The following is a 72,089-nucleotide window of genomic DNA, read 5'->3' on the forward strand; positions in this document are numbered from 1 at the left end:
GAGACAGACACTGCTCGAAACGTGATGAACAATGCCGGAGAGACCGACAATTAAGCCGACACGAAAGAGAGAACATCATTGCGAGTGGTGTAAGGAGTAACAGAGATAGCTGAAGTGCGAGAGAGTAATGCTATGGTCTATGCTCATGTTTTCAGAAATATCGGGCGCTTGGTCTAATGTGTTTTAACAGATATACGACTGTATAAAGGATATGAAATGAAATGAACACTGTACAATTATTTCCATATGTTTTCTAACAAATATCGCAGACGCTATTTAGACTACGGATTAAGCGGCATGAATTTTTGAATCATTTGAAGGTAAGCCGAATGAACAGCGAACAGCGAGAGACCACGGTCTAACATCAGAAAGAGACCCTATTCCGGCGTCAGAGCAAGAAAGCACGAGTTTCATTTTCGAGGAGCCGTCAGATACGGACTTTTTTTCATTTCAATTTAAATCTTGCTAGCGTTCAGTTGTGCTTTCGTACGTTAGACCACTAGTCCGTTGGATCTTCGCATTCGAATCTCCGTGTGTTGTTAGTGCGTGCGTGAACGTTCGTTTGTCAGGTTTTTCTACTTACCCGTAAGCGAAAGCACTCTGTCGGCTGTCTTTCCGGTGGTGTGGAAAAGTGTTGGATTGAAAAATTGCGATCTCACGGTCCAAGCTGCTGTTGCTGCGCGGAGTGTGTGCAGGAATTCCGGTGGTCCGATCGTGAACGTTGTGCGAGGTTTTCTATTGGCTTGTTCTACCCGTAACCGGAAACGGTGAACGTAGTAGATTCGCTAGAACAAAGCCGGTCGGTTCTTATCCTTTGTGTGTCCATCGGTAGCGCGTGTGGCCAAATCTGTTTGCGTGTGTGAGTGTGTCTGAAATACATAGCCGCGCCACCACCCTAGACATCAGCAAACGGTGAAGTGCACGCTTTAAACGCGGTCCAGTCCAGTGTCCATCTTATTTTTAATTGGCCATCTTGCAGCCAGCGGTAGAGCCTCGGCTAGGATAAAGGCATAGCAGACAGTGAAAGGTAGGTTTTTTGCTGTAAGGAGTAGAACGTTGTATGTCCCTTGGAAAGAAAAACGAAATGCAACAAAAGGATAACGGCGTGAGTGTACGGGTGTTTTATTTAGCATTTTCGAATAAAGCCTTGGTACAGATTGCATAGCTGATTGATCTTCTGCAAAACTCGAGCAAATTTGTGGAGTGCAGTTCTTTTCTTCATAAAGCATATTGTTCGAACGTAGCCACCAGAGCTTGACGCTTGCAACAACGACGTTCTCCTGCTAGGTTTTTTTGCTGATCCCAGTGAGCCGGGATGTGGTGAGAAGCAGAAAATATTCACCAACCATCCCATCTTGTCATTGTCTCACACACGTAGTGAGATGAGCTTTAGTTTCACAGCGAGCTAATTATTCTCGCCTACTCACCCTCTGCAAATATCTGGCGTGTGTGTTTGGCGTTTAGAAAGGATAACGAATGCAGGAATCTTTGGAAAGGTGTTTTGCATCATTCCTTAATCAGTTTGCATCATTTTTTCAACAATCAGTTCAGTAATATCCGTGATCCGTTCTCACGTTGATCACGCTTCTCACGCATGTTAGCTCTACTCTCCAGTATAAATAAAATCTATTGGCATTGCCGGCTTACCAAAAGCGCGTGCTGGAAACATTAGGACATCTCAGGGACGCGCTTTCTCGTGTATGTCACACACATACGGTCATCAATTCACCACCATCACGCACTCTTCTTGTTCGGTTCGCCTTCCGATCTCAAAACGCGCGTTTCTCTTTCATCCGATGTCCCGCGTTCCCGGTCTCTATGTTTCCGTCCATCCGTCATTTGTGCCCTCAACGAACGGACCTGCAACGGCTGGTTGGGCAAAGGGTGGAACAGCACGTTCCTCTTTTCGCTCTCATCCGCAGGACATTAGGTCGCCTTCGCCCACTGTTTCATCGTGCGTGCGTTCTTGAAGAGTCGAGTCCGTTTGGGGCCTTTCGTTCACTCTCTCGTCTTTTTTGTGCCATTTCGATCTCTCTTTTGCCGGCTGGCGTATGAGCTCCCGTTTCCTTCTTCTGCTGTTCTCATACCTTTCCAGGTTCCGTAAGGAATTGAAACGGTTTTTTCAATCCTCGTGTGTGTTGTATGCATGAGCGAGAAAGAAACGCTAGGCAAAGCGAGAGAACTCATGAGAGAGAAAGAGTCAGATACGGTGCCAGAAAGGGATACCAGCTCGTCCCGCATCTTCATGGTCATCCACATGCGTTGCTTCGCTCTTAGATGAAGGAACGAGTGAGAAAGCAAAAGCCGGAATGCAAGAGAACGAGAAGGAAAATTTAAAAAGGGATCAAAACGGTTTTTCTCCTGCCGTCGTGTTGTGAAGGGCCGTTGATGAGCGAGAGGGTAAATCCGAAACAATCATACAGAATGAACAAAGGCCCTTGGGAAAAAGAGACAGCAAGTCCTTTTTAAATTGATAGAATTCGTTTGTTTTACAGCGTGCTGTTGGTGGCTTTTAATTATTGGACAATTTTCGAATCGAACGCTGTCCAGTTTTCCGGTGCCTTCTCACACGTATCATGTCTCTTTTTTGGCCCTCTCTCTTTGTTTCTCTCCATCTCTCGGTGTTTGTTTGCTGGACTGCACGCGTGGTTGGATTGCGTGCGTTGACGGATTGATTCCTGAATTGAAACTCCACGGAATGAAGCCGGTTCGCCCTTTTGGTCCTTTGCTTTAACCCTTTTTATCATTCAGATGGACGCACACACAGCCACCGTTTATCTGCGCTAACGTAGGCGCTGAATTTGTGCCTGTGTTTGTGATCCTGCAGGAGTCGTTTGGTCGAGTTTGCTTGCTTTCACGCACCCAGCACGTGTGGAAAACCACGATAAACAAATGCGCTACGGCTCTCCCTCGATGACGCTTTGTTTCCCTTCAACGAAGAAGGAAACAAAAGAAGAAGAAACTCTGCCCCACCTCACCCTCAGAAACCTAACACTGCCACACTTGCGTTGTTGCATTGCCGCGCCCGATTTGATGCGTCTCTCCGTTGCAATGTGTGCGAGGGTTCCCTTCAGCGGTTCATCGGCTTTGTCGTTCGCGCTTTGGTGAGTCATAATTATTTCATTTCGAATCAACCCTTTCCCCAACGCCTCAACACACCCTTAGCCGTGTTGCTGTGGCGTCAGCCACCGACGTTCGAGAGCCATTTGCATTTTCGCTTGAACAGCCGTTCGGGCGGAACTAAGGTTCAATTCCACGGTTTCCTGCGATGATTCGGTTCGCGGAAAAGAGGAAAGTCTTTTAAAGGGTGGTGGAAAATGTTCACCCACGAAGCGGTTCTTTCTTGGATGTTTTCCATATTCGTCATCTCTTTGTCATTGAAAAATTTAATTGAAACGTCATATCTTTATCATTGGATGTAGAATGTCTTATCTAATATTATTGACTGCCGTGCCATGACATCATGGTTTCCGAAAGAAAAATATTAAAAAAAACCACAAAACTGTTTGATTGCAACTAAAACCTTCAACTATCTTATGAAATAGCAAACATCAATATTTATCTCCCCCTGTGTCATGCTGCAGTTCGCGCACACAAGCTGTAGAACAAATTTCGCTGGAAAAATGGAATTTGGGGAAGGGCAAATTTGTTGTGTGTTTGCTTCGCTATCAGTAGACGTAGTGTGACGGCTCCTTTCGTATTGCAGCAGAGGACCAATATTTGATTTTCTGCTTGTCAGTTTTTCGTTCTGTTGTGTGGGGAGAAAGAAAGTAAATTTTGTACACCGCTCAACAGAACAGTCAAACTGAAAATCCGCAGAATAACCTCTGGATCACGGTGGAATTTTTTCGTCCTGTCGCGGTGAACCTTCTTTGAGCGGTGCATACAACAAGCCATGATTTGTTGCATTTTTTTGCCTTGCACTTGTTGGTGCAGAGTGCATCTCTCGGTGAAGAATGCTTATCATGAGCCTCCCGATGACGAGGCCGTCTTGGGATGGTGCTTTGTGTTTTTGTTTGTCCGAAAAAGAACCCAACCGCGTCGCAACACGACGAGTACAGTCGCGCCTCCTGACCTTCCGTCTTGTAAGTAAGAAAGCGCAGGTTCTTTTCCTTTTGTTGCATTATTTATCTGCCCACAAATGGAACATAATGTACCGCTGGGGAAGAGAAGGGGAAGGGGATAGAACGATGTAAGAATAATTTGCGCCCGGCGTTTGTTTCTTATCGTGTGTGCTGCAACTGCAAACTGTGCTATTTTCTGTTTGTGCCGTTCGGGGTCTATTTTTTGTTTCAAACAACCTGGTTGATAGGGAAGAGAAGAGTGGAAAATAGGACGTATGTGTTTGTTGGTGTGTAAATATTTGTTCTGAGGCAATGTCTAGCCGGGTAATGGTGCAGATTGGCTACGGAATGATAAGGCGAATAGGGGTCTCTTCAGTGTAGTTGCTGAACTCAGGGTAATCCCAGGGGGAAGATCATCTTTTTGTTGGGTGTAAGTTTTACTTAAATGTTACTATGTAAAGAAAATGCAGTTTTTTTTGTTAAATAACGATTTAAGTAGCTTATCAGCTACTTTATTTTAATGATTTATTATGTGTTGTTGATCCGCGACATAACTCTGACTCTCGTTAGAGTGTTTCACAAACAAAGGAGAAAATCAGCTCGAGGCATTATCGAGCGATTTACACAATTGTAAACGATTCCCGAAAGAGGTGGAGAAATGGTTTCTTCCTTCGGCTTTCCAACCGGAAACCGTCAATCGAATGATGGATTCGCATGTTCGACAAACTGCAAACGACCAATGCGCAGTGACTGATGAGATCGTGTGCGCGTGTGTGTGAACGTTTCCCTGTCGGTCTGTGCCTCACTCAGTTCCTTACTGATGAAATAGGGGGGTTTGATTGGGAGTTGGCGATCCTAAAATGTCTTCCGGTGTTTGTACAAGTTGCGCATTTACACACAAATTGTTTTCCGGAAGCATCAGTGAGGAGATGGCAGTCGAAGATAGTGTATTGGTGTGATGAATAGTAAAAGGACGGAACTGGGTGGATTTGAGCAAGGCGAAGCTCAATGAAATGTTGCATCATTCCAGAATGAATCATTAATCTTGAATCGTGGAAAGTCATAGCAAAAGCCTTCAGACAACTACAGGCAGAGTCTTGTTGGTTTGGATCGTTACGAGCGATGGATGACGTTAAAGAGCGGCACTGTATTATTCACTTGCAGGTTAAATTACTTGACTGGAACTTAGTAGAATATGCAATAAATACTTTAGTTTCGCAATTTGCTTTAAATATATGAAATATCAAGCGTATATTCAGTTGAAATGTCGTCATTATTGGTAAGAAAACAATTCATGTTATTCGATTCGATGCTTCCTCAATCATCGTTTCCCCACGCAAAGGGAAAAACTATCTTGCTGCCCCTCTTCTCTTCCAAAGGGTTATCATAAGGGAGGATTGAATATTTCCGTGTAGGAAGGCGTCCAATGCACTCTTTCTCTCCAAACCGGGGCACACTCGCGCCCAAACGTCGCCTGCATCGTCCCAGTAATAATACAGCAGGCAGAAGAAGTCTTCTATGCATTCCCCAAAGCATGCTTCTCGTCTCTCGACTCTCGCACCCAACAACAGATAACTTCCGGGCATTAATTTTAATGTCTATACCGTTTTGTCGTCCCGCAACACTTCGTTTCTTGGTTCTACGCGTTCCACGAGCTCAGCGAACTCTGTCCAGCCCCCTTAGGCGTTGGGTCTTGCCGGTTCTAGGTCTAAGGGTGATGGCGTGTGTGCGGTTGCCTCTCACCTCTCGATGTCCCCGGGACCCTCTGGATCTGTAGCGTTTGTTGCGACTTCTCCTTTCGTTTCGCGCTTGGGTCTAGCAAACTTGCTAGTTATATTTTCTGTTCGCTATCTTTTATTTTATTTTTCGCAATTCGTCTTACCTGGGGGTCGCGATCCTTTCTGTTCGGTCGCGTGTTTTTTCTTCTTTCTATGCTTCTATTTTATAGTTGAACATTTAATGTGTGGCCTTTAGCCTGCTCCTCTCACCATTCTGTTCTTCGTACCATGGGGCCTATTCGAATTTCGAATTTGAAGAGCGACTTTGGAGCATTGAAACCCCTTACAACTCGAGACTAATCACACGCGATCAGCAGTGCTTTTTCGTTGCCATTTATATCACGTTTTGCACCGGATGTGAGAATGTGTTTCATGTGGCACTGTTCCTAATGGCTAAGACAATGGCTTATTTTAATAGACAGTTAACTGAGCAATGTGATAATGAACATGTTCTGGCTTATTTCTAATCGCCATTTGATCGAGTCTCTAGAATAACCAAACTATTTTGAAATATGTTACAGATTTGTGTTATACTTCAAACAAATAAAATCTTGTCTGAAAAATAATGTCCTGTTGAGGTGTAACAGTTCAATGCTCACAATTATCTTTATTTTCTAGCATAATATATGTCACGAGACACAGATCAAGAATTAAGGAGACTAATTGGGTGTAAAATCTCACCCTTTTCGTGGAACGTATTTTCGCATGACGATCATTTACAAGCTCCCGTGCGGTTGGGGCATTGTTTTTTATGTACTCGCTCTTGCATACTTCTTCTTTCCGAACACGAAAACGTGGGATCGTGTCAAATTTCTAATTACAGCTTCCGGTTCCAGTCGGTAGCGCCCAAATACGTGCAACTTGTGGTTTCCGCCAATTCCGAATCCGGTTGCGAAACCAACATGCAAATGCTTCCAATATGCTGGTTATTTTGAGTTCCCGCACGTGACAATCGCTACCATATGGCTTGATGTGTGATTTAAAAAAAATGGTAAGCGATATTTGTCACAATATGGAGCACAAAACTGCACGAATATCGTTCAAAGGGTGTTTTTCGGTGGGAGGAGCATTTTATTTTTCCTCAGAACGATTCCAATCCCGTCGGTGATGGGGCGGATGCGTGAAAAGTTAGCAAACCCATCGACGGGAAACCTTACAGAGCGCAATATTTACATAGTAACATTTTCATTCCTCCCCTGAGAGAAAGAGAGAGAACGGCAGTTCCCACTCCTTTCCCTCGGGACGATTTTCACTTCCTTCCCCTCTTCTGCTCCTCATGCTCCTTCTCCTCTTCGTCTTCCCAATACTTCTCCTCCCATAAGACCAAGCTGCACCGAGCGCGTGTGCAGTGAACAGGACTGGATTGCATCTGCATTTTGTTTGCCCATCATAAATCATACCAACCCACCGTCTCCTCCGTTCGTTGTTCGAACGACCGGAGGCTATTAGTGTGAGTGTCGCGCTATGATGTGTTGGTGACGGGCTCGGTTGCTTGCTGTGAATTCATCATTCGGACAGCCAGTAGGATCACATTGGGAGGATACGAGCAATTGTCGAGAAGGACGTGAAGGATTTGCCAGCTGAAAATGGCGTGAAAGTGCAGTAGGGTGCGGGTGAAAAGGAGCGAGAGATAGACAGTCCCAGAAAGAAAATCTTCAGTTCAAGCAAACTGCTACAGAAAGTAGATTTATAGCGACAAGTGAAGATTCCCGCTCATGTTTGAAATTCCACTCACGCTCTTTTTTGTTCAGTATGATGGTTGTCTGCGTTGTCCGGCGGTGTGTACTGACAGAGGAACCTGCTGCCATATTGTGGGTCGAATGTCCTGATTCCGATGGGCGAGAAATTTGTGCAAATTTAAAAAGATAATCCTTTTTGTTGCTTTTAAGGCACTCAAGTAGAGACGAAGCGCGAGATTTTCGAACAAATCTACTAATTGAATAAACGAGTATATCCTTGCTCTTCTGAGGTATCACCAGCTCCTGTATCAATTTCAATCTTTCACTCGCTCCCCTTATTTCACTTCCAAAGGCGCTAATACCGGGAAGTAATCGAATGCATTGGTGCTTTGCTCCCTTCCAAGCCGCACGTTTCTATGACCTGCTACCATATGGACGGGATCTTTGCTCTCCTGGCGTCGTACCTCTCCCCATCCGGTGTTGCTGCGAAATTACAGTGCGAATCATTGCGACTGCGCTTGGTGAGAAGGGTATTTTATCGCCCACGCACGTCGACGCACGCAGGTCCTCCCCGAGCTTGGAAAACATCCCACGCGTATATGTTCCCACCGATCGGGAAGATGGACGTTGGGTGAGTGCTGGCAGCGCTTGGTCACGCCGGACAGAGTGATAAGGACTCCTGAAATGGACGGGTGGGATGGAGCTTGGATTTGAAAATTATTCATTTTGAGAAAAATTTTCTATCTATGCAGAGAGTACAAGTCATTTCATGTTTCAAAAAAAAATCCCAACACAAAAGTAAAGGAATGTACGTACGAGACAGGAAAGCGATAAATTGGTCCATTCTAAGTAATGGCCACCATTCTGGGTTCAAAGCACTGGAATGTGTCGATGAGTTATTTTGCCCACAAAGAATTCCAAGCGGCATGATGGAAGGGCGCATTTGCAAATGCGTTTACTTTCTTTCATCACAATCGATCCCCATTGATGTGGAAAAAGGGTCTCTCCTTTTCGCTCGTCGTCCAGCAGTACCATCTCCCCGTGCGTGTTGCTGTGATCGCTTTGTGTCTGTCTCTCCTCTTGATGGGAATGGCCAAGATTTATTCGCACTCGTTTTTCTTCTTGTGCTTCTGTCGCTGGCGAAATATTTGGGTCATTTGTGGTATAAAAAAGCTATATGGTAGAATTCAACCGTTGTGTTTCATGAGAGCCTCACTGCGAAAGGGCGTTCTTGCAGAGGTACGAATTTATGTCACCCCTTCGCCTTAAGGGAAAACGTATGCGACGTCTTCTGCGCTCTTCGGATGATTGAAATTAATATATCGTCCAGACACACCAGATCGTTTTCAGGGAGGGCGTTTTTTGTGTTTGATCACCAGAATGGTAACCCGAAACAAGCGAAGAACTGTCTCCTGGCTGGCTCATGGTCAGCAGATTGCGGTCATGGATGGTGCTGGTGCTACTCCAGGGATACACGCCTCGCCAAAACACTACCCCTTTCGTGCTTTGGCAGCACTCCCCGCCTTAATGACTGCAATAAATTGTATTATATTGCTTTCTATCATAAGTCGGCTGGCCGCAATCCTGTGTATAGCCTCGTCTCGAGTGAAAGTAAGCGTTTCAGACACCCAGGGCTGGCTGAAGACGGCGTAATGATGCTGTTGTGCGAGTGTGTATGTAGTTGACGCCTCTCCGAGTTCTCCAACCGAAGAACGCATTCGCCAGCATGCTCCAGTGGGCGAGTTTGGAGTGGTTTATTGCGGCGGTAACAGGATTGCAGTGACATATTTCGTTCGGTTGGGTCTTTTTGTTTCTTTTTTCTGGGTTTCCTTTCGTCCGGCGGCGTAACAATTGCTTGTCTCAAGTAGTTTCCACTGGTCCGCTAGGCGACGGGGCCATTTTGGTGCGAGTTAAAATTTGCGCAATAAATATTCTTTTGTCAGTTCCGTGTGACTGCGCGGTCAGTCCGTTGGTTGAAGAATATTAACGCGCACGCCAAAGATCACCGTCAAATAAACCCCATGGAGGTGATAGAAAATCAGGTTGTTGCAGCTTTTGGCATGTTGAAATGTTGATTGGATTCGTACGAATTGGAAACACTTTGCTGTACAGCTTTCACTGTAAAAAATCTACATTATGCAAACTTATTCTAAACCTTGTATGAGTGCTAAAACTGAATGCAGCTTATCTTTTGAAACACAGAAAGTTTTCATTTTCAGCAGTTTTCTTGAATTGATTATTATAAAGTATTGGATTTGATTTTACTGGTGTTGTAGTTTTACGTTAATATCTGTTGCAAATGTGCGAATTTTCGGTTCATAACCTTTGCTTCGACGTCTGGCTGCCAAGAGACGAATAAAAGCAGCAGCATCAGCAACATGATTTATGGCAAGCATATATTCGTAGGAAACGAGCGCATGCTTACCATACATGCTTCTCGTCTTAGGCTTTAGAAACATTGGGCAACGTGAAGAGAGTTTATCGCCCAAAGAAAGTCGAACAATTTTCAGCACGTGAAATATACGTTTTTCTGCTTCTGATTATTTGTAACTTTTGCGTTGTTTCATTAAATTACGTCGGGCGAAGTTTTTGCTTGGTTTATTGTTCACAAATAAATTCTATCAATGAATGAAGCAATGGTGCAAAACTGTTAAAAAGCCAAGAAACGGGCAGCCACCCATTCGGTACAACCGTTTACGATCATCCCAGCATTTGTCTTCATTTCCATTATATGGCAAGCTTGTAAATAGTTTCCATCAATTTTCATAATAAAAGCATAACGATTCGCGTCTATATGGTCTCTCACCATTGCTTAAGGAATACAAAAAAAAATCAAACCAAAATGAAACGTCCGATTCGATCGAAAGGGAAATTCGCGGTAGAGAAGATCGCGTGGACTACGATTTTTTTCTGTCCGCGTGGTTGAGCATTCTCGTTCAGACGATCCAAGATCGGTTGTTTTAAGAGATGCGAGGAGTCGTAGGAGGTTCATGCGGGGTAGTAAAGAGGCACCGAGCGGCGGATGAGTAATTGATGGTAAACTCTCCACTTACGCCACCGTTCCGTTGTCGCTGTCGGAAAAGCCACCCCTTCTCGGGGCAACCACTTTTGCGCACACCCGCGCACTGAGCCCAAGGGGAGACGGCGATTACAGCGCGTCGGCTCGCGAAGCAATAATGAAGAAATTTTTACAATAAAAGTCAGCAATTATCGTCGTGCTGCGGCGAAGGGGGGCCTCGTCCGCTGTAAAACACATTTCTCTGTGCAACTGAGGGTCCATCCGGCGAGTGCGCGCGCGAATATCGCGATCGCGAGCCACGGGGTCTGGAATTTTGCTGCTGTTGAGTTGGTTGCGTTGCCATGAACGTGCGCGCGTTGCTTTCGCGTGTTGTGAGGATGGAGTGAATGGGTTTGGTGGTGGAAAATGGTTTCCGCTCTTCGTCACAGTCTCTTCTACTGTCTTCTTCCCTTGAACAACCAGATGGCCAAACCCGTACGGATGCACCGTGAAGCAGTTGAAAAAGGAAACGATTTGAAGAGATCCACGGCTTTGGAAGTGCTTTTCTTTCGCTTGAGGTTACTGTTTTTTTTTGCTCACACCAAGAAGCGCAATCTTGCTTTAGACCATTGCTGCAGTCGCAAGAATTGAATGAAATATGTGCTCAATATAGGATACAAATCGCAAGGCTATCCGACGGAAGAAGCCGGTAGAATATTCACCAAGTGCAACTGGAGCATTATTGATCGAAGGGTTTAAATCTTGCATGTTCTTTCTCTTTACAGGGTTGGTTGTTTTCTTTATCCTTTCTTCATTTTGCTTGAGTGTCATGGTTAAAGTATATTAAATACCGTATGGAGCACTGTTTTATAACAGCATGCATCAATACAGATACTAATATAAAACTAATGCAGGCTTTTCCTGCAGGTTAAATTACAAAAATGTATAAATTTTTTCTCAATTATACTGTCAAACATTCAATGTGAAAAAGCCGCAGTCACACCACATTTCGCAATATCACACTTGGGAAAGGATCGAGTCCTTTTGAAAATGCATTCACATCAGCCATCATCGTGTCGTATTACTCGAATAAACTTGTTGGTGGTTCTTTTGCGGTTGAGCTGCGCCTGGTTGGAGTGTGTTTTATTGGAGTTGAAATATGGACAATCTACCGTTCGTTGGTACATAGTGGGTAAAACCAAGCCAAAGTGAAAAGGAAGCAAACGGGACGAATAAATTTTACGCCTGTCACCGCGAGAGGCTCCACCGCTTGTGGTGCTCGAGTTGCAAGGAGCAACAATTAATTGGTTCTTAATGAATCATTCGTTGGCGCTTAATGGCGCATAATGGATCGCTTATTTAGGATGATTTAAGAAGGACGCAGGAGAGGGCTGTAGGGGCATTGGTGGTTCTTTCCATTTGCATTTTGCCGGTTTTTGAGTGATGCGACAATTCACGAATGGTTCGTATGACCGTTGCGATTATTTGCTGTGGGGTGGTTTCCGGTCTGATTGAAGTTTGATTATTGGACAAAAAGACACTATATAAAATTGTTGTCTGCGCAAAATCATTTAGCATTAATTTACACAGCAATTCGCTAAAGATCATCAATCTTACTTTCATTATACAGATTTTAGAATTCACATTCCGGCAAATGGTGTGACATACCATTTGATATTCGTCAACTCTACTCAACATCCTCTAGGGATTACGAAAAACCCATCAAACTATAAACGAAAATCACAAATGGCTGTCCAACCGGGAAAGTGTGTATATTATTTTGCTCTATCGAACAACGATCAGTTCTTTTTTCGATCGATCGATCAGATCGTAAGTTGGGTGAGCTCAATTTTAAAAACCATTGCAGTTTTTATCTTAGTGGTTCCCATCGAGTCGGCGATGACGTTGACGTCCGAGACTCGACTTTTGCCAAAATGCGTGCCCACGGCCTAACTTGCCTCGTTTTCACATATTCGATATGCATCTTTCGATTGGCGCTAGTTTGTTGCCGGTTTACCATCGATCACGTTAAAAAGAGGCCGAAATGCTAGCATAGTACGTAGTGTTTTGTGTGCTGCTACAAACACGCTGGCCTTATTCTGCTTTCGCTAGTCAGGAGGGTAATTTATAAAATTTAAATTGCCTTCCCCGCGTGTTCCATTGGTCGTTAGGTGGAAATAATTTCGTATGTAGGTCCACCACCATCATCATCAGCATCAGCATGGCTTCTACTTGATCGTGGTTTCTTTGCCCAAATCATTCAACTACCAGCAGCTACGCCTATCCAAGCTTACGTACGAATTTATATAAATTTTTCTCTTGTGCGCAAATTTTTCGACCGTTAGAAACCCGCCACGAGAGCGTGTGTGTGTCTGCGCCAAGTTCTGAAGCCTTGCGTCACTACGCTAAACTTTTCCCATGCCAAACAGGTTGCACTGTTTAATTTGAGCAAAAAAAAAGAAGTTTTTGTCTTGGTCCGGTTGATGAATTCTTTGTTGGGTTTGATTTTTGTTTCATGCTCTCGTGGTTTTTCCCACCTCATCATCCCTTTAACTGTTTCGTTAGCTAAGGGATGGATAGTGGTTTTGGGTGTGTTTTGCGCAATTTTTTGATCGTGTGCTTGTGTTTCATGTTGACCTCAACATCACCATCACCTCACTGTCGTCGATTCCCTTTACTCCACGGCGCGTTACGATAATAATAATAATGAACTCAACGAGCTTCTGGTGCTGGAAGTAGATGGTAATTTTTTGCTGCCCCGTACAATCCTGTTGTTATGCCCTCATGCCTGTGAATTCCCTCTGCAATGTTTTCCCTGTGATTCCCCTGGTTTGCCACTGACACCGTGGACAGGATGGATGTTGCGGTTACTCTTTTTTTCTGCGTCATTTTCCCATTCCCATACTCCTCATCAAGTATGACGATGGAAAGCAACAAGGTCTGACATCTAATTAATAAGAACATTCTCTCTAACGCTATGATGGGTGTAAAATCCATTACAGCAGGGTACTCCTGGAAGTGCATTGGCGGCAGTTTCCACGACCGAACGTGCTTCAAATGGGAAAGATAGGGACGCAAAACTTAATATTCCTGGGAAAGTGGCCAAATTTGCTTTCATGCGAAACCGTCCCAATCGTACAGGAGTTTCTCTCCCTCCGTTTGGTAATCGATTGATGAATTTATTGAATCATTGAATTTTCTTCTTCTTGTTTTCAGTTTCGTTTCGATAAATATCAATTTCTTTATACCTTTAAGGGAACCGGCTATAGCTAACAAATCCGAATAGGTACATAACGTGCAGAAGAGCAAACAATTCCTCTCAGGAACATCCAACATTATTAGCTTAATTGTTACGGTCATATTTGTGATTGCAATCTTCTCAGCTGTTGTTTCATCGTCTTTCCTGAAACTAACTAAATAACAAATAACTGAGACTAAAGGTTTTTTATTTACAAGTTATATGAATAATAAACTATTTAAGTTTTGTTTATCTATATTTTGCATTAGAATTACAAAGTAGGAGTTTTTTGCATGTAACAGATTGTTCAGTTGAATTAAGTTTTCAATGATATGAACTTTTCACAAATTCATAAACGGTAGGTTTTTAGCAAGAGGCACAGGCCGCAAATATTTCCGCAACAGCTGGGACATTTTGGGTTATTTTTTTGTCATCACACATTGGAATTTCAATCACGTTCTTGTAATTTCAATTCAAATATTCATAAAGGGGAGGTTAATGGTGCTATCTAATCCAGCGTTTTTCCTGCGATGTAAAGCCGCTACCAGGAAAGGTCTGCCGCTGTATATTCTAGAGCTTGAGAAGCAGAAAGGAAAGAAGGAAGGAATTTTTTTCTCGAGAATGAAAAGCAACCAAAAAAATTAAATGAAAGAGAAAATGTTAAGAAGGAATGCTTTACATTTATTATGCTGCAAATTTCATTTGTGACTCAAAGGCCAACGTCAAATACGGTTTGCTATGATCCGTTGCACGTGAGTGTATTGTCGGGCATTTTATTCTCTTGATTCTCAAGTTTATTAACGTCGTTAGATCTAAGATACCAAAGCTCTAGATTTCTTCGACACCTAATAGTGATTAACGGTCACAAAGGGGCTTAGGTATTATGTTGATGTAAAATTTTATCAAAAATATTTGCAATGTGCGATTTTTAAACCTCTTAATGCGATTTAAAAGGCATGTTAATTTGTCTGTTCGGTAGCGAAAATCGTTGCACGATTTTCACCTCTACCACATCATTGCTTTTCCCGGTTGCCCTGATAAGATTTTCGCCTTTGTACCGTTTTTCATCTGCTGATGACTCTCTCGTTCCCTATCACACTCACGAACCACCTGCCGTGGTTGGAGGCCGGTTTGTAGAAAAATTGGAAATCATTCAAACGCACAAACTAACAAAAATGGCGGCTCCAAACTTTCTTCTCCATAGCATTTAAAACGCAAATGCGTCAGTGTGCGCGTAGGTGTGTGTGTTGGGATTCGGTATGAGCATGTCCAGTTCACAGAAAAAGGAGAAAAAAGAACACTCCACGTACCATTTTCACCACGTGCGATTAACAACATTCCGACCATTTTTCCTCTCGTGTGCCTTTTGCCGGTTTAGTGCGGCTTTTCATAGCCACAGTGGCGCTCGCGAGACTGGCGAGTGGCGGTAATTGCTACAACAAAGCGAGTTAACTTCTTATTTTCCCCACTGATATTGTTTTCCACTGACCCAGTGGCTGCCTCTTGCAAAAAGAAGAGAAGATGAGCCGAATGAAGATCCAAGAGTGCAAGCTCGCGCCGGATTGCTTTTTTACTGAGATTTCTTTTCGATACCAGTGTGTTAGAGAACGAGGTATAGAAAGAGAGTAGTGCAGATGTTGGCGTGGAGTGGAGATGGAAAGCTTGCGATATCGTGTTGAACATGAAAACCTCCTAAGCAGAGCATTCGATCGGTTTGGTGCTTGCTTTTTTGCAATTTCGCTCGAAATAACCTTGACTTGGTGAGGCTGCGTACTTGCATACGGTTGGCTCGTTGTGGTACGCAGCCAGTCAACTTTAGCGGCTCAGAACGTCCCGCTAAAGTTTGTGGCGCGTGTAGTTTTGTTTTTTGGACAATTCTACCTTCTTCATTTGTTCGTCTTCTTCTCCTATCCAACGTTGTCGTTACGTTCATGCAAGCGGGGTGGAAATGGTTTTGTTTTCCACCTGAGCTTTCCCTCCGTCTACCACACGCTACAATCGCAGAGCTAGCTTCCCCTGTGACTGCAATACACCGGACGGTGAGTTACACTTCACGAACTGACGAGCTCAACCGTGACCAAGGCGAGGGGTGTGCGTGTGTGTACTTTTGTTTGAATGTTGGGTGAAACGACCAGCGAATTGAAAATGGGATCGGTGGGGACGAGGAAAACAAAAACAAAAGCTTGATATACACGAATCGCGCGCACGCTCGTGGAGCTTATCGACATTGACTTTCAAAATGAAAACGACCAAAACTGTGCATGGCATTGCAGGAGAAGGTGGGGCTCCCATGCTCTACCAACCGAATGGTATGAAGGGCAGCATAAAACACATGGATTCCATCTGATTCCGTCAATGATAGCTCTGCAGAGTATAAATAGTACGCAGCCGATGATGTTGCCATGGTTCAGCATGCATATGTATGCTTTCTGTATTTTCACTCGAAAATATTGCTCACCCAAGAATGTTCTTTATTTTTCGGTATTTTTTCTCGGGATGACGATGTTGGTTATGACTTTTTCAAGTGGTATCTGATGTATGTCACGATAAAATTCTGTCACTTGACAGTCGAATACAACTTCATTATTATGGAGCAGAAATCTGTATTTTTTGTTTCCGAATGTCTGATTATTGTCCTATAAAGACTGTGACAGTGTTTGCTTATAGGATAATCTTCGTTCCCAATGGAGTGTAGCTGCTACCCTTCTTAATTTTGAAGGTCAATAAGCCATCATAAAACGCGATTTGTGTAACTGGAAAAACGTTCATTTTGAATAATTAAGATTGTGTTTCGGCTGGCACAAGAGGTAGTGGAGTTGGGTGTATTTTATGAACCAGATGAAGGTTTCACTGACATAACTGAATACCAGACTTGAGTTGAATAGCTGTGAATGACCGCAGAGAGAGCTTGGTGAGCACCTAACGAAGTAAAATAAGTAAAGCCAATTTGCATAATTTGGGCGGTGGCAAAATATAGTGCGTTAATAATGCCAAACTGCTGGCCCCGGTCTTTACTTGTCGTCAAGTAGGTTGCAGTGCATATCCGCCTTCTCCAAGTAGACCTTATCAACCATCGGAGGATCGTTGCTCCGGTAGGAACTCCGCCCTGCCCAATTATACCCACAAATTACATTACAATCTTGCCGCGAAACGGCACAATGTGCTGTCGCTTTGCACACGGCAGAGACTCACTGCCTTCGAACGTTGTCATTTTGGTCCGCTGAAAACGTCACGCTCAGGACCCTTTCCCTCTGTGATGGTCAATTTTGGCGCGGAAAACAAGCTTCCATTTTTGGGGTTGGTTAAAAGCTGCTTCAAAGAAATTTGTCACAATCCTCTTGCGACTTGGGACCTTACTCCGCTGATCCTGTAGGATATGACAGACGCGCGTGTCATTATTCCGCGGATCAGATACGTCAAGTGGTTTGCAGTACTACTTCATTTGCTCGACAACGACAGGGGCGATGCTGGGTAACTGTCAGTTCCACTGGCGCTGGCAATTCTCAATAGATACTGATACGAACCTAATTACATTACTAAAGATCCATTTTGTAAACATTCATATAAGTTTTTCCATCGGGATCAATTTAAACAAGATAAGCAGCCCTAAAGAGCATACAGATAGATTAAATTTTGTCACTTAGCTAGCACATGTCTAATACAAACACCAACATTAACGGTATTCCGTACTTCCGTGTAAATGTTTTACGAGAAAGTAATGTATCAAAATTCACCACCAAGCATACGTAAAAGCACATGATGCCTGTGATGGAGACATCGATGATATTTTTCGTCTGTTGGTTCTTAAACATCGATGGCGGAGAAATATGTTGGTAGCTTCTCGTCATCTCCATTAAAGGAAGGCAGTGTCGCATGAAGATACCGATCAAGACAGCGAGGACTACTGACACTTTTTGGGCTTCCCGTTCACGAATTTTGCGGCGGTTTTTTTTGTTTCTGCACGTTCTGTAAAACGGCATGAAATCGGGCGTCGTTCTCGTTCCACGTACAAAGTTCGTTGGTTTTGTTACTTTTACTTGTCTTTTCTCTTGCTTTCTTTTCCTCTGCATCTGCGTCTTCCTATGTTAGTGGCTCTCCAGTGATGGAACCTCACCAGAGAGGACACAAACGGTGGGCGAACACGAAGACTTCCCGCGAGCGAAGGAAGATCATTTTTAATGAGCTGCCATTTTGCTTTTCCATGCGCTGCTTCTTTCTCCTACCCCTAAACGGGTGCAGCCGTGCATTTGAAGTTCCGTGAAAACTTGCACCGTAGTTTTCCCTACTGTTTCTGTCGTTGCGTTGTGTCGTGGGTTGCTCCGGGAGCTGAATGGCGAGCGAGATGCGCCACACACATCACCCCGAACATGGGATATAATACATCTTAAAATTTTCATGTGCGCCATCGAAAGATACCAACGGCAGCGGAGCTGCCAGGGATGCCTCAGGATGCAGGTGCCTACGAAGTGGGAGACGAGTTGTTGCTGAATATGCAGCGGCGTGGTGGCAGGCTCGGTGATGGCGCAACAACGATGGAATCTCTGCTTTGTCTTGTCGTCGTTTATAAATATTTACATCGACCAGGGGAAACGTATTCGAGGCGAAAGCAGTACCATCGGGCGTTGTAGTGCTGCAGTAATAGCAGCATCTCCATTCGGCATCTTTGGATATGGTTTCCCCTGTTTCGGTCGTTCATTTTGTGCCGCTGGAATATCCCAACCACGGAACTAAGTTGTGCTGGGGTATTTTCTAGCTGTGTTTTTTTCTTCGTTTATATGCTGCTGCTTCCTTGTTGGCTTTTCTCGGAAGAATTACATAGGATAGGAGTCTTATGTGAGTCAAACTAGTGCAAAAAAAATCATATGAGCTTAATATAAAAAGTGTTTCTAACATAATTCAATTCGCTGAGTCCTAACGAATAAAGCTAAATGCTTTCGCCTTTTTGTATCTTCCAGAAAAAACTCCGACAGCATCTGGAGCAAACCGAGCACACAAGCGCACAACTAGCAAAGATGACTGAAACCACAGAAGCACCAACCGTTGCACAGACCGCCGAAACCAAGACGCCATCGCCCACGAGCGAACCGGCCGTGGTCACGCCGGCCGAGAACGGCCATGGTGATGCGAAGGCGGCAACTGATGGCGAGGAGCAGACGACCAGCAATGGAGGTGCGACCCCGGACGAGAAGGCCAAGGTCGAGGAGAAGAAGGAGGATCCACCGAAGGAGATGCGCGCCGTCGTGCTGACCGGTTTCGGAGGTTTCAAGAACGTGAAGATCCTGAAAAAACCCGAACCGTCGCCTCAGGTCGGCGAGGTGCTGATCCGCGTCAAGGCATGGTAAGTAATTCACCAATCGCGGGAACCGAGCTTTTGGGTTTGTGTAGGAAGTCCGCAAACAGCGGGACCATTAATTAAGGACTCGGCTCGGTTATCTTCAGAATCTACCATTTTTTTTCCTGGGAGACAGTAGTAGAGAGAAGTCTTCACGACCGTCTACGGCAGACTGGTAGATCAAACCGATGCTTAATGTTAAATTAAGGATATAGAACTCGGCGATACTCAACGAGAATTTGTCTTTATTAAAACGTTGATTTTAGTTCCATGCTTATTTCATTCGCCCCAAAAATTACAGTCCAGGAAAACGAATGATGCACAATGGTTTCTTCCTTATTTCCTTCGCGTTTCTCGGCGCGCATCTTATTGAGTTACGACGCGCCACGCTCTAAATTGGTTACCTTATCTGCCATCTATCCACATCGTTGAAGCGTGAAGTTGATTTTGTGTGTCGTCCCAAGCTTTGCGAGTGAAAGGGAATTCTCTGGGCGATCGGCCAGTTGCCGTTGATGATGATCTGGTTGAGTTTGATCTTGTGATCTGAATGCGCAGTGAGGCGATTTTGTGGTTAAATGGTGTAAAATTATATTCTTTTTTGGGAGATGCACAACATCAATGTAGATGTCTCTAAAGTCGTCTAATGTTCGAAATATCAAGCATATGTTCTTTCATATTTGTTTGTTGAATTTTTGTTAAACCCTTTTACTCTTAAACATAGCTACGGTTTGGCCCCCAAATACTTCCAATATTAGCTTGGAATGGGTTGATAGAGCTATCGGCCCGTCAAGAATTGATGTTCTTGGAAAGTTGTCACCGGAAACGAACGATCCATAATCGTAAATCATGTTTTTATCACATAAGGAGCAGTTCCGCCTCGAGTGACCTGTGAACGTTCATTTGGGTTCGGGCATTGCTTGATGTGTCGTAGTGGTTAGCCAAAAAAAGTTTTTTTTTTACTACAAAAAGCCGCCAACATGTGTGTCGTTTCTTTTCCATCATCCTTTATTTCGCTCCGTTTTGCTCTCTTGAAATGGTTGAGCATATGTCAGCCGATGCCACTATAGAGCTTCTTAACTGAGAATGTTAGAGGGCAACGTGAGGAGCAAGCGCTACTAGCAATGCGCCTGGTTTATGAGACTTCTTTTTATGTGCAACATTTATGATTCATGTTCGCGTCGCTGGAAGGGAACCGTTTTCAAGAAAGTTTGCTTGTATGTGTATGCTACAGTGCGCCGGTAGCGTTTGAGCTGATTGAGGTTTGGCTTTTATTGGAAAGGATTCCAGGCAACCGGATTCCCGTAACAGGATGTTGGCGGTTAAAACAAGTTGCGCATCCGCGGCAAATGATGGGCTGGGGTTCTCAGGGAATCAGGCAAGATGCACGATGCTGCAGAAACGAAAATGAAGACAAGAGAGCAGGAGGCAAACGAAAATGCTGTCGCTTTTCGAGCTTCGATATGTGTGTACTCTTTTGTTGAAACGGGCAGAAGTGAACGCCGTAGCCAGCACCACAATCGCCCTTGGCGGTTGCAACACGTGCATTGCACATGTGAATTTTGGTTAAGTTCTCCCGCTCTTGAACTCCTTGTCGGATTCGAATGGAGGTTTCTGTTCTCAGATTGGGCACTTACATTACCCATCCTGAATTTCATTCTGGTGGTTGTTGTGTGCGTGTGCACCTTTGAGGATTCCTTTGAGTGTTTCATGTTGAGAAACCAGAACCTCCTGTTCTGATTATCGTTTCAACGGTCCTCTTTTCTTTTCTTCTCGAGATGTTCAAAAAATTGCTAGACTTGCTTTATGTTGTAGTTTGTTTCTTGTCATGTGAACTGGAATCAACATCAATTTTCTCAGGCGATCTCTGTTTTTTGTAATGTTTTGATTTACCAGCAATGCGCATTAAGTGATACTACGCTTGATATTGGATTACCACCAACGTTGGCAATAAATAATCTACACCATTATCAAATTAACGCTTTTGTGTCCGTTTCATGCACTCGTCAGAATCGATGTAAACCAATCTGCCGGCTGCGATATCAAATGATTTATTTATTGGCGTTCCTCACGATTACACGTTGACAAGTGAAGTGATATTTCGCACGAGCCTCAATGGTTTGGTTCTTGTAAAGGGAAGACGTCTCGACACGTCAAAAGAGGCATAACTGCCTGCGGTGCTTGCATTTCTGAGTACATTGCAGCAGGCTGGCTGATTGGTGGACATTTTAGGTCGACTGCAGTTGGTCAAAGCGCGCGTAATGATAACCTTGCATCATGGATCACGCTTTAGTGACAGCTCGAAACGGTACTTCGAGAGAATGGGAGATGGTTTTTGAAGTGACAGATCAGTGCCGCGCTTGTCAGAGCGTGGCTGACTGTCAGGAATGAGTAGGTGGATTTTGGAGTTCACTCTTATTCAACGTAGAAAAACATTGACAGATGGAACGAAACCAAAGAACGCGGGGAATTACGCTTCGAGAAGTGATTTTTGAAACCCTTAGAAGAAAGGTTCTAGTAAGGGACTGAAAAAATATCTTCAACCAACGTGGTGATGAATTTCCCTCGGAACCCTCATTCAAAATCGGAAGATAAAAAAATAGAAAATGATGTACTAAACAGATTTCAGCGCATCATTCCTCAAAAAATGAGTTGCAAAAAGAATTTGATTCTGTAACCTCTTCGGCTTACATGAATTCTGCATTTAAAATTCTTGCCCAAACCTACGATGGTTAATAATTTGATTTCATACCAAATTGCAATAAGAGGTTTCTGCATGGGCTGTATTTTATATTTTTTTTCCCCAAAGTTATGTCTCACTTGACGCTAAAATTGATTTCTCTTTCAAAGGAGGATTTATTACAGGTTTCGAAGCGAAAATTGCTCACCTGCATATTGTGCGAAAAGAGGAAAGTGTTTGCACATTTTTTTTTGCCTCAGCAACGTGTCATTAACGTAACCGACAGTAAAGTACGCCATGGGTGCTCTTCTTGGGGTGCCCGTTTTGTTCACTTAATATCTAAAGACCCGTGACCTTATCCGTGTTGGACCATCCCAAATGGATGGTGAGTCGTTTACGTTTAGTACACTTTTTCTTTGACTTTACACGTTTTCCTCGATGATTTATTGCCAATCCTCGCACCTCGGAAACTTCATTCGTATGTTGGTCAAATTTCGAATGAAGATTTATTGTTCATTTCTATAGGTTGAAGGCAAAAGTAAAAAATGGATTTTTTTCTAAAAATGGACCCGTAGAAGCGTGCCACGGTGAATGAGAGAATCAGAGAGCTTACGCATTTTCCCGGCCACGAAACGATGTGATTCCTCACGGGAATGATGGTGTTCTGCTTGGACAAATCAAATGTATTGATAGGGTATTAATGAAATTTAAAACGCATCGGTTTTAAATGCACATACGCGCACTCGTATCATCTGGTTATAGAAAATTGAATCCTTTTGCCACAGTTTTATGTGTCGAAAAATCAAATAATTCATTTGTCGGTTAGCGTACTTTCAACGTTTTCATTTTCCTACCCTTCCGAACCAGCTTTGGGAAGGTGTGAATGGGTTGTGATGGAGCGTTCGATGGTGAATCATTGATATGACACAGATTGAACGTGAAACATCGAGCTTTTATTCATCGAGCAGTCTATTCGATGCAGCTATCTGCACTTGCCCTCTCCATCGCATGGCGATTAAAACGACGCCGCTGGTGGCGCTATTAGTAACGCAATATCCCAGGAAGGAATGCTTCTCCCGTCTCAAAGCATTGTTGCACCTTTGTGTTTGACGGGGATTGGCACGACTGCGGCAACACTTGCTGTTGATGCGGTGAATCGTCGCCTAAGTGTACAGCATACAGCGTTCGAGCGCCCGTAACACTTGAGAGTAAGCTTGCGGAATTTATGGTAGACTTAATAATAAATCACTGACAGTGATGGTCAGGGAGGAGACCCTGTTGTGTAATTGAGATATTATAGCCAAAGTGTGTACCGCGAGGTGACGCATTTAGACCATCCGGCAGTACACTTCCCTAGCACTCTGTTGCCTTATTCGAGTGCACCAGTGCACGTAGCCCCGGGGAGGGTTTTGCAGTCAGGGACACGAGGTGGTTTTTAATATTCCACGCAGATGCAGATAACGCTCTCATAGGAAATGCGCAGCGGGTGTTCGGACGATGGTGGTGGTATGTGCGCTCATTCGATTCTATCGATGGAATGATAGGAATGCGCAGTGTTGTTCCATGTTTAGAAGCTATGGAATGTGATGATCTTTGTTGGTTATGGACAATTTTGAGCTAATTTTGGTTAACTTGTTTGAATGGTGATGTCCGGTCTGATAAATCTTACAAGTTTTTATTGATTCTAAATAATCACAACATTACTTTTCCACAACTTCGTCTGCGTTAAGAGGTCTGATCGCCCTTTCGATCGCATCTATAATCAACACCCGTCAGACAAGATGTAGCTGACAGGTAGGTAGCACGTTCGTAGGCAGTACTTTTTTACATAACTGCTGCTGTCTTGGGTTGACGCTCGACGGAGATTAGTGTCTGCTGCGACTATCCACCGCACGCCATCACCATAAAATTCCTTGTACCGTAGGATTAAGCCTTCAACTCATCGACTAAGCCCCTCTCGGCTGCCGTTGACGATGTAATTGAATCAAATCAATCAATTATCTCCGGATAATTCCCACAGCGAAGCCAGATTGGATTACCATCAACAATGGAAGATGTGCAGCGGAAGATTAAAGGAATCCTTCTCTCCTCCGCCACCAGGTCTGATGCTTTGTGTGTTGAGGCCCTTCTCCGAGTTGTGACTTGTGACTGTCTCTGAGTTTCGCGAGATATCGCTCTCTGTATCAATCCAGCAACCTAGACCTTTACAGGCTTTGTTCGTTGATTGTTTATGTTCGACGGGAACGGGTTGCGTTATTTTAGCATCGAAATCAATTTCGCCTAGAAGGGCCACCATCGGGCATGATCCATTCAGTTACCGTTTCGCAAGCGATAAGCAGAGAAGCAACAATCAGCTAGATTCGTCACACAGTCATTACTAATTTGTTGTGTAAGCTGTAATGATTCACGTTTCTTATTCCGATAAGAAGCACAGTCACGTTCCTAGGAATTGTAACTCACCGATTGGCTCAACGCATTTTGAAACCATTTAATGTGACATCATTTGATCTTATGTTAAAACATTCCCTTTTGCTATACAATTTTGTCTTACTCTATATTCGTGGCATTCGCCTTTTCATTGTTTTACTTAAGTGTGTTTGCTAAAACACGCTCCTTATTTGCTGGTTTTGTTTATTTATTTTCTTTATTCCATCATATCTAGAATTATCTCCCTAGAAACGACGTATGTGCCGGATCGGCTCTTGCCTATCCTTAAACATGTTACAATAGAACGCACACAGCGCAACAGAGCACCATGATGATCATCGTCATCGTGAGCTTTATCACATGGTGGCAATGTCATGTAGAAGCAACAGACAATTAATTCTCGAATGCAATCCATACCCATACCGCACACTGCATATCTCATCCTGTAGGACCCGGTTGGGTATAGGAAAGTATCCCTAAATGGATCTGGATAGATGCTGCCTTATGTGGGCACGCTTTGATTAATTACCAATGACACAATTGATGATAAAGTACAGCTCGAACCACAGGCGGATGGTTTCAGTTTTCTGCCGGGCGACCCTAGAACACCCGGGAATGGCTTATTGAATGGCCACAAATTTATTATTAGTCAAATTTTTTCTCCCTTCTTTGGCCATCATTGCTTTTGGGGTGTAATGGTCTATATGAAGGGAGTGAAGAAAAAGGTGGTCTGAAAGTCATCCTGGTACCCGTCTGAGGATCTTGTCGCATTCGAGTTCCTTTTGCGCATCGTTGGATGGCGTGAAAATCATTAACGGATCGGTTTACGGCGGAACCAACCATTAGCCGGGCGGAAGCGTATCGAGTTAGGAATCGACACTTCTTTCCATTATATATCTTTCACTCGCGCAAACACTGCGGAGTGATTCTGTTGTATGCCACGTTACGCACATAAAATATCCCGACCGTGGTGATAGTGTTGATCTGGTCAGGATGACAATAAATAATCATAATGATATGATGGTGAGCTACGTTAAATATTATCTAAAATGGATTTGTGTTTTCTTCTTTTGCATAGATATGTGTTGCTCAAGTTCATATTTCACATTTTCGTCCTACCACTGGTAATTTCATTTTATGTTTGATGGAAATGGCTTCCGGTTGTATATTTTCTACAGCACTTTTCCAATTAGTGCGGGTGGTCAATTCATTAGTTTGGTATCAACATGAATTTAAATGTTGTACGTGTTTTTTAATGAGGGCGCTAGCCTGATCATGCTAATTGGCAAGCGCACTGTAATCTGCAAACCCGCCGGAAGTACGGTGAAGCGCAATTTTTATTCCCGCATAAGTATTGCAACGCATTTGTGATAACGCAAGCGGCTTGATTAGTATGATGAGTTGGCATAAGACGGCCAATATGCGTGACTCAATCTCTTGCTACGATTCCTACTAATGGGTTATCAATTGGAAGCCAATTTCTTTATGCGTATATTTCTTTGTATTACATTTTTCTTAAACGTATTATCTCGTTGCGAAACGTTAAATGTTGGTTATTTGAAAAAAATCCTTGATGGCTTGCGAAATCGGATCGCAAAGTATGATTAACCCCTTGGACGAATTTAGGCATCCAAGAAATTATAATGGTTATAAATCATTTCAAATATCCACGGGGATTCTTTTTGCAAAGCAAAGTTTTAAATTATTTTCTGTGTTCCTTCCCAGAAAGGTTTTTTGTTCGCATTCATTATGCTGCTTCCTTCGATATCGCTTTAGGAAGGGACAAACTGAGTGAGGAAAAAAACACTAACGGTTTTACTGACTCTGTTCGACTTTCGTTCTGCCTTCCAGGCATAATAAAATTCGGTTAGCCAAGGTTAATCGAGGATTGTGTTGCGTGCGCGGGTATGGGTTACTCTTTCTACACCCACCGGAAAATCCTTGCTTCATAGGCAGAAAATAGCACTTGGAGGTGGGAAAACCTCATAAAAACCAAATAGCCATTGGACGACGTTAGAACCAGCCAGTGGAGTTTCCCGACTTCCAGTCCTGCTGTAGTCCGTCTAGCTTGGTATACGCGTGTGGTAATATAATTATATCGATCTCCCGGGAAGAGAGACACCTCGTACAAATCGTCTGAGAGCAGCTAGCAGAACGGCACCCTTCTTTCCAACTCGTGACGAGCCCTCGGCAGCAGGGCAACTCTCAAAGGGATGAAATTTTGGAAAATTATTCGATTCTCGACCAGACACAGCGCGATACTAGTTGGGTCCGGGTGTCGAGACCGAACGGTCGGAAATGAGTTTATGGCTGGGCCCGACGCTCGAAAAAGCCATTGGGTCAGGTTCAAGGCCATCCCGTCTGGGTCTGAATCTGATAGCTTCGAGAGCGACCCCCATTTCTGTGGTGAATTTCGATTGCGCCGAGGAAGTCGAGGAAAATGTCCATACCCCCCGAAAAGCAAAAGTTCACAGTTTATTGTTATGTTTGCACGTGCGGATAGAGACCGCATGGAAAATCCATTACCCTTAAGGTAGGAGGCGGGTACATACGTCGCCATCAATGATGTAGAACAATTTATTTGTCTCGGTTGGAACGCGAACGTGTCGTTTGGACGTTGTTTCCTTTTTTGACTGGGCTGAACCTTCTATTTTGCTTCCGTTTTGTTGCGGATTCGGTTCCGGAAGCTGTGTTTTATCGACTCTCGGAACGAAGGATAATCTAAGGAAAAAATCCAGCAAGATACACGTTCATTTTTGGGGCGCCGAATTAGGTTGGTTTTCCCGAAAGAACAGCTATTGCCGTCAAATTGAACGCGACAAGCGTGTCTAAACGCATCTTGCACATAGGGATATGGTGGTGTAGCGTAGTTTCTTGCGTGTCTTGAAAGAGAAAAGATCGGTTTTGTATTGTTCCGTATCATTTACGTCGGGAAGTGAAAATGATGCACCCAGACGCCACGCATGATTGCTTATATCTTTGTCCTTTAGTACAACGATCCACATCAGGGATGTACTATGTGTATCAAACATTTTAAGAATAATAAATTATGTAATTTATTTTGTTGAACAACAAATGAATCAGTTTTTTGCTCCAATAAATATGAACTGTTCCATAATGCTCTGGAGAATTTTGAGAAATTTTTTTAATTTCTTATATCTTTCGTTGTAAAAGAAACTACTGAAGATTTTTATGCACTTTTGCGATACATTGCCATCTACCAATTTTTTTCTCCTCTGCAATCGTTTTTTGGCTATTTTTCCTCGTTAACGAAGCGATGTTACGCATCGAGCCTGACAAACGGCAGAGAGTGCACAAGGCTTTCAGGTGTCATGGGGCGATGACGAAAACCCCACTTCAACCGGGTCCATAGTGGATCAGACAAGAGAAATGGTTGGCAATGGGTAGCTGTGGTTGATGGAGAAATTTTCGATACTAATAACCATCGAACCCACGCTGGCCTGCGCTAGCCCTCACCCACCTTACGGTATCGTTAGTTTTCACTTTCCACCGACAAACGGCGTCTCTAGAGAAAAGTCACGAAATGCTCCTTCGAACTGTGGGAGGAATGATGAAGTAGGAAAGGAAAATGAACATTTGGCTGATTGTGGTTGCGTTCCACCCCATCCTGCTCTTCACTTACTCAACTTTCTCGCGTCAGTATGGGAAAGGCGAAGAGCAGCATAACATTTTTCACGCTTCGCCATACCGCTACTGTACCGTTTTTATTTCTACTACTCTTGCGTCTGGACGGGAAACAATTGCGTTGGTATTTGCTTGTGTGTTGTTTTATATTTTTCGATTTTCAATTTCTGCAAACACACACCGTGAACCGTGAATTCCCTGCGAGCCGTGCTTGGTGATGAGTTTTCCACCGCCGGCAGACCGAATAAGGGAGTGGGGCAGTTTTGGGACCAGTTTTCCAGTTTCTCACCGGCCCCAGATGAACGGATGGCTAATAAATGGTGCACTATGCCGGACGCCTCGGGATATGAACGAGCAGACGAAACGTCCTTCTTTCCGGCGCACCGGAGCGATGCACCCGACACACAGACCAGAGAGAGAAAGAGTGAGAAAAATCCCAGAGTCTTCGTCCGTAGAAAGGCATCAGAATGCGGTCTACATGAATAATGGATGATTGTACGTTTCGCGTACACCATCCCGTCAATTACCATATTCTGCTGGTAGATTTGGATTCCCATTTGGGACTGTTTGTTTGCGCGTGTTTCATCTTTTCGCCATATTTTTCATTAAAGCAGTGTTTCGCGATAGATTCCCGTAAATATTTTCTGTCTAGAAACTCATGGCAGCCGTTTTCAGTGATCCAATTTCTGTAAAAATAACAGAGTCCTTACTCCCTCTTTCTTATACCCCCTTTTACTCCGTTATTTCTCTATAAAACGCAATGCTGTAATACTAAACATAGTTGTGTCTAGTACTGATCTTCTTTTAGTCAGATTCGCCAAAAACTGCCCACAACGCGGGCTTATTAACGCTTCAGAAAATAAATGTAGATTTACTGTCCCACCACTCTGCATTACATTTCTGGCATAATGCTTTATAATTGACGGTCGAACTGACCCCGTCGAGTCGAGCTCTCAGAGACGTTTGTGGGCTGTAAAGTCCTTCGACGGTGATAACGAAATTGGACCATCATTAGTCCACCGAAGATCAGATAATTGGCAAGTCACAAGGGGGGAAATTGGGACTCACTAAATTATGCAATCAATCAGCGCAATTTATTTGTGAGTCGATTAGTCTGTCCGGTTCCTCTCGACCACAACTAGTGTGCTGCAAGAGATATTGTAAGACAAATCGAGCACTTAGGCGCTTCATTTATGCTAATGAAATGTTTCCACTCATTTCTGGAAGATTTGTTTGGAAGAGATGATAAAAAATCTCAAAGTTTGTGATCAATTTCTGAAACGACCGGGCATGGAAGTGTATTAATTTATTCTAAATTTAATAATGACTGTGATTATAAAACAGTCGGCCTAAACTGACGTGGTGTATATCCCAATGTAATGTTATTAGGCTTCTTCGTGAAGTACTAGGGATAGTAACTGTGTGTGACACAGACAAGTCATCTGTCACGAATAAATTGCTGGAAGTAAAGAGTTGGGAAGCATTTGCAAAGATTATCGTATTGCTACACACAGCGAACTTGCCCTACTATATTTTGTGTACAGCAACTTTATCGAATAAGTCTTCGAAAGCTAATGTCCGATTGACATATTTTGATTTATCTGGTGGTGTTTGGATCATATCCGAACATCGGTCTGTAACATTGACCATTGGCCTTTGGAACGTGACGCAGAAAGCGTGCAATACCGGCGATGGTGCGAAACTGCATTGTAGTACGTGTTGTATGTCTTTGTATCTTCCAAATCCCTCGATGGACATCTTGTCCAGTAACCTGTCCAGACGGATTAAGACAAGCCCTGTCCCGAATGCTGGCCCGTTTGTTGTCAGTTCTTGAAAGCTATGAATCTTTTTCGTCCTTTTGCCGGGCTTGATGGTGGAACAATAGATGAAACTTTTTTTCTCGGATTAGATTTCCATTCGAAAACTTTCTACAGACTTTGTCGCTTAGACACACAGTTTTCCCCAAACTATTATAGTAGCAGCTTGTCATCAGTTGCATGGAAATAAAAAAGGATATGGTAAAAGTTTTTTTCCCAGTGACTCACGGCTTCAATTCTTTTCCATGGTGCTTTCTATGGTGGATTGAAATTTTGTCTATCTATCCACCGAAGCCGTTTTCACGTCAGTTCACCATAATTGCCCCGTACGAAACGGACACCTGAAAAGTATGTACCTCGTCATTATACCTATTTTGTACGTAGAGATATATCTTGCCAATCATAAAACTAAACATATTGCACATTGATTTAAGTAATATGCAAACCATCAATCAGAAGACTCATGATGTTTCGTTAGTTTGTTAACTTATACATACGAGTTTTATCTACAACTCCTTGAAACTGGAAAGATTACACTATCGCCGTCCCAGTCATTAACATTAACAATCCTACAAGTGGTTTTCTGCCGTATCCATCTTCGTTCTCCTTCTGGAGTACTAAAGCGTTGTTTCGATGCCTTTTGGTATATCGACATTTTCCGGTATCATATTGATAGCAGGACCGAATTTAACGAACTTAGCAAAAATCTCCCTCGAGACTAGGCAGGAAATGGGCACAAGAATAATTGAGGCGCACCAAATCGGTGGGGTACAATGCGGAAATCTTTCATCGCTCAAATTAGACGGATGTCGGGCGCGAAGACCGGAAGCACCAACGTCAAATACAGCAAAGACCTCCCGAAACTATAACGATCCCCCCAGGCACTGATAAGATAACCGGACGCTGAAGGCAGAAGATTCGAATACAACGAATACGTGATGGAAAAAGAACCAATCTCAGTCGCAGGAAGCGGTCGAATTGTGAAGGTCTTGTAAAGTGCTAGAAGGACAAAGGGCGAGATCTCTCAGCTCGGTACTATGGAATGCTGCTTCTCCAATTTCCGAACTCTATTGCAATTCCAGAGGGACATCACTGGTCGCGACCAGAAGTTCCAGGGATAGTGGAGGCAAAGCATCATTCCGCTTCCGCCGGATCTCTTAGCTCGACATCACTGGCACCATAGGATCGATGCAACCCCGCCGAGGGACAATGGTCTCCTCTTTCTGGTTCAATATTGGTGCGATAGTCTCGAGAAGCGGATCGCCCTTTGCTTTAGTCGTACAACCACAACCGACAGGGAAGGCAATAATTGAATTAAATTGATTTCTTTCTTTCATTTCCTTCCGTCAGCCGCCGCTGATCCCGCGGGTGGCAATAATAACACGCCACATGGCTCCTGTGCATGACCGTCGTCGGCATATGTCTCAGCTTACTGTCGTCTGCCAAAGGCGGCTCATTGTTGTGTGCATTACCTCTCTTGCCTCTGGTCGTTGGGTTGGACCGCGGATCAAACAAACCAGCGGACGAACTCCGGTGGTCGAGGTTAAGGTCTCTCTTGTTGCGCGTCCTCAACAGACCTGGGGAGGCATAAGGAAAAGCAAAGCACATCCAGCTCTCCTTCGCGCCATTTGCTTTCCATTTCGTTGTGTCAATAAATCTCAAGATTATGTATCCGCTGGTGGCGATTTCCCCGGGTGCGATGTATGCGATACGGAACCCCGTCGACGTGTAATGAAGTGAAGGAGGAAGAAGGCTTTGAAATACCCCACGGTGTTCTTCAAGTACCCCCTATTTTGGAGCAAGTATCCTCGCCCGCAAGGCATAAATGCATCACTTTCGTTTACATATTTACTTAAATCCGTGTAGTACGCGTTTTTACACATAGAAAGAGAAAAAGCATCCTTGCCTTTGAATGTGCCCAGCTTTGAAATCACCAATTCTCGTTTTAAAGCGTGTTTTTGGAAGCCTCGGAATCGGTATCTGCACGGCGGAAATATAATTTTCGTGCTTCATTCAATTTGCGCCAGAAGAAGGCTTCCCAAGGAGGTGCGGGTCGTTCCTCCAGGCAAAGTTGGCAAAGGCCAATCAAGCATTAAGAGATGCTTGGGGGAAGAGAATTAGTGTGGGAATCGACCTTTGCTCTATTATCATGTCGTGCTATATCCCTGCATCTTCTAACTTTGAATGCAGAATGGAAGAAAGAAAGCAAGTTTTGAGAATCTTATTCTCTTCCAAATTATCATCGGCTTACTATGGGCGATTGAAATCCCGTCAAGACAAATAGTTATATATACAAACGTTACTTGTGCCCGAAAAAGACCTCAAGATCCAATCATCCAACAGCAAAATCAATTTTGAACCTGGTTGATATACGTAGTCCATCGTATTCTTTCAGGGTACAATTTGAAACGGAGGGTTTACCTATTAAAGTATATAATTTATGTAGCTTATATTCCTAAGAATTTCTCTGAGAACAAAAAAATACCTATTGAAAAGATCTGTCTCAAAGGACCTAAAGGAGTTTGATAATCGATAAATAATCAGCTACCCCGCCCGGCATACAACAGACTCCGTTAATTTGGATTGATAGTCGAAGGGCGACCGCGCGCTGCTATGGACAAGCTAAAGGCAAAAAAAGATCAAGAACGACTCGCTACATCCGCCATCGATCCCTAATATCAAAAGCCGCGATTGCAGGTACTAAAGAGGGTGCCCAAATCTTGATCCTACATACGAAGCGACACGAACGAGCTTAAGAAAAATGGCTGAAAAGCGTAGTTTTTAGGGACTGCCTCACCTGAGTCTAAACACGAGCGTGGAATTTTGTGTTGTGTCCTGCTTTTCCTCTGGCACGTCGGCTGTCCTTTTCATGGGCTTTACATGGGGGTGTCGGGTAAATCCGTTTGTTTATGCCCTAAAACGCGCACGGACACCTACGGTTACCGGACGATGCAAGATAAGATATTGCTGGCACGGCGTAATCAGGCGATCGTGATGGGGAGAAGAAATGCCGACAGCAAAATAAGCGTGAGAAGGAATGATATATATCTGGTTGTGCAGCAGGACGCGATCCTGTTTTTTTTTTTTGTTTTCTCCTTCACACACAAAGGACACACCACCAAGGGGTTCACTCGAATTCAGGCAAAACGAGGGCATCCCGTAACCGAAAAAAAACTAATCCTCAACTTCTAATCCTCTTCCGTAGGTTTCGCTACAAATCCATGGCAGAAGGCAAAGTTTTCGAACAGATTTGGTGACCTCATTTTTTCTATTATTCTGCTTTTTGGAGCTTCCTTTCCTGCTCAATGTTGCTCTTTATCCTTTTTCGGTCGTTATGCCACTGCGTAGGATTGCTATAGCTGATGTGAATCCGCCTTAGAAGCGATGATATTTTATATCTCACTGCCTCGGCATCGCCGACGACTTCGTATCGAGTGCCTAGCAACAAGTAGAATTGGCATCCTGCGACCAAGGGATCGAAGGAAACACTGCAATACCTTTGAATGAAGGATTATGCTGTTATCCTCGTAACATGATCCCCGTTGGGTATGCAAGAGAAGAAGCTGCTGCAGTATCTTCTTGTGTTCACGATTCAGACCTTTATGATTTTAGGTTTGCTTTTTTGGGCTGATAATATTACTACTGTAAAAAGAATTACGCAAAGCGGATCGAATTTGTACTGAAAAGGTATATTCGAATGAAATTGTATTTTTACGTTTCCAATGCGTCACTTTTGACTAACTGCTAAGGTATTCGTTAGATCATAAATTTCATAGCCAATATTTACGAAATGTTGCGTAAAAGCTATGTAAGAGTACATTGTACATGCAGCTGTGTTTGTGGAAACAGCAAATTTCTATTGAGTGCGATAAGGAATATGAATTTCTTGTATAATACTCACTTCAATAGTAATGAATAAACTTTTAAGAAAATTTCAACGAGCGCGAATCGACATATCTGCTAAGGACGTTCAAGCGGCTTTAACGTCACTACTTTTATTTCATTTTTCTGTAGCATTGTGGTATAGTATGTAGCATGTTTTGGATGGTTTCCATTTCCACGCAACATAACCACCGAGGTGGGAAAACGAATCAAGCGACAAAGGTATTTCTAAGCTTGTATGGAAAGGTCCTTCAAAGTCCACGTGGATACAGGTGATGGAATAGCGTGCCCTTGTTGTGATACTAAGTCAAATGTGATACGTCTAGAACCGAGGTCAAAATTGCCTACACACTCCGTCAGAATTGTGGAACCCCCTGCCAGTTGTCGGAAGTTCATTGCCCTCTGGTTTGCCACTGGTGCGTGTTATGAATATAGTTGGCCGAGAGCAAGGAACGATTTATTTTAGTTTTGTTTGTTCAGTGGTCGTAGGCGCCTCCATAATAGAATGTTTGCGTTACAAATGGGAATTTAAATGGAAAGTACATTCGTCCTGGGTGATTCGTATTCTCTTTTGCTAGTTGGGATCTATTTCATATGATAGTTGATCATTTAAAGATATTAAGGATTGGTCGAAAGTGTAATTTCAATTCCGGCGGGTAAGACAAGGAAACACTTTTGTACAAATTAAGGCACAACTAACTGACTACGAAATTGAAATAGACCCGTAGTCCACGACGATATCCAGTAGATACACAGATGAGAAAACTGATGGATCGAGTGTATGCGAGACAGACAAAAGACGACAGACACGCCATGCCTGCTGATAATAAAAGTCAATATTTTCTCCATCCCCGATTTTCCGGAATTTTATTTGCGCCTACGGTACAATACCTCCCATACGATGTTGATGGTTGAACCGTGTATGTGCGTTTTTTCGCCTCTTCTATTTCCAACCGCCTGCAACGAAGACTATGCTGGATGATTGTGTGCGTTAATCCCTCCCAGATCCTTCCTGTGCCCTTTTAAGGTTCTCGTCGAGGAAGTTGCGCGTTGTTTGCTGGTTTGGCAATGAATTTGTTAGCAGTACTTTAGTGCGCGGACGATCCCAAAGTGGGATGAGACCACATTTATACCGCTATACGCATTTAAGGGTGTACACGGTTCATGGATGTGCACCGCAACTTGGTAAACAAAACAAAGCAAAAAAAACGATATAATTCAGTCAACGAGCCTTCCAAATGATGGCTCCCAGCAGTGAATGTTTGTGAGGTGTCGGTAAAATTAATGAGACCCGTTCGTCGTCGGAGGAAGAGTAGCGGAGTACGGGAAAGCGGATATAAAATGTGAAAAAGGACATAAAACCACCGGTAGCGAAAACTCATCGGTAGCCGTGTGTTTTACCGGTGGTGGAGCATAAAACATACAGTGCAGCATGAATCGAGCGTAAAGCAGGAGTATAGGTAGAAAGGCGCATCCGTTAGACGTGTAACGAACCATCGACCCGGTAATGGCGTTTGACGTTGAAAAGGCTTTCTTATGGCTTTTACTTGCTCTGGGATTTTGTGGCTCTTTTAGTCGGTCAACCACGCCGAGGTTGAAGTCGTTTTACTTTATGGTGTTTCATTTTCCATTTTCAATGAATCAACTAGAGGGCTACTAGAGTTTGACCGTGAAAGGCGCATACATAACCACAAAGTTCATATTACGAAAATATAGCAGCACAGGTCATGTATGGATTTCATTATGGTTTTTATATATACAAATTAATAGTAAATAGGGTGTTTTATTATGAAAAATCAAGCACATATCTATGTTGATATTAATTTTCGCGCGAATTAGATGAATTTGGATGATCAAACGTGCAAGGGAAAAATTTAGTATAGTACTATAATATTGAAGACGATAATCTGTGTACAGCAATACAACTACTTTTGACGTCGTATCTAAGATCAATCAACGTTAGTCTACCGGGAATTAAAATCGGCCCCCAATCCTAGTCTGCAAAGTTCTATAGAATGCGACGATTTCTAAAAAAGAAAAATCAAGAGCGAAATACAGTTTGATTCCGTCACGAAGCCCGGTTAGCGAAGACCAGACTTTGTAATAGTGATTGAGTCTCGCCTGGAAACAAGCAGTCTCGGTGTTCCGTGTGTGGGATAATTTTATTGACAAACTGACTTGTTTACACGTTATGAACGAACACACGAAAATCATTCCTATCTCATGTGAATATTCGGTATGATATTATAAGCATAAAAGCAATATTCAACCAGTCGATGCAAGAGCCTGTTCTGTTTATCCACCGGACGGCGCTTAGACGTTGTGTGCAAAGGCTTCTAGGATTGGCGTGTAGAAATCGTCGAAAAGTATTCTACAAAACTGATTATTCGAGCGTCAAATTTCTGTAGTGCAATTCAGGGTCCTCATGGCGTTTTCGCCCGTTAAGTGCCCGTTATTTGGTGTAACTTTATGCGATGCTGCAGTTCAAGTTGCAACGATTCGATTTTACTTATGAATCTCTTAAGTTCATTGCCAAGCGGCGGCTTCTTTTAAGAGGATTTCTCTGATACTTGTGAAAGAATTATACATCTTCTCTTTTTCGCACAAACTTTTAAAGATGATTGTTGTGAGAACGTGCATTTTTTTTACTCTAGTTCGATTAACAATCCATTTGACGTTGATGGAGCAGTGGAAAAGTTATTTTCCTCCGGCTGGCGGTGCTGTCGTTCAAACGAATAATATATGTCAGCGGAAAATGTTGTTCGAATCGGTTCGATCAGAAAAGTATGGATGTGTTCGTTTTCCATTGTTACGGGGTTTCTTGAGGTACTCCCTCAACTCAAGGCCCTCTATGAGCAGTTCAGCAGAACTACGGACCGGATGGATTTCTCATAAACTGCAGAATTTGCCTTAACGCCAGCAAGCGCGTTCTTCTCGCTGTGCTAGTTCCGTGTTTTCTGTTCCTTCGCAGATTTCCAGAGGGGATGAAATTCACAATGGTCGTCATTTTTGCTATCAATGCACAAACGGTGGTAGCTTTTCCTCGTGAAGAATTTCATTTTAGATTTTCCATCCAACCGCTTCACCGCGATCCCCTTATCACTACGAGGTTGGCAACACCAGATTGGCAATATTTTGATAAGAGTGTCTACTATTAGGAATGGTTTTGCTCCTTCGATAATATTTGTTGAAATAAAATTGGCAATATTCGTTTCGTTTCGTTTGGCAAACAGGGGCAGAATAAAAACAAATATTGAAAACTTTCTTTCCTCAGAGTGCTAGTGGACATCTCGGCATCATCATGTTGATCGAAAGGGGAAAATCTTGTAACACTGTTTGGAGTTTTGTTATTCGGTTCAGGTTCTTAGTCTTGTCATGTCTTATTACGATGGAAACCGATGTGTGTGTTTGTTGTAAGCTGTACTCGAAAAAGAACTGAACTGTTCGATAACGATAGCGACACGGACGTAGGAATTGGTCTCTGTCCTTAGAGCCTCAAGACATTTCTCCCTAGGGAAACCCTTTTTTATACGGATCCAATCTATTTGGGGTTATGAGTGTCAATAGATTGATACAACCAGAGACAAGAAGAAATTGAGCTACTCGAGAATATAGGCGTTGTTTGCAAGAATACAAAAAACAGACGGTTGCTTGGGGGATTCAGAGAGTCAGAAAGCAAGAAATTCTATAAGAAACATTGAATAATGTGAGATTCAGCATGATTTCAACTTCAATAGTTTTGGTTTGCAGTTTGATCATGTGTTACTATTCATCATAGCCTATTAGTTCATTAACATGACGAATAAACTTATCGCATAATCGGTTGGCTAATTACAATTAAATCACCTTGATGCAGTACAATTTGCATCCGATGGTTTTTACACCATCGAAGAGATTTGTCCTTAAACTACCTATAGCAGAAAAGAAGTCATTCAAGAAGTTGGATAAATGTAACACCGATAACCTAATGCGATGTTTTGCTTTTTGTTGTTGTCTGGAATCATTCGATTTAGCTCTCACAACCTGTCCTCCTTTTCATCTGCCGCAAGCTATGTCCTGGTAAACGAGCCTTTTTGTTGTTCGTCTCATGAAGTCTCATTGTTGCTATGCAGTTGTAGCCATCTCAGAGCGATTTGAAGAAGCGTCTTGTCGCGTCGGAAAAAAGTGGTCGTTGATCTCACAATCCTCCCTGGGGGAAATTCTTCTCTAACGATAATTAACGGCATTGTCATGCTCTTATCGGCGAAAGAAAATTAATTAAAACTCCCGCATCTTCCAACTCATCCGTTCCAAGCTTCCTCTTGCCGGAACAAACCTCCATCGTGATATGAATGGTTTTTCGAATGTTCCGCATATTTCCCTTTCACAATCCAATCCATGACGGGAAATTGTGCATTAACTCCAAAGCCTCTCTATACTGCTTTGAATGGGGAGTGGAATTTGTCCCTCCAATTCCAAGCAGCAGGCATCCTATGCTCTGGAATAATGACCGAACTAATGTGTGCGTGCGCACTTCCGCATATCACGGCGAAGGCAACCGGAAGACCTCCTAGGATGCGATTTTATTACACTTTTTATGACGCTCCTCTCCAGCCGATGACACCAAACCGCTTTCCTTGTCTGGGACGCAAAATTTTACGATCTCCCGCTCCCATTTGTTTTTGTATCGCGTGAGGCTCTATTATCATCCGAAATTCGTTATCGTGTAATCCGTTTTCCGCAAGATGCGAAAAATGTAGCTTCCACTCGCTCGCTCTCTCGCTATCGAGACAATGAGGACAACGACGGCCACCTGTAACTTCCGGGCTGGCCCCGTAGTAATCCCTCCCGCTTGGAATGTGTGCGGAGTTTATTTTTATCACTTTCCCAATTGTGTCATAAAAATCGGTGTTTCTTGTTGCGGCTACCGCATGCAGCTCCATTCCCTGCAAAAGTATACCATTTCCACCGTTGTTACATCGCATGCTACTGTGTTGTATGAAATTTCCATTAATTTCGATTGGCTGCAAGGAATTTTGCCCCAAGGATGTAATGTTATAACTTCATTGGCGCTTTCCACTTTTCAACAGTGAGACGGTCGTAACGTTACCACAGATGAGTTAGTTTTCTTGGGCCTGTATCCATCTATCCCAACCTAGGAACGAAATGGAGAATTGAAATCGATTATGAAGTCTCCTTTTATTCATGCCATAAGTTTTACGTGTTTCTAAATAAATTGATGCTATGAATGATGCTTTTTTTCGATACTAGAGTACTTTGATCATATGCGTATACCTACACAAGGATGCTATTAACTTATGAAAATGTATGTACAAAAAGGACACTATAATGAACAAGAATGAGTATTTTTTTATTCATTTAACTTCATTTCTTGATAACATGAGGAATTTGTTGAAAATAAGGCAACGAAGAAAGTCGCCATTTGCTGTTGTATAGAACTGGCTTAGTATTTGATGATGATAATAACTATCACAGAATGGCCAAAGCTTTTTCATCTATAAAGACTAATTGGGGCTCGTCACAGCTTACAGCTTGACGGATCGTTTGACGGCACTTTTTGCTTTTCTTGGCCGAAGCTTACATTAGACCTTACAATGCTCTGATTGGCTCAACAAAATACTCAATTATGGCCCCCATGTTTGACAAACAGACAGTCCCCGGTGGGTTGTCATCGTAATTTGCGTAAATGACGGTAATAGCATTTCTCACTCCCGTCTATTCTCCATCTTTCGATCACTTGATGATAACATGCTCGAATCGGCAACCCCTGTAAACTTACAGGCTGTAAGGCCACAGCATGCGCCATCGGCGGTCTGAAGGAAATAACTTTAGCTTCCTTCTGAATGAGTCCTGTCATTGATGCATTGGTGTTGAGTTGCGTTAAGGTTTCTAAAGAATTTAAGCTCACTTTTTCTAACCCATACTGTTGCCTTCACATCGCGTGTTCGGTTTAATTGTATGCAACGTCGCAACAATTTCATTAACACACTAAGAACCGTTGAATGCATAATTTTGTCATTTTCTCTATCGTTCACAGCCCACGGCGACTTGTTTTAACAACATTCTCTTGAATGGCAGGGGTGGCATGGAAAAGAAAATTCACTTTTCTTCTACCGCCCTTCGAGGGTGGCCCCCTAGAGTGGAAGGTCGTTTCCTTTTCGCTTCCGTAAAGAAGACTTTTCTACCGTGGTGGTCCGTATCTAATCCCTTAAGTAAATGTAATGCCTTCCACTCGTCCTACTCGTTTGCACCGTGAAAATTCATTGAAATATGTAAACGTCTTATTGCTCTCACTCTGTTGCTCGTTGGTGAGGAGACCTTTTGCAGACACATAGTCGATCTGCTATATTCTGCCCTTTTCTTAAGGGTGGGGCAGCCCGTTTCAGCAGTTGGTATGTCACCACATCCCATTTGCCAACGGAAGCGAATTTTTCATCCATCCTGGAAGAGGAGTGGAGCTGGTGCTGGGGGCTTCAATCTAATGGTTCGATAGGGAGTGTGAAAGAAGGACAATTAATAAGACAAGCGAGAAAACAGCCCTTCTACTCCAATTCCACGCCTGTGGGAGGTATTTCCGTCTCTAGCTTTGCTAGTGATAAAGGAATGGTGGTTGCCAACAATGAGAGGTTAGGTATACCAACAATGGCATTTCTTCCCTGAAATTCTGAATGGGAATTTGCCCTGAGGTTCCCATTGTTCGCATTTATTTTTCTTTCTTCCTATTCTGGCTCACGCTATCGACAATTAGGGGTATAGCTATCCTTCGACTTCTTCCTCACCTAGCATTGATGTCCTGGAACTGTGTCACAAACATCGTGTGGAAAAGTGGTTGACAGTTGGATCGAGTGTCCTGAGAGATCACATCTTCCGGGGTCTTGTCACCCGAGAAAACGGTGTCTATGCGCAGGGGCAGGAATGAGCGGGGAAATAGAGTCAATTCATTTAAGTACATTAATTGAGGTTGTAGAATCGTTCGAACTATTTTCCTTTCGAAATTGTTGAACGTTGCTAAACATTTTCAAAGGGATTTTTTATCCGGTTCTAATATGCATGTGGATGTCTGCATGCGATTATGTGCAAATTTAAATCGCAATCATGGAGTTGTTCTCCGGTGGAGTGGAACTTAGTTTCAATGAATTTGAAACGGAAAAACGAACCCTTTCCAGTGGGCACGATTGGGTTTTTTATTTGTTGTTGCCGCAAGGAATGTAAATTTACTTTTTCATAACTTCTTGTATTCTTCCTCCATGGACTGCGAATTGTTTGTGCTTCGGATGCATCGAGGTACTCCAGTCGTCCGTGTCAAGTACGATTGCGGTTGTGCTTGAGGCAAATGTTAAACCAGAAGGAAGGATCGAAACAGAATGTTAACAAAAAAAGAATACTTACTTTGGAGGGATGAACACGGATTGCTATAGCGCTTGGAAAATCTGTCTGTTGGAAACGTTTCAAGTGAAATTGAATTTCATTTTCCTCGCTTCTGTGTTGTAACAAGAGTAAAACAGCAATGTCTGGGTACAGCTTTATTCAGGAGGTAAAGAGAAATCATCATTTGTTGATTTTCCGTACCACCTCATTTCTATTGATTGCAAATATTGAATACAATGTTACCTGGTAGAAATTTTATTATAGATTGCGAGTATTCTTCGTATTATCACGTTTTGCCATTTTTATTAGAATTACAACTGCTAATTGCTTGTTACTCTACCACTTTAACGCAGGCCTTGCGGACGATTTATGTAATTTCCATGTCTTATTCGGCTATTATTAGCGCGTAATTAAGAGTGAAATTTTATTAATTGGTCTCGGTACAACGCTCCCCTTCGCAAACTCGAATTACAATAGCTAAAAACGAAAGCTGGTGGATGTACTCCAGAAAACCATCCTTACCCGTGACAGAAATACCCGATGCTGGTGTTCTCGTCACGGTTCATTGTACGAGGGGGAGAGTTGACTCCGGGGAAAGCGATAATTGGGTGACATATTTCATTCTCCAAGTCTTCCCGTGGCACCCTATACAGGAACAATATTTCCACAGCAACTGCCCGATCGTTCTCCTTCAAGAGCCACCACTCTTTGTCCTTAATGGAAATGAAACGGAAAATTAATTAGTGCAATTTGAGGAAAGTTTAAGAAAATAGGCAGCACTTTAGCAATGTTTCTGATTGATGTAAAAGCGAGTTATGCTGGGGTTATGCTAGGTTATATTTTTCCAAGTTGTCTCTTCAGTGAAGGTAGTCTCTAGTTTCATGCACATTAGTGCAAAGGTATTTTCATCTTCAATATACTCTCCATCTTCCGGTTAAAATTGGTTCTCGGATAATCTCTGAACCACAGTCTTCAGGTCAAACTTATTATAATCTTCGAAATAGTTTATTTCTTACCGCAACCATCCATTTAGATAAAACTTTGCTGATCCTGTCGGCACAACAATCAACATGTGGCAATTGATTCGTCTCCGACCACTAATCACACGTAATTACGCGCTCGTAATTCAGCGTCCTAAGTGTATGGCTTTTATCGGAAACAGACGGTCGCTCGGAAAACCCCTTCATATGAAACCCAAGCAGTTTAAGCTGTTATTTGGAAAATATAACACCATTTAGATAAACCCACGATAAAATCCCTGCGGAGGGCTACGTGTGGGAAGCTGATGGTTACAGCGCTATCTTTATGTATGTGTGTGTGTTTTCAAACTGATCGTGCGCCCTTTGAGTACTCCGAGGCACTTGTCATAGCACATTTTCCCCTAAACAAGTTCGTTCACCCTCGTTCAACACGTTCTGTGACGGCTTTCAGCCGTCGATCGAACTGATGAGATTTTTTTTTGGAAAAGAGAAATGTGAAAAAGCCCTAAGGCAGGGTGAGAGTGTAACGTTGTAAATTTAGCTAAATGAAGTAATACCACAACGTTTGTCCTCCGAGGACGTTAATTCCTACGAGTGGCTTTACGTTACGCCGATTCGTCTTGGAAAACGGGACCCTAGTGCAGCGTATTTAGCGGCCAAAACTAGAGAAAGCACTAATTTGTCTGGAAAACATATGGCGCGAGCCACTCGAGTCTCAGTGGAAAACTGTTCCTTATGTAGGTGATGCGGACGCAGCTATGGGGGAAATAATTGTTGTTCCATGTCCTTCGTTCGTGGTTCACATCTTTGGAGAAAGGGGACGAGATCGAGATGTAGACGCCTCTCTAGAGATGGTGTATGTCGGTGAGGACTGTTAGAAAGGTGCAAAGAGAGAAGCCAACCTCATATGGCTGGTTACTGGGGGAAAAGGGTCATTGTCATCGTGAAACTTGTATTATTCAAGAGCGACTGATGTCACGAGTAATCCACCAAGCTATAATGTCAGGTGTTATTTTTATGGTGTAAAAATAGCTACGAGTCAGATTTTTTTATCTATCGATAAGTTTTAATGATTAGATTTTACTTCGAACAATTATTTTTACTGTTTGCTATACGTAAATGGCATGGAAAGAAGGAGAATTCTTTACAAACAAAAAAATAAAGCTGATAAGTTTATCTCGAGATATATAGCTAAAACTTGAATGGATTCTCCCTTAAATAAATATTCATGATCAAATTTTAATTTTCATATTCAAACACAATTTCTTCGCTCAATTTCTAACATACGAGTCTGGCACCTTCGTGTCTACGATAATCACATAACTTAACGCTCTTCGTTCTTTCTTTATTTTTCCATATTTTTCAGCGGGTTGAACTTCCAGGATCTGATGGTGCGACTTGGTGCTATCGATTCGCCACCGAAAACTCCAACCATCCTCGGGTTTGAATGTGCCGGTGAAGTTGAAGCCGTCGGTGAGGAAGTGGAAGGATTCAAGGTAAGTTTCGTTGTGCTTAGTCTCCATCCTGTGGTTCTGTTGTTACCACAGTCTGCTCATCTGGTTAAGGGAACATATACGCCTTTTTAAGTTTTTTTCTTAATTCAATTAGAGCTAAAGCTTAACTACGGCTGGTCAACAGATGTTGCTAATTTCATATTAACGCTCTTCAAAAAAAAAAAAGAACATCAAATGAAATTATATGAAAACGTCAATGTATATTGTATTGTAGATTCTGTATTTCCCTTAAATATTAGAATAAGTTCTTCTGATTCATTCATTGATGCCATATAATATAATAAGACTGTTAATCTATCAACCTGTATGATGTTTTTTATTAAGATTATGGACAATTATTGTAGCAGGAAAAGGAAGAAGCAGAAAGAGAGTGACGGGTTATTTTTGATTTTATTCTCATTGCTTCGTCCCTTGTTCAATGCAACACATTTTTTTTGTGCATATGAGTTGTGTGTGGAAAGGATTTTCCTTTTGAAGTGAACCTCAAAAATACATTCTTAGAAGCCCCAAAGCTTGTCCGGTGGCATTTTTCATCCTCAAACCCACCCAAGATCAGCATCGGAAAAGTCTGAAGTCCAAGACGTGCTTCCAGTAGCTGCTGAGCAGCAGAAATCCAAACCAATGATTATCCTTTCTTCGGTTCTTTGGCCGGCATTTGTCATGTGCCGGTCGTTAAATCAACTACCGTTCCGTTCAGCTACGTGGACGTGAAAAATAGACCAACAACACTCCAACTGGGAAACAAGAGGACGGTGACGGAAGCATACGCCATTATTCAACTCGTGAGGCGAGAAGTCGGTAGGAAGAGGAAGAGGGCGAAAGTGAATCAGTTGATTACGAATTGCGATCACGTTCTCTTACGTTCGGGAAGGAAAAAGTATGCTCACATCCTTTCAGTTCGAGTTTCCGTCATCATCAGTATCCGCGTTCATTGCTTCTGGCTCCGCTCCTTACCGAAACATCATCGTGGTAGAAATATCATTATAATCAACATCCTGAATCTGAACTCGGCACACCGGCACGTTTGGGGGTGTAGTGGTGGAAAACTTCAGATCAACAACCCTGAGACGCTGTGAAAGTTTAGATATTCGACGAGTGTTGTTTTCTTGTTGTACACTGCCTTGCGGAATGGTAGTCCTAGACTTTTACGTTCGTTTTTGACAACAGAAAGAGTGCATCTTCCAGTGGAAGAAGCTGTGTTGTCATTTTCATCCTACCTGGCTACTCGTAATGCCTTTAATCAGATTGGATTTGGTCCACTGCTTCCAAAGTTTTGGGCGAATCAATTTGTAACAAAAATTTGGAGGAATGGATTTATTCAGGATATGTTTAGCCGTATATCACCATCACCGTACATCGGTGCACAAAAGTTTGGAGAAAATTTTGCGTTAGTGGTCATCTATCAAAATTCGAACACTCAGTTTAATGGTACACTTTAAGTTTAATGGTACGCACCTCAAACATACTTCTTGAGAAGATTTATTTCACAAAATGTCTTCAAAATTGGCTCTCACAAGCCATCTTGTAACTTGTCGTTAAGCATTATGTTGTGTTTTTTGTGTAATACAAATTTACTTTGAGTATTTGCATGCTTCTTATTTTTTCAAGCAGTGACTCTTTACCATGAAAGAAACAAGCAAACTTGCGAGATATTCCGGTCAAAGTTGCTAAAAGCAATCAATAATGCATCAGCTTTTTGATATGAGCCGTGTTATTTGCCACTGGGAGCCACAGTAGGATGTTACTTTCCTACGAGCATGTGAATCATTAAAAAAAACCCAGATGTTTGACATTTGTCGTTAAAAATTGAGGTACAGTTGGATTGATTAGAAAACTCCCATTAGAATACTTTTTTTCTTAATAAGTTTCACACACATCACAAAGCGGCTATTATCAATCGCTAACAAGAATGAATAGAAGTTTTTCTTGCGACCAAAAAATCGCTCAACGCCAAGCTCTGTTGGTTTTCTTCTTTTATTCGGTTGTTTCACTTGTGTATATTCTTATCGGGTTTATTTCTGTTCTGTTTCTCCTTCGACTACCTAGGTTGGGGATCGCGTCGTGGCCCTACCGGAATTCAGGGCCTGGTCCGAGCTGGTCGCTGTACCGACCAAGTACGTCTATCACATTCCGGATGAGATGACATTCCAGGACGCCGCTGCCATCGTGATGAACTATCTGGTCGCCTACATTCTCATCTTCGATCTGGTGTCGCTGCGTGAAGGAAAGTCGATGCTGCTGCATTCCGTCGGTGGCGGTGTGGTAAGTATAAAGCCTGAGAGGAAATCTTCGGGAGGAACGGAAAGGATGCTGGACTGTTTCCTTAAGCAAAATAATTTATCTGACATGCATGAACTCGGCCCAGAAGTGACCATCTCCTTCTAATAGCGCCTATTGCATAGAAAATATTGCTAACATACATATGTGGCAAATTCTACAAGTCGCAGCCTTAAGTGCCAGAACAAACCCACGTACAAGGAGTATTTTTTTGTACACGGTGCTCGACCATACATATTAAACAAACGAAACGTGCCCGGAACCGCAACGGGTCGGATTAGAATCGTTTAATGTGCTGGAAATTGATAGCGGTTCAGAATAAATCATTAGCCGGTATCCAAAAACCTTCGAACCGGTTGTGCAGAGTATTTCGAGTTCGGATTTACTCAAGCTCCTCTACATTGATTGCCAGTGAGGTTCAATAATTGAGTGCTGGAGGGTTTTTCTATTTCCCTGGAGCAGAGTGTCGATATTTTGTTTTACGAGGGTGCTTTATTAACGCAAATTGTGCCAGAAGCACAAAAAGAGCTAGTAAACTTATGTTTGTTATTCATTTGATAGCTTTTCGACCTTCTCAAACCTCTGCAAATTACATAAAAGCGTGTTATATGTAAGCCAGTGATTAAAATAAATCTATCATGTTATCGAGCGAAAATGTATCTCCTTTCTTTTCCAATAGCGTGCACGTTTAATACAAGCTCAAAAAACACGTACAAAATGTTGGAAAATGGACCAAGGATTTTGTTTGAAATTAGGCCATAAGGTCGTTTTGCATATATTCTTATTAGCTGGGAATAAAGAGCAGAAAACAGCGATGGTATGGCGCCGTAAGCGATTAAACTTTTCCCGCCCATAATTACCTACCAATCGAGACTAAATCGCACTACAAGCGGCACATTTCAAACAACGGAAACAATTGTGTCAAGAACAAGGCAAACACACACGTACACATAATGGATGTGTGGGACTGTTACGATGGAAAAATTGGCCTAAATATTCTACCATCGTCGGGTGGTACAGTGTATGAAATCCCGCTTCTTTCCACACCACATGAGCCCAGTAGTTTCTGTAAACTGGTATCGCAACGTGTTGTTTGTACTTTTTACATACTAAACAACACCCGTGGAGGATTTCAATAAGAACGGGTTTCGACGACGCATGTGTTTGTCCCATTTTCAATGGAAAACACCAGCGGGAAACACCATTAAAAGGCGGGGCATTCATCAAATGGCGCTTAATGCTTCTTGCACTCTATGATTTGAGGTACCATTTTTTTTTTGCTAATGTGACTTAGCGTTACGGTATGAAAATCGAGAACAAGGTCCAGACATGCATGCAGACATACGTCCGGTGTTGTACCTAGGCTGCGGCATACAATGGCGCGACAGTAACGATCGGGTTCATGCTGTCGTTGTCGAAGGTTCGGGACATCAGACAACTTGGATAAACCGAGTGCAGGAAACGACAATAGATGAGGAGCAGGATAATTACCCTTACCTTACCCAAGCCGTAAGACTGACCTGAGTGCTGTTAGCTCTTTCAGTCAGTGGCGACATTAGCCATTTATTATTGAACTAGAAATCGATACGTCTCGTAGAAAGAATCCCAACCCAAACGGATCATATGGACACTTTACCTTGATTCTCAACAGACTGCAAAGTGACCCCTGGGACGGGCACGTGGTAATAATTTTTTTTTATTTCTACGTCTAGATGTGTACATGGCTCCACAGATTTCCGTGTATAGAGGAGCTTCCACTGAGTAAGGGTAGCATATTGACTGTTGCGATAGGAGGGTAAACGATTCCGCTTTTGGTGGCGTGCCAACCTGGCCCGTGCGTGTGTAGATGTGCGGATGTCCGTTTTCCTTGTGGTACAAGGTGAAAAAGGAGCAAACAAACCCCTGCTGAGGTATGGAGGTGCAATTGTGAGAACAACCGGTAATTGGGCGAGACAGACAGCCGGGCGCCCGGCAAGGCGAACGCCGTACTGTGGGATATTAATATCGCAGTCAAACATTTAGTGCTGCCCAGGAAACGTAGACATCGCGGAGACGTCCAAAAGTCTTACATAGCGCATTTATCTAACCACGCCACCTGGTGCATGGAGAAAATGAATTAACAGGGTATTTTCAATTACTGCAATGCCGGTTGAAAGCCTTGCATATTACGAATAGTAGCGGAGTATTATTCGTATTCCGACCAAGCGTACAACGGTTGTGAGTTTGAGTAATTATAATCCTACCCTTATTGAATGCAATTTCATGCATCCGGTCATTTAATCTCTCACTTTTGGAGACACGATATAGTGAGTAATGTTGCAAGGTATGCAGTGTGGTATCATGACAAACGGGCCAGGTTCAGGGAGAAACGAAAAAGACTAATGGGATTTTCTCAACGTTGCCACAATGTTTCGATTGATTGATTTCCCCAGAGTGCAGCCGTTTCTAAGCGGGTGCGCATTACAAATATGGGTTTGGTTTTCTGCAAAATACGCTCAGAATGTTATCATTGCTCATCGATCGCCTTATCGCGGAGTGGAATCACAGCGGCGGACCATCATTTGTAGTCTGCAGTGAGGTGGTAGTATTGGGCTTTGCTACTGCCTTACATTATTACGGGGCTGGCATGTGACGCATATGTTTTTAATGTTGGAAACCGATTGCAAGATAAAAATCAATCATTCATCACATATTGCATGTAACCGATTATTGAATTTATATTAATTCTTTGAAGCTCGATATCCAAATTAGGAGAAATAACATACAAAATCTCAGTATTTTTGTAAAACATAATTATTATACTGATGCCTTTAAAACAATATTCCTGTACCCCGTCCGTATAGCACGTTTATTTTCATAGGGTTACCAACAGTTAGCGGAACGTAATATTAAAGAAGATATTATAATTATATTCGCAATGTGCAGTTTATTTAATTAACAAAGCATCTCAAATACAAATCCCAGATTGTTGTTAATTCTATTGATATTATGAATCTCCCAAGTTCGTGTACATCTTTTCTTGAAACAAATTGTCGTATATTCTATCGTCTTCTGGATCGTCGTGTGCGATAGTCACTACCCAATCGGTTTGAGTAGTTTTAAGCGTATTGTCCGTGTCTGGCAATACTCACGGCGGGATATTCTTGGCATCTTTTCTGCATGGCCTTCGAGAAATGTCTAGCATGACAATAAACTGCTCCAAGGTGGTCCTGTGTTGTTTTCAAATACTAATTGACTGGATGGGTCAGCGGCACGTCATTCTCATCATTTACATAACGAAACCAATCAGATTATGTTCTGTAGATGATGCAAACGCTCTGTTGCGGAATATCTTAGAATGTCTTTTGAGCAGCCCTCATGTCGCGCTTGTGGGAACGGAAATTTCAGGGAGTGTTATCGCGATTTTTTTCAAATTTCCAAACCGTTACTTTTTTTCTTTATGAACGTTTAGTGTACCTAAAAAACATATATGTGTCTGTCAATTTTTTCTAAGGCAAATATTCTTATCATTCTTAGGGCCAAGCCATCGTACAGCTGGTACGCACCGTACCCAACGTGACCATTTTCGGTGTTTGCTCGAAGGGGAAGCATGAGGCCTTGGCTGCGACCGGTTTGATCGATCATCTAATTGATCGCACCGACTATGTCAACGAAGTTCGGAAGTAAGTAGACCGATTCGATAATAATAAATATTTTCTCTCGGTTTACTTATGAACCATCCTTGAAGCTATTGCCCATCGATTAAGTTCGACTGAATCTATAATAAACTTTCCTTCTCATCTGACTTTTCTTGCAGGATTACCACGGAGGGCGTCGACATCGTAATGGATTGTCTGTGTGGCGAAGAGTGCAACCGTGGGTACGGACTGCTAAAGCCAATGGGCAAGTACATCCTGTACGGTTCTTCCAACGTCGTCACCGGCGAAACCAAGAGTTTCTTTAGCGTTGCTCGTTCGGTAAGAGCTTATGCCATTGACGTGTTTGATGCCTAATGATATCGCTAACCAATTTTAATTCGTTTCCTGATTGTAGTGGTGGCAGGTGGATAAGGTCTCCCCAATCAAGCTGTTCGACGAGAACAAGAGCTTGGGTGGCTTCAATTTGCGCCATCTGCTGTACCAGCAAGACGGTGCGGAATATGTACGCTCAACTGTCGACAAGATCTTTGACATGTGGAAGGATGGCAAGATCAAGCCGGTTGTAGATTCGGCCTGGGCTCTGGAGGACGTAGCGGAGGCGATGCAAAAGATGCACGATCGCAAGAACATCGGCAAACTGGTGCTGGATCCATCAATGGAGCCTAAGCCAAAGCCGGCCACACCAGCCAAGAGCAAATCCAAGAAGCAAGCTAGCGAGGACAAGACCGGCAAGAAGGACAAGGACGACGACAAGAAGACGGCCGAGAACGGTGGAGGTGATGAGAAGAAAGAAGGCGGCGATGAGGCGGAGGAAGCCAAAACGAATGGTGACACGGAGGAAGCAGCCGGCACTCCCCCCTCGGCGCAAACGAATGGAGACGGCGCGGTAGAGAAGAAGGACGAACCGGCAGCCGCCACCAATGGAGACGCCACGGAGAGTGGTAAGTGACGGAGTGACAGGTCGAATGGTGTTATTCAACACGACGAGCCGACATTAATTCATCCTTTTTTCTTTCGCAGAAAAAAAGGAATCGAGTTGAACGGTTAGCACGTAAACCGCCGCCACACACACACATACACCTAAAAGCACGTCGCTAAGCACATCAATCCCAATACATTACTGAACTACTATTTTACAATCTTTACTTCCACAAACCGTGCACACCCTGCTCCCTCAGCTCTGTACACGACGATCCTACACATCGATGAGGGGGTATGCTGATGTCCGGTGGATGAACTTTTTTAAGGGTGTTTAGAGAACGGTGTCGTGTGCCACTTTGTCAGACCCTCCTCAACCTAACTGGAATTGCAAAGAAGAGCGAGAGAAACAGAGAGAAAAAAAGTAAAAAAATCAAATATATATTATAAATATATCTAATGGCAAAAGAAATGTCCTATTACTACTACAAATGCATAATTATAGCTTCAACCGCCACTAAAAACAAAACGAATGCAGGAAAGCATAAAAGCCAATGAGAAAAAAGAAACAAACATACAACTAAATCATAGAGGAAAGCATAATCATTACGATACGGTCACGTGAATAAAAGGAATAGAACGTCCATATTGGCACTGAGAAGTGTGTTCCCACGGGGAAGAAAAATGAAGAGGAACTAAAACAAAACAAATCGTTGCAATTCGCCAATGAGAAAAAAAACAGGATGCAACGTTACAGCTGTTCCCAGGGAACATTCATTAACAATTGATGCGACCCACGGTTGCATCAAAACGTTTTGTTGTCACACATTTGGTTTTGAGCAAAAGCTGATCTCATGCGCTTTCATTTTTGTTTCTTCTGTAGTTCAATATTCCCTTAATGCGCAATATGTGCTTTTAAAGGCAAAAATAAGAGAAAACCAGATTTCATTCTAAATCGGTTCGCATGAGAGCAAACTGTTCATGTGTGTATTTCCGGTGTGGTTATTTGACCAATGTTGAGGTAAACGGATACGATAACAAATCATACGCGACGTAGAAATTAAATGCACAAAAAAGAGAGATTACATCTTAACAAAACACGAACACACACACACACGTAGGGATAGCGGGAAGTAGGATAAACGATCATCAGCTGAATATTTCTTCCTTTTTTTAATATGTGTCATTTTTATGTAATATTTAAATACTAATTGTAATATTTCAAATATATGTTTTGTCGCTGAAAAGATTTTGCACATGAAGGAACACCGTGAACCTCGAGTTCGTGAACAGCTGCAACATTTCGATCGTTGCAGCAGAACTGCAGCTGTAGCTGGTAGAAGACGAAAATTCTTTTTATACGACATTACAAGAAATAATTATTATGTTTTATGTACGATTTTGTTCTCTTTTATGTAATTAACCGTAGTATCGTTCAGTTGCGCACACGATCGCGATCAATGCTTTAGGAAACGAGTGTAAGCGCCTATGTGTGAAAATCAGTTAATGTGAAAGGTGTTGCGACAACCGTCGTTACTTTGCCTCGTTCAATTTTGTTGCTTAAATTTCAACCTTCAATTTCAAATCATGTTTACAACTTGGTCGTTAAATGGCTAGGAGCAAAAGCATAAGGTCGCCAGTAGGTGAGCGACTTGTGGTGTGGTAGCGCAAAAAAAAACATACGGTGTAAAAGCATGGCAAAAGTATAGTAATAGGCGCTCCTTTATCAGTTTGTATAAATTAATGGAGAAATATAATTATTTTTTTACATTTACATTTTCTTTTTTTTTCGTGCAGTGATAAAAGACAACAATTGCAGAACGAAGATTTATTCTTTTGTTTTATTTTTCTTATGTTTTATGTTTTTTTTTCTTCTAATTATACTACTGTCCAGTGTATTCTCTCTTAATAAAAAATACCCTTGAGCATAATTAATCCTACACATAGAACAACACACATTAAAAATCGTTACATCGGCTCTTGTAAAACAACGAGCTCTCGCATTTGCTATAGAGCTAGTTGAGAGACCTAGTAACTACATAGCGTGTCCGTAGGACAACATTAATAAACAGGCTTTTCAAAAGTATTTGGTTGGCTTGATAATGCACTCTGTTGGCACTGTTTTTCTTTGAGCTTCAGCAGAACCATTAGGGCCACGAAGAAGAGAAAAAGATCCTGTAAAAGGCATGCTAACGCAGCAGCAACACGATTGTGAAGCTGTAACAAAGATGTATTGGCTGTCTTGCATTTTTCTGCCACCAGTCGGCTCTATGTTTTATATTAGCAGGCGATACATTGAAAGAGAAAACGTTATAACTTAATTTGCTGAAAGCGGTAGACCAGATAGATATATAGCTAAGAACGTTTAAAATGCTAAGCTCTCGTATATGAAAACTCGGGAGCTATTGATAGTACGACATTGTTCAGCAGAGAGATCTTCATACAAATTGTATGTAAAAACGATTCGCGATTGCTTATCGGTTTGCGCTTCAGAGAGAAAAGAAACATAGCTGCGGTGTGATATGGTGCTTGCAATCAACACTAGCGGATTGTCAGGCCCTGTAGGTAGGAATGCAAAAAATACTCACATGTTAGTTTCTTTCACATACATTCTATCACACTCCCGAGCTCCACATGTACTGCTCCCCAAAGACCGCGCGTATTGTATTCTAGCCGACGTCACGATCCTAGCAGAAAAGCAGTCATTAATGGACTGCTTTGTGAAATGGACAGGGCTTCGGACAAACATATTTGCAAGGCTGAAATGGACAAACATATTTTCATAGGTCATATCTTTCAACGCTTCATGGCCCGAAGTAAATCATCGCAGTTTATACAGCGTACGGATTTTATAAAGTCTTTTATATCGATCTCTTAAAGTAGGAGCAAAGGAACTAGCAGTTACAAGCACGATCACCACCGAAACATTGCGTAGAAATCCGATATGGAAGTAGTCTTCGGAGCACAGGATGTTTAGTAGAAAAAAATCTACATACCCGAGCAAGCACTTCGGTGTCGCTCCTATCTTTCTCCACTACATGTCACTGCATCCATCTCATCGTGGAATTGAAAGCCACTGCCCCTTTCCCTGTGCGTGTTGTCACGCATTTTGGCAAACGAAACTTTTGAGGGACAGTTTTACAAATCACGAGCGCTTAAGCTCAATCATTCTGAAAGGAGAGGTTTCAAATCAAAGCCCAGGTAGATTAGAAATGCAGACGCAATACCGCTGTTAGAGTAGCACGCATCAGCTCTCGTTGCAGAGCACATAGTTTCGCCTAATGCACTGCAAGTACTGCAACAAATGAACGCTTGAGACTGCAAGAGTAGTCTGGTTGGAGCCTTAGAGGGCTTGTTAGCACCGGACTTCTCAACTATTCTTTTCTTGTGCTCCTTTCTAACGCACAGACTAATATTTCAATCGACGCATTTTTTATGCAACTTTTTGCTGCGCAAGCCTTTTACAGGAGCGAGGAAATCTACGATTTACGGTAGGAAGTGTATGTATAGTGACAGTTTTCCATCTCCTGATCTACACATATCAAGCTTCGCCCAAAACCTGCCGATTCGATGGGAAAGGGAGGGCTTGGATATGCTTGCCTAAGCTTTGATACGCATTTCTCAAGGTGTCTCTTTAGAGCATCCGTGGCCTGGATCGGAACGTAGAGTGGCTTAGAAGAAACTCGCCATGGAAAATGCATTGAGGGAAAAATAAAGGAAACATCACCTTGATGAGTTTGCGACACTTTTGGTCGCTTTTGATGAACATCTTGAGCTAGTTTTTGGCTTTCTTTTTAGTGCTTTATCGCAGCATCGATAGCTACATGCATAACAAGTTATAGAAGGAGCAAAAAAAATCAATATTTAAATATATCAAGCCCCAAATACACGTTACCGAACAATCTTTGCAGAGAGAATGGCGAACGAATGTGGGATCAAGGAAAGGTGATACTCCCAAGGGTACGCCGAAGCGAGGCACGGGGATATAGCTAAGTAAGACAAGATAATAAATGTAAAGTTTGTGTAACAGTGGTTTTGCTGGTGACAACGGGCGACAGCAAGCAGCACTAGAAGATGGGGTGAAAAATCAAAACTATAATAACGGAAATCCACAAACAGGATATATGTACCACTCGATCAAAGTATAAATATGTATATTCGTATAAAGCTGTACACGAGGACGGGGACAAGAGGCAGAAGGGGAAGCTTTGGTTTTTCAAATGCGCTTGTTTCGAACGGAAACCGGTCGTGCACCCCATGTAGGGAGATTTTTTTACCGAACGCCATATCCACAAACGCAGCAGATAGCATTTTCAAACAGCAAACCTTACAAAAACAACCAGTACTATTGTATGAAGGAACCTACCTACACTGTGTATTTCTATTTCCGCAACGGATCCTTAACTACCTACCAGAGCGAAGAGCAGGCCGTTTCGAGTCCTTACGTGCACACTAATCTCAATCATCGTGGCGCGGGCGATTGGCAAATTCCAGGCGCTGTACCTCCCTATTGTATGAATGGCTGATGAAACAATAAACCGATGGATCTGTACGTTGTATGAATCTGGTTTTTGCGTGTTTTCAATAAATTTTTAGGCTTAGTTGGCAATGGAAAATTCGCGGTTTGGAAAACTGCAAGAATAAAATGTTTATTAAATTGCATACCTTCGGGCGTTCATAAACTTGTGGTGGGTAAGAAAGAAAACGATTTGTATTGCTTTTTTATGGCCGTAAAACTCTGATGTATGTTTTAAAGATTCGAAAGAACCCCTCTAACATGTCGAAAAGAACCCCAAAGAAACGAATGCTGTGGCACTCTACTACACATGAATTTTTTTAAACATAGACGATGTCCTTAATATTTTCTCTTTTTTCCATTCAATTTTCTTATTTTTTTAGGAAAAACCGACTATAAGAATAGCATATGAATTCTACATCCTAACGCAGCTTCATATCACATAATAATATCATCACTCGCGGTCATTTCATATTCAGTGTCCAAAACAACAAGCGACACGTTTCGGAGCCGTCGAAAAATTCTGCCCAACGATAACATTTTGGATCCGTTTTAACAGGCGATCATGAATACCAGGAGGAGGTATCGATGCTCGGAGCGAATCAACCTACCGTCCCTCTCACTCAATAATTACTCACTCCACTGATGGGCGATGGCTCACCTCTATCTCGCTTGTGATCACACATGGTACTTGAGCAAACCACATGCAAGGGATAGGCATCGCCCGTATGGTCACGCGTGGGTGTGAGAAACACACATCGTTGGTGGACCGCTTTGTATCGGAGCGTGATCACAAGCGAGATAGAGCGTACATCGGCTGACGAAGGGATTAAGGAGTGAGAGAGCCGATCGGCTCATTCGCTCCGGGCATTAATACCTCCTCCTGGTAATCCTGTTCGCCTAGTAAAACGTGTTCAAAATGCTATCGCTGCGATGACGATTTTCGACGACTGCGAAAACGATTTTCGATGGATGCGAAACGAGATGTTCTTTTTTTTTGCACGCGCCTCGCCATACATGCGAGTGATGCTGTCACCGGAGGCAGCTTTGTTTGAGTGTGATGCAGTTTCACAGCATGTTGTCATATCTCAAAGAATTTTAGTTCATATTTTAGGAAAGCTGAATAATTATTGCTCTAGGTCATTATTAGGAAATTTCAATGGATCCGCCATGGATACATGCCTTTGTTAAAACCCTCGAAGGGCTGTTCAGGATTTTTCAGTGCTAACAGAATTAAAACTAAATTGAACTACGATGCCAGAAAATACATTATATTAATTTTGTGTATTCTAAGCTTCTTTATTCTGTTGTTGTGTTAACTGCCATACTGTCTAACAAACTGTTAATTTAAACAACCGCACTACACAAAACATCGAAAAAAATAGAAAACATAAAATGGCTCGCTCAGTCAGGCTTTGCAGCAGCCCTAGTGTAGACATTTTCAGTTTATATGAGATATTATTATGATAACAATCTCTTGATAGTTTCGAGAAAATGAAAACTAAGCATTTTGAATTGTATGCAACATTGATTTATGAACAAATTGTCTGAGGAAAGAAGATAAATCACGATAGTAAAACATCTTCTGATGAAATCGGATAGATTTCAGAGATCTGTCAAAAATGCTCAACGAAACATTCAAGCTAGTGTCAAACGCATCTAGCGTCAAGTTTATTTAGTTCGTTCAACTTGAAGCGTGCGGACGTGCGTGGCCGCTTCTTCGTCGTGCTGTTCCGCGTTGAATGAGTAAGTTTTGAACGCGATCCGGGTTGTTATTTCATTGTTATCGAGTCGAAAATGTGCCACAATGTTCTTCTCGCAACAGTTGATTCGACCAATTTAAAGTGTGAACCGTCGCTAGTGCGCCTGAAGATCGTTTCGTATGAAGCTTTGGTTGCGCATTTTGCTTACTTTCTGGTGCGCTGAGTGTTTCTCCTGGCAGGAAACGAGGTGAAAGGAATAGTTGATCGGTGGGCCGTTGAGGGCTTAATGAAGCGCGGCTCACGATCGTGATTTGATCCGTTCCCTGAGAGAAAGATCGTGAAACGGTTTAATCGAGTGCTGCAGCAGCCGTAGCCGTAGAGAGAAGGAGAGAGATAAAGAATCCGTTGGCCGTGTGATTATTCGAACGAAGAAAAGCCCTCCGATCGATGGAGTCTCGCCACAGGGAACAGGCGGACAGGGTGCAGGTGGGAAGATAAATTGCAAGCGTTGGTTGCGTACGTGCACGCGGTGTGTTGCGACGAAAGGTGGAAGGGAAAACACAACACACAAAGCGCAACCGGTGTGTGCGTGGCGTGGCTAAATTCTAGATCGAAAACGCCAAGAAAGAAAGAATTAAAAAGCTCATCGTGCCCGTGTGGCAGCAAGTGGTAAGGTGTGTGTAGCTGTTACGTGCGGGTGGAAGAAGTAGCGGGAGACGAAGAGCGTGCCTCTCTGCCGTCATAATGGGGCTTGTACCTTCCTCCTTCTGCTTTGCTTCATTCCACGCGTTTCGGTGAAGCTAGTGTTTGTGCTGGAACCGTCGTAAAGGTGCTACGCCGACCACCGCTAAGGTTAGCCTCGGAGCGAAGCAAAGAAAAAGAGTACGCCACAGCAGCATGATGGCAGCGAATCCCGGCGGGCTTCGAAAAACCGGTATTTTTTGTATGTGGTTGTAGGAGGCGACGGAAGGGTGGTGAAGGTGCTGGTAGTGACGAAAGAAGAAAGCCCCGCTTCTTGTTGCTTGCTTTTGTGACGGACGACGGCAGAAGCAGAACGGTGAAAAGGGCACGTGTGTGTGTGCGTGCGTGCGTGCGGGAATCGCTTGTGGGAGAAGCATGCATGCGCGTGCGTGTGTGTATGTGTAGTGCGCTAGTGAAACGGCGTGGCTGCTGGCGCACCTTTCCCAAAGGTGTGTGTGCAACAGAGTAGGCTTGGTGAGAGCGTGCGATTTGGCTTGCTTTATGCGCTGGTTGGCAGCAATCCACGTAAAAAGCGCAGCAAACATAACCCAAACGCATAAGAAAGCTCAGCAACGTCCCAAATCTAGTAGGCTTGTAGATTATTTTGCCTTTATTTCCTCGCGTCACGATTCGTGATATTTATGTTGATCTATGGAGGCGTGTGTGTGATCCTGTCTTGTGCCAAGCATCGTTAGCATGTCCGGTTTCGAACGTACGTACGTGAAGAACCACCGCTGTCGTGCGTGAGAAAATGGGCGGCGTGTAGTGAGTTGACTGCCAGCAAAACCCACCAACCCTTGTGCTACCTTGACAACCGCTGACTCGAAGTTACATGACGTTACATACTCCAGTGCCACCCCCTACGACCATCTGTGTTGAACCTTTGTGTTGTTTTTTGTTTGCTGCTGCTGTTGGTGTCGTTCGAAGGAGCCATCGATGACTCACGCCAGATTCCGTCGAACGACGATGAGTAGATCTATGTGCTCGATCGATGTGTGGTTTGGATTGGGTCATCGTTTGGCTCTCCTACGGTTTGTGCTTCATTCATGGGTGTTTTGGCTTTACCACCGTGCTTGTTAAAGGAAAATATTGTGTGCTAAAAGATATAGGGAAAATGGGATGTGAAGCAAAACATCATTGATTGTGGTCAACTCCGTTGTATTTAAACTGAACATGCGCTTGGTCTTGTGTGTAGCCTTGTGAGTTTAAAGGTGTATGAAGCTGATAAAGCTCAAAGTCTCTCTAAAAATAAATAATAAAAAATTGTCTTGTGGGAAGCATTTTAAACATAGTGTTTCTCGTTTAGAACCGACGTGAATGATAAGATAACGGTGCCATGACATAAGCGGGTTAATGGTTTTCTTCAAATCCATAGGATACAGCAGACGAGAAAGAGTAAACGACAGTGAAGCAAGTGTTCTATGCTCATTTATATAAGGATATAATTTTACACAGGAAAATTAGTCTCCTCAAAGTGTGATTCATCGTTAAGTGCCTATGTTTTGTAAACAAAAGCTCCGGTTATGTGGGTGAGTGAATGCGTTTGTGGCATACTGGGTGGAAACAATTCAAAAAATAATCCCCCGCCCCCGTTCTCGTCCTTCGGAAGTTAATTCATGCGAAGCTAGGTGGCCTGAAATCGTAAGGCCCCTTTCCGTGTCACATGTCGACGTGGATGGGACTGGGTGGGATTTAAACACGTCAACGCGACAACAAAGTGTACGTGAGTTCGTTTGTGTGACCCATAAAGGGCTACCAAGCTCGTTCGAAGACGGTGGTTTCTCCCTTCACCATCAACTCAATCATTACTGTACGGTGGTGCAAACCGGCACGGGATCGAATCACCTACAGCAAAGTCCGCAGTAGTGGCATCACATCGCCGGAAGGACGTACGAGTGTGGTCCTATTAAGACTTCCGGTCTGGAGAGCGGAGATCTGGTTCTGATTGTAGCTCCGATGGTTACGGCAAAAGGTAAGTCCTCTCCATCACCTTCGTCTTGTTTTGCGTTTCGACGCAGGAAATTGTGCGTTGATCTTCCGGTTTGGTTCTGGTTTTCTCGGACCACGAATTCCAGCTTACGATCGTCCCAGAGGCTCAGCAGCAGATGATCGCAAATGTCTTCATTGGTGTAGCTATTTTTAATTCATTTGTATAACGATTTTGGAAAGCCAAAAGTGTTCATAATCAAGATATGTCTAATGTTGTTTTCTAAATAATTGCGTTCATATCATGCTGAAACGCATATGCAACATAAGACTCTTAATGGATGCACTGGCGCACGCTAATTAAGTTTCGCGAATGGAAACGTACAAGGATGGAACGATCAAGATTCTGATGAGCTCTGATTAATCCATTTGTGCTCAGTCTGTGCTTATTTTGTGTTAATGGATGTTGTTGCCAACAGAATAATCAAATAATTACGCTCATTTTTGATTTGGGTTGTACATGTTCTAACAGTCAATTATTTCGTTTCCGATGGTTACGTACATTACGTAGCTTATGATGGTGTATCACGCTTGTATGTTTGTTCTTGACATGTTATACATCTCTAAGGCATGCTGCAAAATGTCAGAAAATAAAAACGATAAAAATTGGCCCTTGTGACACATTGACAACATGGTTAATGATAAACAAAAGACGAAAAATGTTTATCGAAATGAAATTATTTTGTTGTACAGTTTGAGAATAAATACAGATACTCGTTTCACTGCAACTTTAGAACAACCAACGATCTAACAACGCTTGAAGTCGAAGAGTAAGGCAAATATTGCCCTTGATGTTCTGTTAGGATCATAAAATTATTTGAACGCCATTTTCCCTTCGCGCGACAACGAACTACTGGCTTATTTAACGACATAGCAAAGCCTTTTTTGATGATCTTCGTATCGAAAGAAGACTCTGGAGTATGTTGTTCGCGAGGTCGTACAGTATGTTTATTTATTCCACTTGCGGTGTCAGTTTTGCAGAGTGTGCATCTTGCTGTAATGGAATATATGTTACAAGCATCAAACAAGAAGTGCTTCCTTGAAAACATCCATGAATGCTTCGCGTTCGTATTGAAGTAGTGTTGTTTTCCAATAAAACTCTGCTTTAGCAAAGCTTGCTATCAATGACGGTTTTATTAAAAAAATGATGTTGAAGGATGTCAGCTTAGCCGCACATCTAAACGATTGTTCCAGGAAATGATGCACTCGGTGAATGTTATAAATATGTTTTGTTTTCCTCCACGAGAGTTGCTGATAAGGAGGTTGGTGGTCATTAAACTGTTCCTTTCTCTGAAGGAACCCGCTTTCATAAGTTTTTCTTGGATCAGGATGATAACAAGAGAGGTTGCTAACACCGTCCCACACAACAGCGATAATTGATACGTGGAATATTAGTAGAGAACCGTTGGTAGAGAGAACCACATCAAAGTATAGAGCGTGAATAGCATCATGAGGCCATCCAAATGACTAAGCTCTACGCAGAAATAATCATTGTAGCCTGACGTTATAAATACCCACTCTTTCGTTGCAGATTTGCGTTCATGACAGGTCTGACTGCTTTACAGCCATCGATGAATGCAGTGAGCGTCGTTTCCACACGTTAATGATACGATCCACCTGCCTGTGCGAACGGATATTGTTCGCTTGCCAATGAGTAGTCGATTCGATCGAGCGCTTATCGTTCACGGCGAACTGTCAGGGAATGTGACATTAGACCGCATTATGACTAGGCAACCGTTACAGTGTTTGATAACACCAGCGACTATGTTATCAGCTAGAGTGTTTATTTTCTAGAAGAGACGCAACCGTAGGAGCATAACCGAGGCTGTTCGAGGTGATTGGGCAACGCAAAGGCACGCAAGTACGAAGGGAAAGAATTTGAATTCAACGAACAAACTAAGTGGTTGGTCGGTGACGAGTGCGAACAAACAAAGGTGCTACTCGATCGTTGATCGATTTCTCGTCTAAGTTCGTATTGCAACAGACGACGACACAGAGTCGCACAAGAGAACGTAGACGTGCTCCATAATGGGAGCCGTCGATGAGAAAATGTGCCGTAAGCACCATAAAGCACACACAAGCACAACGAGAAGATTGACTAGTAGAATCTACGGACTAGCGGGCTGGTTATTCGTGCTGACACCTTTAAGCTGGCACCATGTTGGGAGCTCATATGTAGAAGCCACTGACAGTAGAGCACTACAAAAGTCGACTGATATTGAAGAGCATTACCGGTTAGCAGGAGGCGTCAGTCAGCTACATGATTACAGGCGGGATCTTTTCACGGGAGGAAACTTTGAACGACGAAAAAGGAGTCCGTTTAGTACGCTATACGACACCGGCAATACGCTCAATGTAAACGATTATCCTGGCGATGGAAATGGCGGTGGAAACGGTTTGAATTCGGTCAGTAACAACAACGGTGGTACAAGCGGAGGTTTGTCACGTGAGTCGTCATACTCGTCATACGCCGCCTCCGGTATTTTGCGGGATAACCGGAAGCCAAGCTTCGTTGAATGTGAAAGCTATAAGCCGATGCTGAAAGAGGAACAACCGGTGGGAACGTCGGTCCTACGGGTAACAGCGAATGATCCGGATCCACGGCAGACGATCGAGTACAGTTTCGTGACAACGCCGGGTGAACGAGCCCGCTTCCGTATAGATAAGGTTTCCGGTGAGATCACGACGGCACATATTTTCGATCGCGATGAACCGATACGTGAGAAAGAGATCTACATCACGGTGCGTGCGACAGACAACGGGCGGCCACGTTTGGACGATGTGTGCACGTTCAAGGTGACGATATTGGACATCAATGACAACCCACCGGTGTTCGACAAGGTTCGATACGAGGAGTCGGTGGCGAAGGACATGAAGGCGAACCAGCGAGTGGCCACGATTTCGGCGACTGACTTGGACGATGGGGACAACAGCATCATTAAGTACGCGATCGTCCCGCAGAAGCCAGACAGCGATTATTTCAAGATCAACGAGAACAATGGGTTACTCACGCTCACGAAACCTGTTGATCGCAGCCCGGGTCAGTACTACACGATTCGGGTGAGAGCGCACAACGTGAGTCCACAAGGGGAGCCAGTACAGGATGCGGAAGTCGACGTGAAGGTGCGTGTGGTCGAATCGAACAAACTGCCACCGTACTTCACGAAAGTCCAGGGCGTGCCGATTGAGCTGAATGAAACGTTTAAGAACTACACGGAGTCACTGGCGGTGATCGAAGCGGAATCCAACATACCAGAGAAGCCGGAGGTCATCTTCGAGCTGATCCAGGGCAGGGCGGAACAGACCAACTCGAAGAACACGTTCCTGCTGGAGCAGATCAATAATTCGGCCATGATCCGGCTGGGCAAGACGCTAGACTACGAAACGGTGACCGAGTACACGCTCACGGTGAGCGTGAAGAATTCGCACGATCTTGTGTCTGAAAGTGTGCTGAAGATTAAGGTCCTGGACGAGAACGACATCATTCCGGTGTTTACTGAGGTGACATCGGGAACAATACCTGAGAACGAAGCACCGGGCACGCCGGTGATGCAGGTTCGAGCATTTGATCTGGATGGAACGGCGGCCAACAACATCGTATCGTACCGGTTCGATGACGAGAACCAACAGCTGTTTCGCATCGACAGTCGCACGGGTGACATCACGTCGTTGGTGGAGTTCGATCGTGAGGCAACCGATTCGTACCATCTGAAGGTAGTCGCTGAAGACAATTCACCGTCCGCTTTGTATCGAAACGGCAAACCGAACAGTATATCGCAGCTGTTCATCATTAAGATCTCGGACAAGAACGACCATCAGCCAAAGTTCGATAAGGAGCACTTTGTGGCCGAGAACGTCCCGGAAGACGCTAATATCAACACGGTGGTGATCGAGGTGAAGGCGAATGATCAGGATACGGCATCGTTCATCACGTACAGTATAATCTCGGGCAATGTGGGCGATGCGTTCAAGATCGACGAGAACACGGGCCGAATCTTTGTCAACAGCCGGTTGGACTACGAAACGATCCGAGAGTACATGCTGATCGTACAGGCGGACGATGGCATCTTTCAGGACAATGCGACCGTATCGATCAAGATCGAGAACGTGAACGATAACCCGCCACGCTTCATCGACCTGCGCAATGTGACGATCCAAGAGGAGACGATTCCTCCCGGATGTATCATGAACATCGAGGCGTACGATCCGGACATCGAGAACCGGGATGAGCCACAACACATCCGATTCTCGTTCGTAAAGGAGCAAGAAGACCTGCTGGAAATCGACGACGAAGGATGCTTGCGGTTGAGAAAGGCCCTTGATCGCGATCCTCCGCAAGGTTTCAAAAGCTGGCAGTTCATTATCACCGCGACGGATGAGGATGGTGCTGGTAAAAAGACACCGGCCACCGTGAACATCATCTTGGAGGACATCAACGACAATGCGCCACGACTTTCGAACCCGATGCCTGTGGTATGGGGTGAGAACCGCGAGCCCGGTTTGATCGTGAAGCTGACGGCGGATGATGCCGACGAAGCGCATAACGGACCTCCATTCTCCTACAGAATCGATCCGAACGCACCGGAATACATCAAGAATCGCTTCCAGGTGCAGGAAGATGAACTGTACGCGCTGGTCGAGTTCGACCGGGAAGAGCAGAAAGAATACCGGGTTCCAATTTTGATCCGTGATTCTGGCGACGTGCCGATGAGTGATGTCAGCACCTTGTGGCTGGTGATCGGTGACGACAATGACAACGAGATGCGTCCTGGTGAGAGTCGTATCTTCGTGTACAACTACAAGGGAGAATCACCGGACACAGAGGTGGGACGCGTGTACGTGGACGATCCAGATGATTGGGACCTGCCGGACAAGACGTTCTTTTGGGATGAAGCCACGCGGTCACAGTCGGTGGAATTCTTCGATATGAACCGGGACACTGGCATGATCACGATGCGTCAGGGAACGCGCGGAGGCGAGTACGACCTGCTGTTCAACGTGGTCGAAAAGTCGAGCCATTTTCCACGTCACAACGTCACCGCACGTGTGACAGTGACGGTGAAGGAGATCCCGGAGGAAGCCGTTGATCGGAGCGGGTCAATTCGCTTCTACAACGTGACGGCGGAGGAGTTCGTTACGCGAACTCCTGGTCAATCCACTACGCCCAAAGACCGGCTGCAGACGACCATTGCGAATGCGCTCAACGTCAGCCGCGAAAATGTGGACGTGTTTACGGTGCTGAAGCGTGAGAACTCCAACGGCACGTTCTTGGACGTGCGATTTTCCGCCCATGGCAGTCCATACTATGCACCAGAGCGTCTCAATGGCATGCTGGGTTATCGACTTCGACAACTCGAAGAGGACGTCGGTTATTCGGTACTGATGTTGGGTATCGATGAGTGTATCGAAGAGGGCCGTAACTGCGAGCTGTCCTGCAAGAATACGCTGTACAAATCGAATGCTCCGATAGCGGTTTACACCAACACCAGCTCGTTCGTCGGTGTGAACGCGTTCGTTCAGGCAGAATGCATGTGTGAAGTTCAGGGTCCGTTGCAGAAGTGTCTGAACGGTGGATCCTTGTTTAACGATCGCTGTTCCTGCACGCAGGGCTTCGAAGGACCACGCTGTGAAATGCTAGGCATCAGCTTTTATGGCAACAACGGGTACGCACTCTACCCGCCCGTTACACCGTGCAATATGACGCGCATTAGTCTGGAGCTGTCGCCACAGCAAGAGGACGGTCTAGTGATGTACATCGGGCCAATGAACTACAACCCGCGGCTACCGGTGCAGGACTTTTTAGCACTCGAGCTCGTCAAAGGCCTGCCGGTGCTGCTGCTCGACTACGGTAGCGGAACGATCCGGATCGAACATCGACACCGTTATCCTCAGGGCAAATCGTTCACGGTAGAGATCGTGCTGCAACCTCAGACAGTCGAGATGATCGTGGATAACTGCAAGCTGTCGACCTGCATGAGTCTAGATGCACCGAAAGGACCAAACCGTTTCTTGAACGTGAATGCCCCGCTACATCTGGGTGGCTCATCCGTGAACCTCGACTATCTAGGTTCTCTATTCAACTGGACGTACGTGCCACAGAATAGAGGTTTCGCCGGGTGCTTACGCAATCTGACAATCAATGAGCAGACGTACAATCTTGGTGTACCGAGCCACTCGAAGAACGCCATTGGTGGCTGTCAGGGTCCGGTGGCGGTCGCCGTCTCGTTCGGTATCGATTCCTTCTTCCTAGTGGCAGTCATCGCGTGCATCGTCACCATGTTGGTGTTATTGCTGGCGGTGGTCGTACGCAGGAAGCATCAGGATGGCTGGCACGAGAAGGACATGGACGACATCCGTGAGACGATCATCAACTACGAGGAAGAAGGTGGTGGTGAACGAGACGCCGAATATGATCTGGCCGTGTTGCAAGGGCCTCCGATTTATCTTGACAAGCCGTATGTCAACGAGCTGCGGCAGAAGGAGGCCACGACTGAGGTGCCCGACATTGGCGCCTTCCTTACAGACAAGAAGGACGCGTGTGACAAGGACGCGGACGCGTACCCGATAGACGACGTGCGACATTACGCATACGAGGGTGATGGCAACAGCACTGGTTCGCTGTCGAGTCTTGCCTCCTGTACTGACGAAGGAGACCTCAAGTTTAACTATCTATCGAATTTTGGGCCCCGGTTCCGTAAACTAGCGGACATGTACGGCGAAGAACCGTCCGATACCGACTCAAACGTGGACGAGGACGAGGGCTGGAGAATATGAGCGACATATGCGTAGGACATTCCGGTATCGGTCAACTGGAGTGGTACACGTGGTATAGAGTGATAGTTCATCGTGACGGCGGTAGGCGTTCCTAGTTTTCCAATTCAAATCCTAGCGATAAGCAAAAGAGTGGGTTTCGTTCTTTTGTGATGATCTTCCGTTTGAGTAGCTTTGATGCTCTACTAAACCGTGCTAAGGATAACAGAAGAAGGACACAGCGAGAGAGTGTGTCTGTGTCCTAGCTTTTAACGACCCAAGTGTCCTTACATGCGGCGGCAAATAAGGGAAACCAAAAATATACACCCAACACTGGTTACGTACGCTCATCGAGGGGTTCTATTCCAATTGGGACAAGTTTTTTTTCGACAAGCCACAAACGATCGAAAGGTAACGCTGACGAATTAGCCGTTGGAGGGTTAAATGCTTGCCTAGAACTCATTGCATTTGACCGGCCATGGTGCGGTCACCTTCATATTAGGAAATAATTTATTTAGATTAAACCATCGAAAAAAGACGGCTTTTGTGGGGCTTCGAATGGGGCACAAATGATTTTGGCAACATTGCGCCATTTTGCCGTTTGGAGTATTATCCTTACAGAATGGCTGTGCGCATGAGGGCTTCATTCCGCTGACCTGCCAATGCTCTATGAGTCATGAGGTAACCCGTCGTGTTAGTTGGGGGAAACTCCCAATTTATTATATGAAATGCTGCTGCGCTGGCATGATCTTCCATGTTGCCCAAATTCAACACAATCTCCTCGGGTGAACTGTCTTCTTCAGCAAAGAATTTTACGTCTTTCCTTTTGAAATTACAGCAAATTTTTATCCTGTCTTTCTATTTTTGATTTTTTTTTGTAGTAATTTGTTTGCTTGCGAAATCACGTGGGTTGATGGGTGGTTGATGACTCACAAGTGACTTTCCCCTTTTTTTTGTTAGTTTCGCATCGGAACGGATTCGTTCCGTAATCGGAAAATGGGAATTGCTTGTTCTCGAGTTCTTTTTTTCTTCTTGTATTCCAAGCTCTGTCGGCTAGTTATAGTGACTTTTGGATTCCAAATATCATCGTGATAGAAACTATAAATCATGGCCGAGCTTCTTATTTTCTGTCTCGTGTTTTTTTCTTTCGTTCTTTCATTTATTGTTATTAAAATTAAAGATTACGCAACTGATTCGTTATAGATATGTATGAAGAAAACATCAGCTCTCGGTAAAATGTAGATGTATTATAATTGAAACAAAATTAATCTAAGACTTTAAACAAACCCCGAAATCAAAATCAGAACTCGTCTCGATTGAAGGAGTAATTTTTAGATAGATATATTAAATTTTCTCTTTAATTGGTCAAGTAGCACCCGTGGAATGCATTTATGGAACGATAATGAATTCAATAACGATGGGTTTTATGCATTAAGCTTAGAATTAATGTTTTAAGACGCAAAAATATATGTTTTAATTGGACAGAAGAGAAGTTTTTAAATCATGCATGTATGATGGAAACACATAAAACCAACTGTCCAAGAGGAAAGACAGCTTAAGCTCTGGAATAGTGGTTAGACGGCAGAGCGCGTTTTAGAAATGTAAAATAGTACGAGAGGCCTTAATTCAAAGCACGATCTGTAGAGCCATCGCTTTATGGAATGTCCACTGAAAACACTGCGAACGAATATATATAGGAACTATATTTTTTGTGTATTTATTAGCTAGACAAATCATTTAGAACGGCTGCAGCTCTTAAGAAAGTGATAGAGAACGTGTCGGAAAGGGGCGAAGACAAAATTGAAATGAGAATATTTTTGTACATGTATAAATAGAAGAGAAAGAGTAAGAGAGGGTCAAATTTTACCGAAACGAAGGAGAAGAAAAAAGCAAATCCTCCTCTGTTGCCTCCGTTTCTGAATTTCTGTATAGTGAACGATTTTAATCCTGCCCCCAAAAATCCCCGTTCCTCTCTCTGAGCACTGATGCAGAGGGAGAGATTAAATGATTAAGGAATGATTACTTTAGTAAGCGCATTAAATACAGTAAAATCATGGCATCCGTGCTGAGGAAAAAACAAATCCACACTCACGAATGCACTAACGAACAATCAAAGCAAAAGACATATGTTGAAAAAGGTGGTTATCAAGGACATTCATTGAGATGAAGAAAAAATTTAAGCTGTTTGTTTTTTCTGGGACCTCTTCCGGGCGTACACAAGAAGACGAAAGCAAAAAGCGCCAAAAACTCATTCGCTGAAACATTCCGTCGTGATTTCTTCTTAATTCTACCTATACCCTTCTCTAACAGCACTGTTGTGCATCACATTTACTACCAATCAGTATCAGTATGGTCTCTGAAGCTAAGACCCTTTCTGTGGGCTATCTTTTACACCACAACTGCTACTCCGGTGCGTTTGATTGTTTGAGCAACCCGCTCTAATATCAGAATCTCTTTCTCTTCTCCGGGACGTCTGAGAGGTTTTCATAATTTTAAAACGCGACAAACGTAGAGGACGTGGATCACGTGGCTGCTTCCGGCCCTTTGCCGACCGTGGTAACGAGCATGTGAAGGATTACGCTAGGTGTACTAGTGCCCTGGCTTGAAAACCCGGTGGCCAATGGAAGATATAGTTGTATATCTGCAATAAATCCAAATGTGTCGAATTGAACATGAAAAGCGTGAGAAAACAATAATTTTACACTACAAGCCCAGAGACACGTCCGAAAGTGTTATACATTGCGCTAATATCGTGCTGATTCGCATTCAATTGGACCTCAAGAAAAGCCAGCATCAATATCGCTGGCAAGCGTCGTGGAACGGAGTGCATCATTGCTACACCAGTCCGGATCAGGTTCGTCATCGGTATTATATTCCCGCCCAGCAGATCGATCACACAATACACCAAACGGACCGTTTGGGATGTAATCCATAACGCGAGAAAAGAAAACCCACATCATCGGAATGAAAGGTTTTTGAAAGAAACTGAAATCGATCCCGCGCTTCAAGGAACCCCTCAAACGGTGAGTTTTTTTTTGCTCTCTCGATTGTCGGCCGCCCGTTCGCGTTATCCTGGCATTGTTGCTGTAACTGAGATTACGTACACGCGAGCACATGAGAAGAAGTAAACGGGCCAACCCGCGGGTACGTAACGAGATCATCCTGCAGCATCGTCGAGCGAGAAATTCTTCAAGTGGTAGGCAAAACATTTTATTAGTTTTTTTCTCTTTTCCCCAAAAAAATCCCATTTGCCCTTTTCCCCGCTCGGACGAACGAACTAACGGGGTGACGCATGCACCCCGTGGTGCTACTCTTGGTTCGTTGCATCTTGAACATCTTCGTAGATCAACATCATCTCGATCGTTGCAGTTTTTGAGTCAGCGCGGCTTTTAAACCAGTCTTTCCCTTAACCTACTCGTAGTGGAACATACACACACGCTCATTAAAAATACGGCCTGCCAGTGCGGCGGTTCCACGAACGTTGCACAAAACAATCATCATCATTATGCTGACGTTGTTCATTCCCTACTGGATTATCTCCCCGGTTGAGGAAAGCGATCCTAAGAAGCAGAGCCTTTTCTCTCTATGGGCTCGCTTTTTATGATCACAAGTGTTGAATCACGTCACCGTGATCGTGTGCGTGTGTATGGTTATAATAAAAAAAAGCAAGCCCCATCGTAGGGCATTATGTGAGGCGGCTTTGACCTACGATCGTTAAACTCCGTTCATTGATGTCGTCATCGGCACGATCGCCTTAAAATGCCGTTCATCACTTCTACAGTGTGAGACACAAGAACAGCAGTACAGCTTTATTTTTGTTCCATAATCATAACCGCAATGGGCAACGCTCTGTTATGTTTGGGCGTGGTTCACTACGAAAGATCAAACTGAACTCGGGATTGTGGTATTTCGGGAGGGTGCTTTAGCGGTTATTGAAGGGAGGGAGAATCGTCGAATAAACAATTTGTCACGTTCATTAACAATCGCTAGAATTGGACGCCTAGAAAACTTTGAGGCGCCTTCTTGTGGCAGACGTGTACATGATGTAGAATGGCAAAACACTCTAGCGATTAGGTCAGACGAAGATGTTCGCAGATTACTACTACATCTCCAGTGGCTTTCGCTTAGCTACGTAATAGGAGAGCTAGAATTGTTTACTTTTGAAAGAATTGGGCATTTGTACGATTATGAAGCAGCATTCTGGTGAAAGATTCGGATAAATGCATGAACATGAGTCGTGCTCCATGAAACCGATAGTGATTTATTCCACCAAGACTGGATTGAAATGAGCACTCTTTGTATTTTCCAATCGTATTCAAACGTACCGGCGGCGCTCGTGGCAAGCGCACTACCATTGCACGTTCGGTCGCGCGTTAGCAATTTAGCATATTGAGACCGAAACGACCGACAGCCTGACCGGTGGTCATTGGGATCATAAATCAGTCCCGGGCTGACCGGAGCATCCCTCAGGCCCTCCCGGGCACGATAAACCCACGACTTGTTCGATGACTATGCTGAGACCGGTTTCAGACGTGTGCTCGAGCTGCCGTCGACGTTATGGCCTTTTTCTTTGTGTTTCATTTCTGCCCTGCCCTAGCTATCCAGGTCACTGCAGCTTGCGTGCCCCTATGGTGGTCTGTGGCCTCGTTCTGGCCTCAAGCCTCGAGGCCAGCGCAAAGCCACACAGGAAACCCCACTGCATGCCGAGGTTTAAGTCCGATAGTCCGGCTTCTGTCGGGAATGGGGTAGTTTGCAGTTCTTTCTTTTGCTTTGAGATTGGCATATTCGAGCCACTGACCCTCGGAGCGAGAAAGCTGAGCGCGCTTTGTTGGGTCATATTCACGATTTTATACCTCTACTAGTAGTGGTTGGACATTTGTGATGCTGAGATTTAGAAAGCATTCATGGTCTGCATTATTCACAGGATGTGCGGAAGTTACTATTGTATGAATGTTTTATTATCATTGCTTTAATATTTTGAAAAGGTACAAAAAACGTGCTAACAGCACCTCATTTCCATGCATCCCACCAAAGTTGTTTTACGCTCCAGAATGAAAATTCGTTTCATTCGTAAAGAAGATATCACATCATATTGAGGGTAAGTACTGAACATTAGGTTTCCATATATGAGGCGTTTTAGATGCGCATATGATTTTAAACAATCTTTAGTAATCAACCATCAAGCAATCACTAATCATATTTGAGAAGCTCTAATACTTGTGGTGGTAATATTGCATTTATTATTAATTTCCTAAAGGTCGTCTTGAATATAGCGTGAATCACGTCCCATGAAAGTCACGAACAGAGAGTCATGCGCTTTTCTTCATCCGTCATGATATATGCACGAAAACTACCGAGAAATGGATGACGAGATGCGAAACAGTTCAAACTACCAGGAACTAGAATGGCCTGCATAACGAGCCTTCCGGTGTGTGCTATTTTGCGGTTGTCTATTTGCGCAGCCAATCCAAGGTGGTTGGAGCAAAATGAAAGCATGTTGGTTGCGCAAAAATAACCACTGCCTGCTCATACTTATCGTCACACTTTTTGCTAGGAAGCGTTTATTTTGTGGTTGTTTGCAAAGTTAACAAACAATCATGATGTGTTAGTGGGAATGCGTTTTATTGTACCAGGAGCGGGAATCAGGCCTCTAGAATGGAATAACCTTATCAAACGGAAGTATAACATTTGCATAGGATTTTTGTTATAATATCAACCCTTGGAGGTGAGTCGACAGTGAGTTGGAAAGAACAGTTCTTTTGACAAACATACTATTTAACGATGATCAATTGTTTGATTACAAATTTTGCTAAACAAAAAATAACTATAGTTTAAATCATCGGTGTTTATCTGCAATCTACAGGCGTTAGTCATCCGTCCGTCTGAAATGGTTTGCTATTTCAGACTTAACAGGATATAACTTGATGAATGCATTGCCATTTTCCAGAAATATAACTCTTGATAGCATTAGCGTATCTAACTAGTAAAGGAATGAAATAATACTGAAAATGCAAAAGAAACTATAGTGCTAAGGAAAACCAACATCCTTGGAGAACCTCCGCCAACTTAGCCGAGAAGAACAGGATTGAAAAACATAATGGAGAAGTCTGTGCTAGGTACTGTTGCCTTTGTTACTCCCCTCTCGAGATGTTCCACACACG

The 72,089-nt window shown here is 43.5% G+C and overlaps 2 protein-coding genes across 2 annotated transcripts; both read left to right on the forward strand.

The window, feature by feature from the left end:
• Positions 1 to 18,769: 18,769 nt before the first annotated feature.
• LOC128727365 (synaptic vesicle membrane protein VAT-1 homolog-like) lies at positions 18,770 to 51,972 on the forward strand. Its single transcript, XM_053821269.1, has 7 exons — positions 18,770 to 19,095; positions 43,252 to 43,381; positions 45,446 to 45,661; positions 49,193 to 49,338; positions 49,473 to 49,632; positions 49,709 to 50,255; positions 50,335 to 51,972. Exons 1-7 carry the CDS (start codon positions 18,770 to 18,772, stop codon positions 50,352 to 50,354), a joined length of 1,545 nt encoding a protein of 514 aa, XP_053677244.1. The 3' UTR covers positions 50,355 to 51,972.
• A 9,234-nt stretch (positions 51,973 to 61,206) lies between these two features.
• Positions 61,207 to 65,952, forward strand: LOC128725045 (DE-cadherin). Its single transcript, XM_053818764.1, has one exon. It carries the CDS (start codon positions 61,207 to 61,209, stop codon positions 65,950 to 65,952), a length of 4,746 nt encoding a protein of 1,581 aa, XP_053674739.1.
• The last annotated feature ends 6,137 nt before the right edge of the window (positions 65,953 to 72,089 follow it).

The sequence above is a fragment of the Anopheles nili genome, chromosome 3 (assembly GCF_943737925.1).
Source record: "Anopheles nili chromosome 3, idAnoNiliSN_F5_01, whole genome shotgun sequence".
Taxonomy (NCBI): Eukaryota; Metazoa; Arthropoda; class Insecta; order Diptera; family Culicidae; genus Anopheles; species Anopheles nili.

Coding starts and splice junctions, on each gene's coding strand:
- LOC128727365 (XM_053821269.1), top strand. CDS start 18,770: ATGACTGAAACCACAGAAGCACCAACCGTTGCACAGACCGCCGAAACC. Junction 43,382..45,445: donor AGGAAGTGGAAGGATTCAAG/GTAAGTTTCGTT, acceptor TCGACTACCTAG/GTTGGGGATCGCGTCGTGGC. Junction 49,339..49,472: donor TATGTCAACGAAGTTCGGAA/GTAAGTAGACCG, acceptor CTTTTCTTGCAG/GATTACCACGGAGGGCGTCG.
- LOC128725045 (XM_053818764.1), top strand. CDS start 61,207: ATGGGAGCCGTCGATGAGAAAATGTGCCGTAAGCACCATAAAGCACAC.